This window comes from Corapipo altera, unplaced genomic scaffold (genome assembly GCF_003945725.1).
Source record: "Corapipo altera isolate COAL_440 unplaced genomic scaffold, ASM394572v1 0, whole genome shotgun sequence".
NCBI lineage: Eukaryota > Metazoa > Chordata > Aves > Passeriformes > Pipridae > Corapipo > Corapipo altera.
The window spans coordinates 13,869,923-13,940,176 of NW_020884872.1; the positions used below are offsets into that span (position 1 = coordinate 13,869,923).

A 70,254-nucleotide genomic window follows, 5' to 3' on the forward strand; every position below is an offset into this window, starting at 1 on the left:
CTTGATGAGAATTGTAGTGTGTCAGGGGCATCAGAGAGACCAGGATCCCAGGCTGTAGCCAGCCAGGATGTGATCATATAGCCCAGGCTATTGATTATTTTAAATAAAAGACCGCCATTTCTCACAGATCTTACATCACCTAGAGCCTAAGACCTGCTCAGACCTTACACAGGCCTTTCCTAACTTTCTGTGGTTCCAAGTCTTTCTCTGGAAAAGCAGTCTCAGAAAATGCAGTGCCATGTTCCTGCTTTTCTCCAAGGTGCTGACCATTGCGGAAATCAATTCATTCCCTTCGCAGTCACCACTCACACCTTTCAGAGCACCAGAACAGGTTATCAAGAATGATGCAAACACAGTTCATTTCACTCTGGGTCAATCAGATAAACTCACACTCCTGTCCAGGCTTTCATACTGTGATGCCATGACTACATTTTCTTAGGGCATTGCAGCCTTTGCCTTTGCAAAACATGCTCTTAAGAGGAATCGTGTTTTTTCAACCTCATTCAATAAAAAAAATTTATTGCTTGCTGTTTTTATTTTAACTATGCATTTTTCTTCCCTATATCTGGGCATAAAAGCAACTATAAAGCACTATTTTAAGTCAAATAAAATACTGAATGAAAAGCATCCACTGTTGCATGACTCTGGAAGCACTATAAAACATTTAAAACTACTCAAATGTATTTTGATCAGCATGACATTAAACATAGTTTAGCATGTCTGAAATTCAGATGTATTTGAGTATCATTTGTTCACAACTGAATGCTCAAGAAAGGCCAAATTTCTGCTGTTCACTGGAAAAATGATTCACTCACTGCCACCAGACAGCCAAGCAGGTCCTGGAAAGCCAGGTCACAAACATGATCCAGACCTAGCCCACGTTGTTCTGTTCTCCCAAATAATGTTCAGTACAAAGAAATACTTTTAGCAGATGAAGAAAGTCACTGTGGCCCACACAGCTACTTGCAGCTGTAGCTCACCGAGCAGGCACTTACCTTTGTAATAACACGACAGCACTTCTGCTCACACATCTAAAGGTACATTGTTGACTTTGCTTGTAGGAAAAATAAAATTAAATAATGGGTCTTGCATTTCTTTCTTTTTAAAGAACAGAGCAACGTAGATCAACAGCCAGGAAGTTCACGCTGCAGGAAATGGGTGCTGTCCACACATTCTTTAAAACAAACTCCTCAGTAAGAAAATGTATCTAAAACGTGAGTAGCATTATCGTCTTTTTAACCTAACCTCAGAAAACAGAACAAAATCAGTCAATATAACTGAAATTAACTGGGAGAGTTAAATTACTAACATAAACAAAAGTTTATTTAAAAATTTTGAAGGTATGAATGGCAACAAGTGATTGAAAAACAACACATACCCTCACAAAGCTACATGCAGAGTACTGACAGATAAAGCTCTTAATTCCCTCTAGATCAAAATGACATGTGGTTTCTGCTGGTCACCATTTATCAGCTCCAAAAAGTTCAAACTATTGAAACTTCCGGATGACTGAAATCATAATATCACAGAATATCTCTAGGTGGAAGGGACCTAGAGTTATTCAGCACACAGGATTAGAGAAAGACAAGAAAAAAAAGGGTTATTTTCTTAACAATTCCTCCCTACGTTTCTAAAGCAGGTATAAACCATGATGCTATGCAGCCTTTAAACATTTTTCTCATATCCCACACCTGGCCTGACTTGCTCCCCCACCCCATCACCAGTTCCCATGCCTGCACACCGCTCAGGTCTGCCAGCAGAACTGCTTGTCTAGCAACATGAACCAGACAGGTTAATTTTAAACACAGATTACTTTTTCACCCATTGATGTCAGCAGCATAGCTGAAGTGACACCAGTTCCTCGTATCCCTTTAATATCTCTGCTTACTTGTTTTTCATGTGACTGGTTTGCCACATGGCCATGGGAGAGCTCACTGCAACTTTCACAGCAGAGGAGCTAATGCAGGGTGAGGACAAAGAGGTGGGAGTGCAGAGATGTCTGGGACCATTCACATGACATAGCTACTGGAATAAATGTCTTGACAGTAATCCCTTTGCATAAGCTGTAGTGTTGAGGGAACTGGGTTGAATAGATTTTAGAAAAAACTCCAGTTGAGAAAGTCTGAAGTATTTTTGATCTCCGACAAGTTATAGCTAATTAAATTTTCATACATCTTTGCATATTCATGTGCATTTGCAGCACTTCTAGAAATAGAAGTTTAGAGAGACAGAGAACAAGGGGGACTATACCTTCTAGTCTCAGCAAACCTAAAGGTTAGGTCTGTTTTTGAGCAAGTTCTTACAATAGTTCTAGCATAAACTGTTCTAGCATGACCCATGTACTAAAGACACACATTACAACAGAAAGGCTTCAGAAGTAGTTTGACTCTTTAGATTCAGCTCAAGAAAACAACTTATCTTTTTGTTCCAGAAGTTCCAAAAGATGTCAATATCTTCATGCCTCCAGGCTAGGCAGTCAGCAGCTTAAAAACAGTTTGGACTCCTCAGTTTTAATGAGGCTGTCTTGCCTTACTTACCTTGACGATCACCAAATTCCTCTCTTGTTTGTTTTCTGAGTTAACTTATACCTAAACTATTACCTTTTTTTTTTTTTTTTAAAAAAAAAAAAAAAAAAAAGGCAAAATACGTTCCAGGGAGGCATTCCTGCAGCTTGCATATGGTCCTCCAGAAGAATCCAGGTGATCTGTGTTCACTGCCTCATGGACCCACTACCAGCAGGGAATCCACAAACAGTCTGTGGACTGCAGACTTCCCTTGTGGTGAGAATAGAGGTCTACTCACAGCCACCAGTCTGATTTTTGTCCCTCTCCCTGTCCTGCAGCTCTGTCTCCTGCGTCTGGCACTTCGAGAAGGGAAGCTCTGGGCAAGCACTCCACCTCACATCTGAGTTGGCCTAATACATCCAGTGCTCCTGGACTGCTCTCTCCTTACTGCCCAGGTGCAAACAGTACCCACAGCAAAAGGGCCCAACTGTGTGCACACAGGGCAGGATAGACATTCGACATCATTCCCATTCTACATCTTGATGGCTTTGGATTGTACTCAGAAGCAAGCTCTCCACATCTCAGATAGGGTCTGGGCTCCACACTGGCTGTAAGGCACCTCTACGTTAAGGCAATTTGATTTTTGTCAGAACTGGTATAGATCATTGGGGGAGCTGGAATGTGACACTATCATGTAATGTTTTGCACTATTAGACATGCAAGTGACAGCCTGGACAATTTTGATGCAAAAGTCCATGTATGTGATAGGATCTAAGTGGTTTGGACTGCAGTCCACCACCTGCTAGCCCCATATCCCTTGCACCATAAGGTTGGGTCAGCCCTCTGCTTCTGAGGTACCTTCAGCATCACAGCTCACACCCCAGTGTCTGGGACAATAAAAACCATAATGAATGCATAATCAAAACACAGTGTGCCACGTATGTGTTAATATAATCAAGTCTCCAGGATATGTCTATGTATAAATGCATTAACAACCAAAGGACGTCTAAGAAAAATTTCCATCCTACAGCCCTCCTGGAGAGGTCATGGATGCCCCAGGCCTATCATCATTTAAGAGGCATTTGGGCAATGCCCTGTAACAACATGCTTTAACTTTTGACCACTCTGAAGTGGTCACGAAGTTGGACTAGATGTTCCTTTTAAGTCTCTTCCAGCTGAGATATTCCATTCCATTCATCATTTACCAGCAACCAAGAGAGACTTGGGGAAAATTGGTTGAATTTGTTGCCAATTAAAAATGCTGGGAAGTGTGCAACAAAGAGAAAAGTGAAAACACCCCTCACACCCCAAGCTTTTCTTCCTGGGCTCAATTTCAATCCTCCTGATTCCTTGCCCCTCCCTCGAGGGGCACAGCACACCAAGGACTACGCTTAGTCAACACCACCAGCTTCTCTCTGCTGCTCCATCTTCCTCACAATTTTCCCCCCTCCAGCATGGGATCCCTCCCAAGGGTGACAGTCCTTCAGGATAAACCTGCTGCCACAGGGGCTCCAGTTTCTTCACGAAATATCCATGGGTTCCAGTGTGGGGTCCTGTGGACAGCAGTGTGGATCCCTGCTCTGGTACAGTCCCCTCCAGGGGCTGCAGGGAAATGCCTGCTACATTTGAGTCCTGCCCAAGGGCAGCAGGGAAATCTCTCCTCTGGTACCCAGAGCACATTTTCCCCTCCTCTCACCTTGCTGGTCACAGGGTTGCTCCTCACATTTCTTTACACACTCCACAATGCAGCATTTTGCCTCTTCTCACCCAGGCACTCCTGCAGCTCCACCACTGCCAAGCCTGGACACCTGGGCCAAAGGTACCCATTTACCTGTGTCAAGAGTGACCTTCTCAGCCCCTTCTCAGAGGAGACCTTATTGCCTTATTGCTCTCTACGACCACCTAAAAGGAGGTTGTAGTGAGGTGGAGGTCACTCTCTTCTCCCAGGTAACAAGCATTAGGACTAGAGGAAATGGCCTCACTTTGTGCCATGGGAGGTTTAGTTGGGATACTAAGAAAAAATTTCTTCACTGAAAGGGTTGTTAAGCACTGGAACAGGCAGCCCAAAGAAGCGGCTGAATCATCATCCCCGGAGTAGATGTGGCACATGGGGACAGGGTTTAGTGTTGGCAGTGTTAGGATAATGGTTGGACTTGATTATCTTAATGATTCTATTAAGTGCATCTCAACTATAACTTCGGGCACATGGCTGTCTGCAAACCAGTGGACAGAAATTTCAAGCAGATATATTCCCCTTCCCTAGTATTAAACTGTTATATTTTATATATATGGTAAGAACCTTGTAATACTAGTAGAAACACTTTACTTCAAGACACAGGTAAAAACTTCTAACAGTATTCTATCCTTTCTAAAACCAGAAGTCAAGGTATGTTCCTATAATTATTCTGTCAGTCTTCACTGGGATTTGAAACAATGAACTGTCAAAAATTTGTTTCCTGAAAAAAACCTGTCATCCCTCCACCCCAAATAACTAACTAGAGGTTATAAAACATCACTGAAAACACCTAAGTGCTACAAGCAATGTCCCAGTGTGAAGCTTAAAAGCAGAATTTGGACAAAGCATGGAGTAAAATAAAGTAATTTTTAAAAGCAAAACCATCAGTTTTGACAATAAACTAAAGTTAAATGGAGAGGTGTTGGATGACATTAGCAGCTACCAGAACAAAAGGCTTCACATGGCTGTATAGTCTCATGTTTGTTATTCTCATCTACTAAAACTATTGTTTTATTCCATTGGTGCTTTTATGTCTATACAAAGAACAGTTGCACAAAGGTGTTTCCATTATACATCAGTAAAATACTTTTGTCTTTGGGTTTTCCAAGGTAGATCATACTAACAGTGCTGTACAGGCAGTATGGCACACTGCGCTGTGCATTCATAACCGAGGTCATGGAACATCCTCTCAAGTAACACACAGTGAAGTTGTCATGGCACTTCGAAGTCAGATGGCTGTAGCAGTGCTTTTTGTTATTATTATTTTCATTCATTTTCCAGTTCTGATCAGATTTTCCAGATCCATGAGCTGAAGACAGCAGAGATGCCGCTGGGGTGCTTCTGCCTTCCACCCTTCCATGCTCAGAACGACAACTCACAACCATTAAATCCCACAGCTGCCTTTCCTTTGGGCTTCATGAAGTTTGTATTTATTTGCACAGGGAATCGGTCTACCCTTAAACATTCCTTAATCTGAAGTTTCCTTTTGGTCATCATTTAGCTTCCAGCAGCTAAGTTCTTTACCTCCTGAAATACTTAGAAGCCATTTTGCAATCATTACTCACTTAAAAAAAACAAACAACGAAACGAATCCAAACATTTCCAATCTCTCCTCCTTCTCCATCCGGTACCTTCAAAGGGCAAGGGGGCAGAGTGACTGGCACTCCTTTTTTTGTATGTCCAGATGTGTTCCCCAAATCCCCACACCACATCCATTGTGCTGTCCCGTTTCTGGTTACTCCTCCTGGCTCATTCCCCCAGTTCCTTTCCATCTTAATAGCTCTTAGCCCTGCATCCCTTCTTCCCTTGACACTGCACAGGAGTTCTCATCACTTCCAATTATGAAGTGCATTTCACACTCCTTTCTACCTTCTTCATTTCTGTCTCTGAAGTTCACTGAAATGTATGACCACTGTATAAACTTCTTCACATCCTTCCAGTTCCCATTTGACACTTCTCACTCCTTGCTTCCTAAAGCAATCCACATTTCAAAAAGGTACTTCTAAGTTGCTCAATGCTATTAATCATTCTTGCACTTGCTTACTTTGCTACTTCTCTCACTTGCTCCTTCAGCATTTCTAATGACTCCAACTACTCTTTTCTCTGTGGGCAAGGTGTCAGCTTCCTCCTATTACCCACAGGCAACATCATCTGCAGTCTCCTATTCCTAAATTAAAATAAGAAATAGAGTTCTCTTCCTCTCACTTGTCCCTTTGCCTTGTTCCCTCCAGCAAGCTGTCAACACCTCAAATTCTCAAACAGCGAAAATAAAATAGCAAGAGGTATCCATGTTCCATGTCGTGCATGTAGGTGCCCCAAAATTACTCTTTATCCTGCCCTCAGAGCCTGTGAGACTTTTTTCCCCTCAAAAAGTTAAGCCTTCCCCCTTCTTTTTCCCAACTACCAAGCCTTCTGCTATCACTGTACCTAATGCAGATGTAAATACTTCTCCTTTGCAGATAGTTGGAACTAACGTAAATCTACATTTTTTAGAAGTCACGTTCTTTCATTCTCTGACATTACTCTGGGGTGTGATTCAGAAAGATTAATAACTTCTTCCATGTGCCCATCCTGTTTATGCCCTTCTCCCTCTTCCTCAAACTTCTGTGCCAAAGCTTCTATCACTCTCCATGTCTTACTGACTTCTCCCAAGCCTGTCTTTTCTCTGTCACACGAGTCACACTGCCGCCCAAAGCCAACTTGCCACTTTAGCAGAAAAACTAAAACTTACACTTACAAACCTCCAAATTCCTATCTACAGCACTCCACAGAAAATTAATGCTTCCTAGGCAAATATCACTGAAGCCTGAAGTGATTCTCTCCACTGCAAGTATCAGTGTGCCCCTCCATACTAGAGAGTATCTTATCTGAGCATTTATTATACGAAAAATCACTGAATGTATTAATCTGAGACAGAAAAGATACTCAGTAAAAAGACCATGAAGTATCTTCATGTTTATCATGTGAAAAGGAAAAAAGAGGTACAATGTTAAGCATCATACCCATCAATTCCGTCGTTTTAACACTGAATCCACAGTGGATTTAACAATTCAAACACACAAGTAATAACAGCGTACCTTTATTTTAACATGTGCACTGCATTGATGTAGTACATACAATGCCAGCAGTCTTCTCCTTGCACAAACTACTATCAATCAAACTTCTAGGTGGAAGCAGCATTTAGTGCAAAGAATAATTAAGAAACCTCTAATGTTAACCATATCTTGGGAACTGTTTGCATACATAGTGCAGCAATCCCAGCTATTTCCCAACTGGCCTTAAACATGGAAAACCCATCAGCTATAGCAGTTTGCATTTGAAAATTCTAATACAGACTTGTTTTTCTTTTAAAAAAATCTACACTACAGCAACAAATAAATAAGGACCGACAGTGTGTATATATTTGCTCAAAATCAATTCAGCAACTTAAAAAAATATAATGTTCAGTGTTTGCTGAATTGCTTTATACTGCATCTATCACTTCAAAAAAACTACATTTAAAAAAAGTTTAAAGAATAAAAATAATCCCTCCAACTCTCTTTTTTTTTTTTTTAATTTAATCAGTTGAAAAGAAAAAGTTTGCAACCACTGCTGGCTCTCACCTACTAATATGCGATTCAGGTCCCCTGGTCAATCTGGGAATCATTAGAGAACATCCCTGCACACCCAAGAGCTCTCTGTGCTCAGGCAGCCCTGAGCAGTGATGCTAAAGGGAAGTACAAGCCTTGGTACAGCAAACAGATCAAGTCATCTTCCAGTTCACAAGTTTCCTTGCTAAAAAACAAGCCACCCCCACTTGTTGTGACTGATTTGTACATCTGTCAGGCTCACCTGGGAACACAGATGCTGTAGGCTCTGTCCCAGTGAGTGCCTGTGTGCTTAATTTCACCTACATGAGTAATCACACTAAGAATCAATGGAGATATTCATGCTTGTAAACTTATGGATACACCTATCTGTTTACAGGACATCTGCATTCATTTGCAGCTATACAATATACTGACTGCAGTCCTGTATCATAAATGAAGGGTCTCTACTAGGTTACAGGTAATACTATAAAGGTATTTTCTGGGATGCATACAACAGAGCTAAAACCCTCAGGGAAATGCACTTTTCTCCTTTTTAGAGGGAAGCTCTCCTCTTTGGGAATATTTAGGGATGCATAAGCTGTAGGCCATGGAAGAACTATGCCCCATGTATATTGGAGAATTAACTGCAATAATTTAAAACAGCAAGACTGAAGAATGTTTCTATGGGCACTCCCAACTGAAAATATTTTAACAATTACACACCAATTATAGACCAAACAAAGAACAAATTTTTGCAAGTTTTCTGGTATCAATCTGGAATTCTACAGAGTCTACTTGGATTCCATGAACAGTTTATATATGTGGGATGCAATAAAATTTTTCTTTATGTATGGTTTAAGAATACAGATTAAGGACAGCTTTTTTTTTTTTTTGTATTCATTAACAGTATCTTGGGAGGGCAAATCAACTCTCTCCAATAAAACTAAGAAAATGCTGATACTAGGTATTGAATGGAGAAAAAAAATCATTATTTTTCAGGATTAGAGTGTTTAGGGAAATAGTGCACTTTTTATTCTATCCTGGAAAAATACAGAAATGCACAGAATGGTTATATCCTTCCTATCTATTTTCAAGTGGGATTTTTAAACACTGAAAGAAATGTTTTAGTCAATACATAGCAAATTCTTACAAAAATATAACTTTAGACAACATGAGAAACTGCTTAAGAAAAATGCTTTGTCTTTCAGAGGAACTACAATGCAGTCTTAGCTTCCACTGATTTTTATACTGAAAATGAATCTAATTCAGCAAGAGCCTCACACAACATGGTCAATCTGTGGCAATACAACCAGGACTTCCCCTACTGAAGCCTCAAAACATTCAATACAGGGGCACAGGAAGATGGGTCACATCCACATTTCTTCACCCTCTAAAGCAACCTTCGCTTCCCGTAAGGCTGGGGAGAGTATGCCCACAAGAACCTCACTGCACTCAATTTCTTGCCTTGTGGTGGGACGGAAAACCAGCTTTGATCCTCATGCTTAAACAGTTCAAAGTGCCTCTATAACCCACTGTTAAATCCATATCAGAATCCAAATAATCAAGATGGCAGCAGTCAAAGAATTCCAGGAGGTGAAAGGTCAAAAGATTCTTCTCCCGCAGCACAGATTATGATGAATGAAACCAGAGTAAATAAACAAAATTTTTAAGACTGGCTTTCTTCCCTTTGCAATACAGGATTTGGGGTATTCTCTTAGAAGATTTTTTCTTTTTAATTATGCCCTTCTCTATATGGAAGCACTGCATTGTTCATTAAAAAAAATAACCAAAAACCAAAACCAAACAAAAACCCTCTCCAACCTTGAAAAGCACCACAGGTGAAAAATCTGTTGGAAAAACAAAAACAAACTCCATGGACCACCCTTCAGGGATGAAATGCTAAAGATGTCTTTTTTAATCAATCAGTTTGTGAAGATCTACAAAAAAATAAAAAGGATCACATTCTAAAGGTTCAGTGCAGTCAGCAGCTATATAGTTTTGCTGCTTATTCATCTTTAAGTTGACTTTCAAAAATAACACCCTAGCTCGTCAAAATATACATTTTCCATTTGCTTTTAAATTAAAATAATAATAAAAAAACATTTAAAGAATTCACAATCAATAGCATGACTAAGTTTCAGGATCATCTACAGCATATAATTTAAAGGTTCAAGATGCCAATATGCAGCATGTGGTAGGCCTATACGCTCCATGCAGCACGTACATTTAGGATAATCTCAATCTTGATGTTCAGGTGTTAGTTTGCTTCTTCCAAATAGTGTAGAACACCCATCTGGAGAAAATAAGTAGTTAAGGGAAAAAGAAAAAAAAGTCAAAGTTTGTAGTGCACAGTTAAAATGGAAATAGTTCTTTTTACTTAATATTTCAATTCTGAAAACCTCTGGCACATCACAGAGTAGGTAAAACACTCAAAACTGAACTCTCCCTGGATTCTCTTTTTGACCAGCAGTTCAAGGATGCCTACTTCAAGGCATGTTGCTTTAAGGCCTGGCAGTTGTAAAGACAAAAATAACCTGTTTTTCTGAAGCTGTAAGGGCAGGTATCTCTATATCCTCCTTCATGCTCTTTTGTCTTGAAAATGTAAGGTCAGATTTGAGTTTCACAGGAAAGCTGACAATAATGAGAAACAGGAGGAGCTTGTTATAGTCAGTAAGGAGTCCAGAGCAGCAGGCTCCAGCACTAAACAGTACTGAGAGCCAGAGAAGGGAGGCAAAATGAACACACAGAAGAAAGGCTGGGACAGTATCACATGCTTAATGTATTATGAATACGCAGACTCCTGGAAGGATGCCTCCTGTCAAGAGAGACAACCACAGCAGGCATTACCCTTCAGAAACATTTCTGCGGCGATCACACAATAGCAGTAAACACTCAAGTCAAATGCAGCCAGCAGATCAAAATGTACCACTTGAGCTAATGGCTTGAAGTTTAAACTTTTAGCTTGCCTGCCACTCACAAACTGAAGAAATTCTGAAGGACTACTTTTAGGAATGACATGTTGCAAGAAATATGTATACCCCGCCACTTGGAATATTTTTTTCAGTAACACTAATTAGTAATGATTGTTAGGAATCACTATCCTCCCCCCTTTCCAGCCTTAAAAATCATGTCTCAGCTGTATGTTCAAGAATAGAACTATCAGCCAATATTTAAAGATCTGGATCATAGTCATCTCTATGAAGACTCTTATTTTCGTAAAAGAAAAAAGAAAGGAAGAAGATATAGCCTTATCTGAACTCCCTGGCAGCATTACCTTTATCATAAAGTTTATTCTACATCACATAAACTTGGAAACACTCAAAAACATTAAGCAAAACACAGCCTGATCTTGAAAGGTGCTGATCATTTCCCCAGCTGTGAATTTATGGCACCTTTAGAAAACAATTCCTGCAATTACCCTCAAAATAAAACTGCAGTAGTTCATTTGCTATGAAAAAACATTAATAGTGGTTTTAAACTAGAAGTCCTTCTTGTGCTTGAGTTCATTACCTCCAAGCAATCTAGACTTGCTTGATTTATTAATACACAGTCTCTGGTTTCTTTCACTCTTTAAGGATACAATTCCATGTAGGAGGGAACGCACACTGTTTCTTTTGAGAACTCCACAGGACAATAAAGCCTGCTAAGCTGTTCTTCATACAGAGTCAAGGCATCAGTCAGATTTATACAGTTTCCCTGAAAAAAAAAAAAAAGAAAAGTCCCAGTCAAAATCAAAGCAAAATTTCAGCTGAATATATACATTTTGACATTACTGCAAGGCTCCCACATACTTCAGAACCAGATACATGCTGTTCTTAATATTTAATATTTACGAAGCAAATACTGAACAGCTTGTCTTCATTCTGCCTACAGCAAACAATAATTTGTATCTTTTCAAGAAAGAGAAAGTATGGGGAGATTATCTATATCCTCATTAGCAGAAGCAACCCTTATATTAGGGCTTTCAGTTAAAACAGACCACCATGTGGTGTTTACCTATAACATCTACTCAGTAATCATTTTCTTTATGATTGCTTAAGTATATTAGTAAACAGTATTACAACATCCAGATTTTCTCAGTTATTTAACATTGCCTAGATCTTACAATGTTTAAATGCACTATTAAAAAAAACACAGCCTATTCATTTTAAACACAGCAATATAACAAAATAGATCAGATTATATAGAAGTTCTCGCCTGGCTTCGGGGTACATTGTCTTAAGTTTCTGCATATTGTGCTCCTGAAAAGGAAGTGATTCTTATGATACTTTTTTTTCCACTTAGATCCATGACTTAATTCATCTACGCATATTAGTATTTTCTGAACAAAATAAAAATCAATGTTTTGACAATTTTCTTCTTACAGTGGAACTATGAAATACCAAGTACAAACACATCTCAAGGATTATAAAGCGTGAGGAATTTAAGAACAAAAAAACCCAAACAAATGAAAAACCCACACCCAAAACAACTCCTAATTGCAAGCACTACCTTGCCCAAGTTAAGTATTATTATCAAGCAGAAGTAACTGCAGCATATACGTGGGATGCCCATATAGAGAAAACTCTAGTTAGAAGAGTGAACTTTCCATATCTATAATGGGTTTGAAGATTCAGTGGTAACAGTGAGCTCACAGAACAGCAGATTGAATAAACACCAACCACCCAAAGCAATAAAAGTTGTGTAAGTTGAATAAATACAAAAACTTTATCAAATTTCTTGCCTCTCTTACCTATATAACTGAGTAGACTAGTAAATACTTTATGATCTTAAATACAATGATCTTAAGAGTGCGGCCAATGCAAGTTATTTGGATACTAATTTAAAACCAAGCAAAGTTGAATGTGGTCACCACTGCATGGTCTACAAACTACTCAGCTTTTGTTTTCCACTTCTAGTCGAGGAACGTTTACCACAGAAGATAAAAAGGAGAACAAAACCTTCATGCTAATGAATACACAATAATCTTGTCCCTTCCTGCTCTTCAATAACGTGTGTAACCTGCACCTGAGCGTAAAAGAACGCAGATGGTTCAATTAAAAAAAGAGCTAAATCTAATAAAAAACTCTAGCTCCCTTACAGTCACAGTTTATTCAATGTTTTAAGACCTCTAACTTGAAACAAAGGTCAAGTTCTATGGGACCCCAGGAACCAAAGACTTATTTAATGCTTCCAAAATGTCTGCACTACTTATGTTTCACACATGTAATTCTCTGCTAGCACACTATGAAACTTTTAAAACCAAGAGAACAGTCTTTAAGAAAGACTCATTTTCTGTTTCCTGCTTTTTGGTGCTCTCAGATTTTTAAAAACAGCCTTAAAATAATTACACACACACAGATGTGTGTAAGGAAGAAAGTGAGGAACTAAAATGAGTTTGACCAGCATATACTATGTGCACTCTTTAAAACAACGGTTAACAGGCAGAGGCCAAAAAAGCAGAGATCTTATTTGAAATCAGTATGTCTAAACAGCTCCATCTACACTGCTTTTTCCTTGTAACAACATCAGATGATAACAAGAACCGAACTGTAAAATGCACATTCTGTCTTTGGGGTTTACACTATTTTTCCTACTTTTCATTAGTAGGATTTTTTCACAATGTATTTAAAATATTTCTATTTCCAGAGGAAGTGAAAAGAGATTTCATCCTACAAATCTTGCTTTGAATTTTTCACATCCCGCTCAATGTATTTTTTGCACTGTGCACAATTTTTCACAAGTTGAAAAGAAAACCTCAACTTAAAAAATCTTAACACAGCATCTCCACAACACTCTCAGGCACATGGTGTGATTCTTGGGGCTGTCCTGTGCAGGGCCAGGAGCTAGACCTCAATGATTACTGTGTGTCCCTTTCATCTAGTGATATCCTATGATTCTATTTTATTCTATGAGCTTTTGAAAATCATAATTTTGAAAGCTCTTTTTCAAAATAACTTGCATAAAACATGCTTGATTATAATTTTGATCATATTGCACAAAGAAACATGTACTTGTTTATTTGGTAAAGGAAGATGACACTTTATATTGAATTTTTCGTATTTGGGTTTGGGCACCGGAAAACAAATGAGGTTTGTAAAAAAGTAAGAGACTAACACTAACTGAGCACAACAATGAACAGACTGCTGTAGTACTTGTTTAGTAACTTGTTATTATCCAGGGGATTGTGGCAGTTTTTTTGGTTCAGCCGCCCTTTACCAAACATATAATTTTGTTTCACCCCTAGACTGAACGCAAAAGAAAACTAAAAAACAACCTGCATGTAATTTGAGTTATAAATAGAAAACACTGCTAGGTAATTTCTGGAGCATACCAACATTATGTAGTAAACTGAATAGGATACACAATGATAGAAAAGTATCCACAGTTTCCCAGCCTGTTGCTTCAATATTTCATTATTTCTCCCTTCTCTAGAAGGAGACAAATCACTGCAGACACCATGGAAAACAAAGTACAAGAACAATGAACATGCCAATAAGCAATTTTTACTTTTCAAACCCACAACTCCCCAGTGTCCAAATCAAGATCTTGCCTAAAGGCTCAGACAACCCACCTGGCTGTTCTATTAACCTCTTTCTTCTAGAGACACACCAGGGGATTTTATAGTTCTGCACAGTTACAATTTTTTACAATTACCTGGCTTTACTCAACACACAAAGTTAAGAATCCCAAAAAAAGTCTTCTTGTATCACTAAAATGACACAGGGAACCAAGCCCAGAATGTAACACAGGGATCAGTGTTTCATTTTAACTCCCTCCACCTAATGAAGAGTTATGTGGTACAGCAGTACATCATTTGTTCTGAACAGACACCATCACCATCATGATGGGACAGACACCATATACTCAAACAATAACTAAAACTGAGTACTGTTTAATAAGGTTTAAAGCTGATGACTCACCAATTACACTTTTTCAAAGAAATAAGCAAAATCACTTTTTCTCTCACACTGTTCAGTCCATTTTCAATATATACAAAAACCCTACCAAACTTCTGTGCCTGCCCCCCTTAATCTATGGTCCATGTCAAACAATTTGACAGGTAAGAACTGGGGGAATGCTGAAATTTTTTTTACCCCTTAAGAAGCATTTCTCTGACATGAAAGTATTTGAGGTAGTTTTAAACTTTGAGATTAACTGATCTCTATTTATAAAACCTGCTTAAGACTGATGACTCCTGAACAGTTTTACAGCCTGAGTTTGCTCAGTGCTTGCACACACCTCAACAGTTCATGTCTGTCCCCCAACAGCAACTTTTTCTGGGTTCTCCTAAGGCATACATTCTATAGTTCCATGGGCTTAGTTCTTAGGTTTCTTACAGCACAATGCATAACAAACTTATGCTTTGCTAGTTCTGGAGAGACAATAAAAAACATTCCTTAAAATAAGTAGCAAAAAAAAAAAAAGAATTTGTTTAAATTAACCCCATTACGTTCCAGTTAACTTTGCCCACGTATAAAGGTGATGTGTCCATCAACTGGTTACAAGCTGAACTTAGGCCACTATGCTTTCTCCAACCCTTAGAAAGTAAACGAGGAACTTGAAAGCAGGTGGAAGGGTCCCTTTGCCATACTTGCCAAAGCAGGGGAAAAGGTCTATTTTACCTACTAGCCCATTTCTTCCATGTCTTACGCTACACATCGTTGCTACTGGACACCTTTGTCTGTGACCATATACCAGAGAAGTTTCATTTTTATTTTTAATTTAACTCAGGGTTCTGTTTTGTAATGACATGCCAAAACTGAACATGGCCAAGGTTGGGTTTTATCCTTCCTCACTTCAGAGTGACTAAAAAGCAGTGAGACACACAGAGTATGAAACATCCAGCATCAAAGCTAGGCTTGAGTTTTGGTTGACAGGTATGGCTTTTACGGAGATACAGGAGGCAAACCTGACTGAAGGTACCTCCACTGGCCAAAAAAATCAATTATTAAAACTGTACTCTCAGTAACATAAGGAAATGAAATGTCTGTGCCTTTAAGTCTCTCAAACTGCCAAGAAATCACAGAGGCTCACACAGGGACATACATCCATTCTCCCAGCCTTCTTTCATGCTGCAGTCAAGAAGAACCTTCCTCCCTCACTGGAAGTGCTAATTAGAAAACCCACGCAGCAGTCAAAAAAAGGAGTCTAACTATGGAGCAACATGATGGTGGTCTGGACATTCAGAGGGCAGGGCCACACTGTATTAAAGAGTGGCCAGGAAGAGACAGCTTGGTGAAAGGCCACATGTGTGCGTGGGAGACACATGATCCCTTGAATCAGGGGTTAGTGTTGTTTACTGGAACGCAAACCCATGAGTGGTCTGAGTTTCTATCCTGCCTGGGCTGCATGACCCAGACCAGGAAGGAGCAAATTCCTGTCCAGAGGTATTTTTAAAGGTTCCACTTCATAAACAGGTTGAAAATTATAGCCTTCTCAACCTCAAAGGATTAGATCAACAGAACAAAAAATCAGCACAGAAAAAGGCATTTTCTTAGCTGCACATAATCCCCTGACACTCAGAGACAACCTTACAATCAGTCTCTGCATCTTACAGAGCATGGTTTCACAGCTGTTGGGACAATCCTCACATCGCTTGTGGAAGGCACAAGACAGTGATGGTTGAGGAAAAAAAAAAAAGCCACAAACATATCACGCTGGTATCTGCAAGTATACATTCTCACTTGAAAGAAATCACTTGGGCAATCGAAAAATCACATTGGATTTTAGAAGGTCCAGTACTGTAAAAACACTTAATGTGTTCAGAAAGAAGTCACTAGGAAGGTGTATGAGATGAAACTGGACCTCAGGATACACCAAGTTCTCACACCCTCACCAACTCCCACTTCTCTCCACTGTGATGGTTGGGAGCCTGCACCTGTAACTGGCTCCACTTGGAGAAGGCAACACTGAGCACCTCACAGACACACACCCATACTATATCATTAAACACTTCAAAAGGAGAAGTAAGAAAGAAAATAGAGCATCCCATACGACCCTTGAACCTCAGAGTAGGGGGATTATGTTTAACAGTAAGTTCTCACAAACAAGCCTCAGGTCTTAAACCTACAGACAGTGCTACAAGTTCTGCAGGCTAAAAGCCATAAAGCTCATCTCTCTCTGTCCAGGTCCTATGGGCTGCAACACTCAATATGGGTGGTGCAGCTAAAAAAACAAGGACATGCAAAGCAAGGCTGCTCTTCATACAAGTAAGGTTTTTTTCCAAGTGTGATTACTATTTGTGGAGGCATAGAGCAAATATGGAGGCATTTTTTCCCAAATATACTTAATCACAGACTTAAAAGCAGCAGAATGACATCCATTAACTGTCCTTTGATATCTTTTCAGAGCTGAAAGAAGGAAAAAGTCCCTCCTGCATGCTAAAATTGGCCACATATGTTCTTTTATCCCCTAGGAATATGAATAAATAGTCTGAAAAACCACGATCTCTCTATAAGTGTTAATAAACTGCCAGGCAATACTGGCTACCTGCCTCCACCTACTGGTGAAAGGATATTCTGCACTAGCATTTGGAGACCATTTAGAGCATCACCAAGGAAGGTATCCCAAGGGAATATAAAGGTGTGTTAGAGTAGCATGCCAAAAAAAATAATTCTTTTTATGATCTCAGATAAATTATATCTATCTAGAGTTAGACAGCTCTAGATTATGACAGCTAACAGTTTATGCGTGGACCAGAACATTTTCTAAAACTCGTGAAGAGCTCAATGAAGAGGTGATGAGCATTTCCATTTATTTTTTCCCAGCAGTGGCATTTAGACAGTCAGGCAGCAATACAGTACGTGAAAGGCTGGCATTCTGTGAACACAATTCCACTTCTGGGTAAAACATTTCTTGAGCACCGAAATAAATTACATCCTAACTAGATGCACACAGTTCTGCTCAAGGTGCAACTACCAGAGGACAGGCTACAAACTACAAAGGAAACTTCCAATGTTAATACAACATAATGCCAAGGCAGAAGAAGCAACTATAGCTACTGGTCAGCAACTAACACAACAATGACCCTTTTGCTGCATCTTTTCTATGAGACATTTCCTCGTCGTAGCAAAGATGAGGCTCTAACGAATAAGTGGACAGTGATATTTAACATTTTTTGTTTTAGAGGACCAAAACACACTTCAAGACAGGCCTGGGGGGCACACAGAGTCCTGTACTTTAAAAACACAATTGCCTTAAAAGGCATGTGATTCTTTCAGCAAGGCCTGCTACATAAGGTAAGCATCCTGGAAGTAGCTAGTTAGAACAAAAGTAACTCACATTTCCAATGTTAATACAGCTACAAACCCCTGGCATTTAACAGCAAACACAGTCGAGCATTCAAAATCATTTATGAGTTCCCAGTGTGTGACTAAGCTGCCAAAGTTGGTAGTGGTCATGTTTGAACTTCTCTCCACAGTCTAATGCAATCCTTTAAGTAGCCAGCTTCAATTAGTTTAATTCAAAACCTAATTTAAATTTAAAGTTATAGACAGCTGATTTTATTTAAATCACCCCAATAGACTGTTCATCCTATGACCAGACTACTCAGTCTTCTGAGAGTGTGGTAGGTTGACCCTGGCTGGACACCAGGTCTCCACCAAAGCCGCTTTATCACTCCCCTCCTCAGCTGGACAAGGAAGAGAAAATAAGGTGCAAGTCTAGTGAGTCAAGATAAGGACAGGGAGAGATCACTCACCAGTTACCATCACAGGCAAAACAGATTCAATTTTGGTAATAAATTCAATTAATTTCCTCACCAAATCAGAGTGGGATAATAAGAAATAAAACCCAATCTTAAAAATACCTTACAATCTCTTCTCCCTGGGCTTCAATTTACTCACAAATTCACTACCTTCTCCTCCCTGCTGCACTGTTGGGGATGAGGAATGGGGACTGTGGTCAGTTCATCCCATGTTTCTGCCACTCCTTCCTCCTCACACTCTTCCCCTGCTCCAGCGTGGGGTCCCTCCCACAGGAGGCACTCCTCCACATACTTCTCCAACATGAGTCCTTCCTACAGGCTGCAGTTTTTACAAACTGCTCCAGTGTGAGTCCTTTAGAACAGGCTGTTCCAGCATGGGTACCCTGCAGGGTCACAGGTCCTGCCAGGAAACCTGCTCCAGCTTGGGCTTCCCACAGTGTCACAGCCTCCCTCAGGCATCCACCGGCTCCACCATTGGGTCCTCCAGGGGCTGCAAGTGGATCTCTGCTTCACTGTGGAGCTCCATGAGACAGCCTGCCTCACCATGGTCTTCATCATGGTCTGCGGGGGAATCTCTGCACCAGCACCTGGAGCTCCTCCTCCTCCTTCTTCTGCACCGTCTGCAGGGCTGTTTCTCTCACATAATCTCCCTTCTCTCTCTGGCTACAACTGCTGATGTGCAGCAACTCTTTCCCCTTCAGAAATCTGTTATCCCAGGGGTGCTATCACTGTCACTGTTTGGCTCGGTCTTGGCCAGCAGTGGGTCTGTCTGTCCTGAAGCCAGCTGGCATTGGCTCTGTAGGACACGGGAGAAGCTTTAAGAAGCTTCTCACAGAAGCCACCCCTGTAACCCCCCTCACACACATACCCACTACCAAAACCTGGCCATGCAAGCCCACTACACAGCCTTATTCAATTTTTACAGCGGATTGTTTTGTTTTCTCAGGCCCAACTGGGAAGAGGCTAAAACGACCATCAAATGAGCCGCATAGTGTATCAGTAGATGTATCAAAAGCTCTGATAGCTGTCTGCCCCAGTATTAATTCTCCTTTTTCAACACCCTCAGGAAGACTAAGTTTCCAGAGTACACTGTTTCTATATTCCAGTCTTTTCACTGGCTACCAGCTACCCAGCTACAAGTCCAAATTCACACCACTTCCACTTTGTTTCTTTCCCAGCCTGCCAGGGACGCTTTGTTGTTTGGGACCATGAAACATAACACTGCAGTTTCACAACAGCTTAAACCCACCAGGACTGGTTCAGTACTGCTGTCTATCCTTTCTGTGCAAGCAGAGATGCTGGAGAGCTGACTTATCTCCTTCCACCAGGACAGGACAGGCAGCAGGGCTGCACTGGTCTCAACCTCCATTGGTTTCAGCTGGCACAAAACAACCCCCCTGTATTTCTGCTGGAGCACAGCCATCACTCCAGCTTTCAGCACAAGCTTCTTCTCAGAGTCCTTCAAAGTCTGACAAAACCTGTCCACAGATATACATTTATATACATTCTAATGCAGCCAGCTAGTCTCACTGTGTATGTTACAACTACGATGACTGCAACATAACAGCTTGCTCAGTCCAAAAGATGCAGTGTTGTCCTTTCAATATTAAAGTCTGTCATAAATATTTCCACTATTTAGAGGAAGAAAAGCCACAGATTTACAGTGTGATACAACCATAGTAATCATCTTATATTTCAACCACAAGATAATTTCTCTTGCCTGTACAACCAGAGCATTTTAAAATAAAGCAGCACATCAGAACTGCCAAAAGCTTTATCCTACAAGTTTTGCATTTCTTTATAAACTTGCACAGTTTTACAGTAAACCAGTTCCTTTACACACCTCAGAAACTCTATGGTGACAGGAATAGAGCTCAAATACATAATTTCAGCTAAGCTATTTCAGACCTTAATAAGATTTTTCCAAAATGCAGTACTCAGATACTCCACACATCAGAAAACTAGTTAAGGTATGAGGATGACTAAAGAAATACAGCTTCAGAGACTTAGACTTCACTCAATCATCTGCTGGCTCCTGTCACATTCTTGTACAATTGCACACTCCTTTGTGGCATTCCAAATTCAGGGTTACATAAAGTATCTTCAGTTGAAAGCTAATCCACAATACATGTTATCTATGAGGTAATACTGTTACACTCTGGCCAGTATAAAAAATTGTGAATTATTTCCTTTTAAACAGAGTTGCACTTAAAATTTCATACACAAGGACAAAACCTAAATTATGACTATATAAAATACTTCACAAAATGCCAAATATTCAAACAAACTTATTTAAATGTTCAAAATGCATTTTGCAGAGGCCAAACCAATGAGTTGTGTTAGGAGTGGAGAATAAGCAAAAAGAGTATTTACTCCCAAATGACTAATTTTCTTGTCCCATTGCACCTACCTCAAATTCTTACACCTTAATGGATGACGAATTGTCATGTCTTACACTCTACAATTGGAGACATTAGCTTAAAAACCATATATCTGTTTCTAAAGTATATCTGTTCTGTTTTTCCAAGAACTGCTTACAGTTACAATATTTTGTAATGTCTTGCTGATTCTTAAAGTTCTGCTTTTAAACTCAAGACAAAAGTGCTACAGATTCAGCTGAAATAATGGAAAAAGATAAGTCAGTTAGCAAAGCCTAAATTAAAGTCATTAAAAGGAGAAAAAACCCAGCTTGCAGTAGATTTTTAGTTTTTTCCTTTTTTTTTTAACTGAAAAATGCAGCACATATACAACTGCAATAGATACAAAGCAATACTTTGTTACATCCAGATGTGATACCTGTGTGAAGTATTTTCCATCTTGCTTCAGAACTTTCATTGAGAGGTCAAGAATCAACCGCAGAAATTCCCATGTGGAATCTACATATAGAGAATGATTGAAAAACAGAAGAACACATTACTGGCTTGTTAACACATTTACTACATATTCAAGACTTGCAAAAAAGCCACTGTTTGAAAAGGAGCTGCTCTATACCTTAAAAAAGTAAAATAAAATAAAACATTAAAAAAAATAAAAGCCTGGTAAAAAAACCCAAACACAAACCACATGCAATGGCAGTGGTGGTGGAAGTACTGCTACTTTTCTTCACAGTAATTTTCCAGAAATGTCCAAGAAATCAAAAAGTGAAGAAAACTTACTGGAGTAGGACTCCTAATACTTTCTAATGAATATTTTCTAATGAACTACATGATTTCATTTTATTCTGGAATAAGCACAATTTAAAGGAGTCCTAAGCACTTGCTAGTCTTTTCTAACATTCAAGAAAAACTCAAAAAAGAACAGATGTGTTACTATCATTCTTTTCCTCTCAGATTTCCTATTAAAAAGGAAAAAAATCAAGGTACTTTTGCTGCAAACTACTATAAAGCAGAGGGACAAAATGTTGAAAGTTCCCAGAAGTTTAAGAAAATAAATTATAAGATTTACCTTCTTCTGGAGATGTGGAGATTGGAACAGCTGTCAGATCATTAATTACATAATCAAACATTCTCCCTTCTTTGGCATACCTCTTCAGTACGGGAATACAGTCTTCAATTAGAACCTGTAAGAATGAAATACTTTAGGTAGTCCTCAAAACACCCTAAAAGTGACCAGATAAAAGGAACAAATGTGGATTCACAGAAATTTAGAGGTGAAAAGCACAAAATTAAATACATGTTTAATTTTATGCTCCATTTTCAACTTTTTACATCATATAGAAAGAAGAAAGTGCTATAAGAATTATAACAGTGACAACACAGGCACTCCAGGACTGAACCTCCTAGCTCTGTCACTGACTGCTGGGTGACCACTGTTCCTCCTACCAAATGGTAACAGCAGTTAGTAGTTAGTCCCAACAAACGAGTAAAATAAGGTATTTGTATGAAGGGCCACTGACTCGTGAAGACTAGCATGTGACTTCTCCGTTAATTTTTTGTGCCTTTTTTTTTTTTAGCTCACTCCTGCAAGTTAATATCTTTGAGAACATTTAAGGAACAGTAATGAAAACAGAAAGAAAACGTCAGATTACATCTGGGCTAGTTTGTAAGTTCTGTTAGATCCAGCACATAGACCTTAACTGCAGGAACACATGACATTTGTTGGTGGATTTTATTATTATTTTTAATGTAATAGCAAAGAGAGATTTTGCATGCAAATTAAAAATAATTGTTAATTGTGTATTATAAATTCAGATATTTTCAAGAGTATAGGTCAACTAACTTAAATACACATTTCTTCTATCTTTTTCATTATATAAGGAACAATGTTTAAAACTACATTTGTACGGGTATTTCTTCTTTACTCGTAAGCTATGGTAACAAACATTCTGCTTTTTCACATTCCTTAAAAGTTATTTATGTGATTAATTTCAGAAGTCTGAAGATGGAGAGTTAAAATATTTTTATGCTAATATATATTTACAACACAAATCCCAGCTATTAAAATTTGAAAGTGTCATAAAAAAGGAAAAAATACTTCCTAAATTTAAGAAAAGTCAGAAAACTTGTACCCAAAACTTTGCCATAGCAGTCTTCCAGGCTACGTATAAGTGCATTTGAAATATTAGTCCTAAGGAAAGAAAAGCAAAGCATTACCTGGTAGCACTCTCCTTTCAGATTGTCTAAGACATCTCCGCATGTTTTACGCATGTACTTTTTACACCCGTCAATCACCATTTGGTCAATGTTTGAAGCTTGTTAAGGCATGGTACATTCAAGAAATAAGAGAGGCAACACTTTCTATTTCTTCAGAAATTAATTCTCAAGAAGGTGTCATTCACAAAGGAATAATAAGATGTGTCTATTGGCATACATATTGCAATAGCCAACCTCAAGGATTGCCCTCCACATTCAGTTAGAGGTTTAGGAATGGCTTATTCTTGGTTTCAATCAGTATTTTTGATACCTTAGGTTATCATCACTGTGAAAGCCTGAAATATGAACTGTAAGACTGTAAAACACCCATAAAGTTAAACTAGGTTAAGACTTTAACCTACCATCATTTAAAATCGTTATTAAAACAATTATTTTCAGTTTTAGAAAAGGGATCCCAAAACCCAGGGTGATCAGCATTTCATACAGCTAACACTAGTTTGCATTACAAACTAAGAATGTTGAAAACTTTATTTGTATTGGTATTTTTAAAACAGGGTTGGTCATTCTGCCACCAATACAATTCATTAAGTCCTGACATTCCTACTGATTGAACTTTTTTGCTTCTAGGCACTATTTTTTATAGCTTTCTTTAGAAAACTGAAGAATTCAGGAAGGCAGAACTGAGCCCAAACCACAGACTTGACAGACCTGTCTTCTGTTATCGGAGAAAGCATCAGTCTGATGACAGAAGTGTTCCTTTCTAGTTTTACGTAAACCGCTACTCAAAGAGCTACAGAACCTGAAAGCAGGTGCTACACAAAGATGTACAGATATGTAGTCACCCCCAGTAATGCGTCTATGTAAGCTGACAAAACGAAATTTTATTTTAGACCCTATTTCCTAACACAAATCAGAACCTGACTGTTAACAGTGCTATGGTACCAGCAGAAATGCAGTCTGAAAAATGTGGAAATGAATGATTGCCCATTTGTCAAAGGATATCTCTACCATAGTAACCATCTTTGGCTTCAGTTTGACTATCTCATATAGTATACCTCCATCACCACCTCCTAGGATTAGCACTTCTTTCCCAGTGTAGTCTTCCTTTCCACTGCCCATTATGGCTTTAGTATATGCCAGGTCACTTTCTGCCAAATCTGAATGAAAGGAAGAGAAAGAGTTGGAGAGAAATATCACATCTTTAGTTCTTCTCATTAACTGGTATTAATCCAAAGGTAATATAATACAAACCAAAGCAAGAGCATCTACAGAAACAACATAGTTCTCAGAGACAGTCCAACTAATGGGATCCTCCTCAGAATCCCCAACAGGGTTTCTCTAATTCTCAATGCGAACCCAGCAATGGCTACTTTGGCATTAGGAAGTACTGTGTGCCAGAAGAAAACTGGTGGAGTAAAACTGTCAATACTTAGGATTTGATGTCCACACTTGATACTTCAATGGCTTTTTTACCTATGACTAGTCCTGCAAGAGACAGATCAGGACATTTTTGAAAACCCAGTGTGGACCCCAGCTGAAGAGAGCAACCTAGATGCACACCAGGGGATCCGGGCACAGAAGCACAAACACGACCATTACCACCCAACTGCTGAAGGGCCCTTAAGCATGCCTTCCACTGGCTTCTTCAGCATGACCTTCAAAAGCAGACAGTTGTCTGTAACAACAGACCTGAGCCACAAGGGCGAAGCTTTGTGCAGCAGCACATCATGGTATATCCTATCACTCTGCCTGGCAATCACCACTTTGCTTGTAAGTGTAGGGTAACCAAATGAGACAAAGCAGTATTTTAAAATCTCATGGAAGATAAACAAGCAATGGTACACTTTCCTTTCTCTGAGGCATATTGTGACAACATTCCTCATCTCCATATTAAAGTCTGATGAAAATTTCTGGCTAGAAGTATGAAATAACTAATTTGGTGATTTCTAACACAATTCTATCTGTATAAGAAAATACCTTACTAATGTATTCTGTAACAAGGCTTTTCAGCTGCCATCTGCACAGAAGTCCCCAACAGTTGCAGAAAGCTAACTGAATTGTTAGAGTTATTTCAAAAAGCTATAGTTAAATTTCTTAATTACTCTGCTATTAGAGTGAAATTAGGTATTCTATCCCTAGGCAGCAACATCCTTCATTTACCACAGTCACTACTTTTCAACATAAGAACTGAGAGATTTTACAAAGTATACTCCTTGCTGCCTAGATTTTCTAGCAAACAACAGTTTTATCCAACTTAAAAGAACAGTAGCCCACCTTCTTTTAAGTTCACTTTCAAAAATACAAAGATCAGCAGGCACAAAGTACCACATACAAAACCTCTTAAAGGTTGGGTCACTGTTGTTTAACTTAAAAGTTCAGCTGGGCATTTTAAAGAAGAGTCAAAAGATGTTCACAACAAAGCAGTTAAACGGTTTGAGATACAGCTGTCCTAGATCTCACCAACCAGGTAATTCCCTCAGAGAATCAAAGCAACAGCAGGATTATACACACACATACTCCAGCTCCTATTTCTTCATATTTCTTTAGAATTCCATTGTGTTTTGAAGACCAACAAAGTAGCTTGTTTTACTGTCAAAGAGAAACTCTCAAGAGACGGGACTGGCAACAAACAAAAAACGGAAAAAGCTCACATAGAAGAAAGGAGTAGACCAAGCTTTGCTAGAGAACACTGTCTTCTATTCTCCTGTGCCACTTTCCACACCAAAGATAGCAACTTTGGGAAAAGAAATGTTATTTTTTTACTCTACATTTAACACTGGTCAGCCTTCCTGATTTACACACTTAATATATAGGAACAGATATATGTGTACACGCATATGTAATTCCCAGCATCAGAACAATGACCCTTAGTCATCTATTAAAATTGCCATAGCAGGACAGAAAACAACACTTCCAACATTTTCACGCAAAAGATCCTCACATGAGATGATACTTACTAACATCCCCACTGAGGATAAGAATATTCCCAAACTGTTTTGAATGCAGAATTTTAATATTCTGAAAAGGTGAATCTTCATCATAAACAACTTCATCTATGTCATACTCCACCAGGCGCCCATCAGCTGTGGGCCAGTATCTATCAATGACACCTCCTCTCAAAATGGCTGGCAACCTAGAAAGAAATAGAAAGAAAAAAGATTACAAAACATTTGGCATGTTTATCTTTTTAGAAATCCACTTTAAACATTCTGTGGATTCACCATAATAAATAAATAATATTTACAAGAGAGATCTAAGAAAATTTGCCACATTTAACACTCAACAGACAGAAGCAGCCTATCAGTCATAAATATACATAATAAATATACATAACTTGCTAAGGTACAGATGACATAAATGATTCTTCTTTATGTACAACTTCTACAATGTGCATGTGAATCTCTATTCTAAGAGAGGGAATTTACATAACATATCAGCCTCTTTAGAAGAATCAGTTCAACTAGAAACAAAATACAATACAAAAGTAGAATGCAGACAAAAAAACATGACAAAACCTCTTCCCACCTTTAGCTCACCTAAGAACGTCATTTCTTTGAGATTAGTGGATCTCACCCTTCTCAAGTTGTACTGAGAGACATTTTAATACACAGAGAAATGCAAAAAGTGAATTATTACAGTGTTTCAAACTGAGCTAGGTTTTGTATACTGTATTGTATAAGCACAGTCCTTAATATCAGCTGACAGTCTGCATTACTTTTTAAAAGTGGTTCAATCATCTGCATAGATTTTGTTTTGTTGTTTGTTTTGTGAGTTTTTTTCGTTCTTGGTTCAAATCAGTATTTCACCTGTAAACACAAACTATATTTGAAATTACTCTGAATGATCAAAACGATTGCATTTAGGCAAAACGTGCAGGCACAGGGTTCATCAGATTTCCTACACACACTTCAAAGAGTTAAAGGTTTTTTTCCAAAGGAGGGTGTAGCAGAAGACCAGACACAGACAAGCTGCTTCTAAATTCACTAGTGATTCTCAACAAGCGTTTCAGAAATCTTTCCTCAGTGCCTCAGTGAGCCACAAGATGGCAGCACACGGTGAGAGCAAGATCATCCACTTGCTACCTAAAATCAACAAAAAGGCAGGAAAAACATTTCCAGCTACATTATTTCTAGTGGAGCTGCATGCATGAAGCTAACACCGAAAGGATGCAAAATAAACTAAAAGAAAAGAAAAAAAAGTTGAGGGGTGTGCGACAAGATCCATGCCAGATACACTGTTCTAGGAGGTTCATCTTCCTGTACTAAAGGTTGACCAACTGATCTATATCACTTCAGGTAGATGTTGTCCTGACCCATTTTTAAGAAATTCCTATCACAGAGATTCCACGAACTCCCAATATCATATTTCGGTATCAAAATATCCTCAAAAAGCTTCTCCCCCGTAAAGACATACACGAGATCATCGATGTTTGTACACTGTGCACTTTGTGAGGCTTTACAAGGCTGAAGGAAAGCAAGATAACCACTTCTCTGTTTTACACACAACTGTTAAAGAGAAATAACAATATTCAAGGTATAACATCACTTTTCAAATCACTACCACTTTACTTGTGGCCTCAGATTACTTTCTGTAGTAGTATTTAACTGTTACAGAGTGCTTAACTGCTCTCCCATTTCATAGTTTGCTCCTTGGCTTTACTGAATCTTGTTGGTTTTACACTTGCTTTTTAGTTTTCTTAACTTATTTCCACTTCTCTGTTCCTTCAAGCACCCACTGCACCTTCCACCAAGCACATGCCTGCAGTAAGTGCTCCCTGGCTTCAAGGTGTCAATCAGCCACAAGGACAACGTGAGCCACATCCAGCATGAATGTTATTTCAGCAGCAGGTCACAAGCCACGATTTGAATCCTTAAAGTTTAATATTTAGCCTTGAATTTAAGCAATCCAAACTGACAGAGGGCTTGCAAAGCCTCCATTGTTCACTTATCAGTTATATTACAAATATTTGCTACAAAACATTTCTATCTTCTTGGCAAGTTCCTAAGCACACAGGTTCCATCAAGGTTTTTGCCACACAAGCCCACAATGAGCACCATGAGGCATAGCAGATGCAGAGTTGTGAGAGAAAGAGCTGTAGGAAACCTTGTCAGGGTAGGGTGTCCTCCAGGGTAGGCTTGAGCTCCATTTTAGCTCTAACCCTTGCCCGTGGTCCATGTCCCCACCTGCACAGGTCTTTCACCAATCCTTGACACCCAGTTTGCTGTCAGAACTGCCTCATGACTACATCCCAGTCTGACAGACACAGAGCTGAGCCTGATCCTGCTCACCATCACCAGTCCTGCTCACCTTCTCCATGAGCTGTGGGATGTGGCCTGTAGGGTACAGTTCATGCCTTGGCCTATTCCCCTGACACCCTTGGCTCCCCAGCCCTTCCAGAGCAGTCTGCTCTTGCATCCTGGTTGCCTTTTCTCACATTATTTCATGCAACCACTGCAACAAATTAAAAAAAAAAAAAAAATCCCTGTCCTGTAAGTAACAATCCAAAGATGAAGCTTAACAAAATGACAAACCCCACAATACCTTCAATTCTGCAATAAAACAATTTGAAAATATTGGGAAGAAAAAAACTATGCATAAATTCATCCTCCAGGCTATTCAGTGCAGTACAGCAAAGCATAATATGCTTATTATCTTTAGTAACTATGCAGACAAGCCACATACAGAAGCAGAGGTACAAACTTACCGTTTCACCCTTTTTATATTACCATGAAACAGTTCTTTCATTCTTTCTTCTACTTTGTTTAGAAGCTGGAAAAAACAGCAAATAAGAGGTGGAATTTGTAGGTGATTACTTAATGCAAAATATCTGTTAAATTAGGCTACCTGGAAGGCAATAAAAAGTAGCACCTGCACTGAAAGGCTTTGAAATGTAACTCGCTGGCCCCTTAGCCTGGTTTCTAGCAAGAATATGCATATTACAGCAGCTGTCATCACTGCATTTAGCTTTCCCTAGGACAACAGAGCCAGAAGGGGGACATGAGAAGTTTGAGGTTCCATTCCTGCTAAAGCAGTGGCCTATTCCCCTGCAATATCCAATGTCTGGAGCCTTCTTATAAGGGAAGATGAAGTTCTTTTTCTCCATGGGGAAAAAGATTGAATATAGAGGCTCCACATCTCTCAGAACAGAGAAGGAAAAAACGTCATATACCAATACATCAGGTTGCAGGTTGAGCATCACTTCTCCCTCACTGCCCTGGGTACCTAAAGAGAACCAAGCCCTAACCAAGGTTGCTAGATCTTTAGAACTTTTACATCAAAGAACACAAGGCCCAGTACATGCAAAAAAGAGTGTGTGTGTGTGTGTGTGCATGCACTGACATGTTTATGCAACTTCAACAGGTGCTACTGTTCCTCATCTGTAAGCATTTAGGTTTGAACTGACTTTAATATTTCAAAAGCTTTTATCAAGATATATTTTGATAGACTTGAAGAAAAGAAGGGTCTCCCCATGCAGCTAGGTAAGTCTAATAAGACAAACAGTACTCATACCTGATCAACTTCCTCTCTTCCTTTAATATGATCATTGTAGCTCTGCAGATCCACCAACACTAATCCATGAGGGTGAATTCTCAAATTGGCAAAACTGCAACAGAGAGAGTGAGAGACAGTGATGACAAATTTGTTATCAAAAATCAGAGTGAAGAAAGAAAATCTGAAACAAAATTATATTAAATTCAAAATCAATGGGGTTTTTTCCAGCATTTGTAACTGCTGGCAGTGCTAGCTCCAGTCTTCCTCTGCAAGTCACTAAGTAGCAAACAGTTTCAAGAACTTGTCTATTACTACACAACTAATAAAATCAGTAAGCAGCAAGGCAGTGAAACAGGGTGTCTAAGCCACAACCACCATGGTACAACGGAAGATACACTGCTTAATAGTCTCAGCTCTTTAAGTAAAGGCCTGGTAGAACAGCTATGTTGCGTTGGTTTGGGCTTTTTAATTGAAATCAAGCCTTAAGAAAACAACTGGAGACTTTCTTTCCTCTGTATATTTCCTTCTCACTTCCCGGGGCGTGGGGGGTGTTGGTTTGGGGTGTTTTGGGGTTTTTTTAACTATTTAGAGAGACTGGTAAACAATAGGCATGCTGGAGCAAACCATGGCTTTGACTGGCAAAGAAATTGCAGCAGCATACTCTCATCAATGAATACAGACGCAAGATAGACAAAACTACTACCATTTATACTACAGAAGCTTTTAAAGACCAAAGAGCTAGGCTTCACCATGCTCAGTGTTAGGTAAACAATTAGTGGACCTTGGAGAACTTGCAACTAACTAAACAAGAGCTAAGGACAATGGGGAAGGACACAAGAAAACAAAAACAGTGTAGCAGAGGCAATATCCTTTCCATACTAAGGAGAGAAGACAAAAGAAACACCAAGGTTACAAGAGGATTACATAAAAGAAGGGAGGAGAAAACATACACTGAAAAAAAAGAGCAAAGGAAGGGATGAGAACAGAAACAGCTGAGCAAAGAAAGAAGGGTATCCAGTTGTTCATTAGTATAACACAGAAAAACTGCAGATAAGGCTGAATGCTCCTTTCTTTCCTTGTCTGCTCTTATCACCCCACTCAGCCTCAAAGGCAAAACACAAACCAACGCTTGCTATGACAAAAAGTTTAGATGACCTCCCAGCTACCCACCACTCCCATTTTTTTTTGTCCCTTCCAGAACTCCTTTTGTAAACTGTCAGCCTCACTATGAACACCCTCTCCTGTGGTGCTGGAAACCTTGGCCCTTAGCTGCAATCAGAGATAAAACCCTGAATATTCTGTGTTATCTGAAGATCATACTTTTTGGTAACTGTAAAATGACCATATTATGAAACTGACTGAAGCAATTTAAGAATGAAAACAGCAGCAAGCTGTAGCTGTGATGTTTCTGCAGTTGGCAGAGAAGCTACCGTCATCCTCTTCTCTTCAGAAGGTGAGTCTGAGGCTTTCCTCAGGACTGTACACACAGGTCTTGCCTTCAGGAGGACAGATGTTTCTGTACAAAATGTACTTGCCCACTGTACTTCCCTCACCCCAGTGCCCACAGACTGTCATCACCCAGTGATTCTCCCCCAACCCCAGAGCTTGCCCACAGGGTGCTCTTCTGACAAGAGATTTTGGTTAGGGAACACAAAAGCCTACCAGGACTCTGTTTACATCATTTTCATGTCAACCGGTTTATTTGGGGATGTGTAACACACAACAAAAAAACCCCACAGGCATAAGTGTAAGAACAAAGAGCTTTATTACAAGACTCCAGGAGACAGTACCCTCTGTTTTTTTTCTAAAGGAGAAAAAGACAAAAGAGTAGAGCTCACTAGATGGAAGTACTGGTCAGTCCAGCACACTTTGGACACAATCATTCACAGCAAAAATAGACATTTCTTGTCAAGTCCCTAGACATGCTCCAGGCTCTCAAGCTGTGGCACTACAGGCACAAATGAGTATATGCAGTTCATGAGACAGCACTGTTATCAAATTCCCTGAAAACTGGCACAGTGTCAGAAATATTTCCACTGTTCAAAAGCTTTTTATCAGTTTATTCCCATATTCCAGAAGTTGCTGTTGGCACAAACGAGCAACAGGTTGATTGTCCCATGACTCAACTTCTCTTTTAAATTCCTTTCCTACAAGAATTCCATACTTGTCATAAGATTTGACAGCTGACATGGTCTTTGCTGCCCCTGTGATGGCATGAGCTCCTCAGTAAGGGATGTTACTGCCTCTGCTTTGGGGTGAGAGACAAGGAGAGGCAGAGGGGATAGTTGCTCTAAAAAAGCACAACCACAGAACTTCAGATTTATTAAGGGAGATGACAGCATTAGAATACAGAGACAGTAACACTGCAGAACCATCACTCATTTCATCAGATTGTTCCCTCTACCAGAATAGCAGGGTCCTGATATCTGGGGCAGGGGGATAAGAGATGAAAAGGCTGGCACCAGGTTGGAGCAGTGTAGTGGGACAAAGATTCAAGTTCCAAGTGTCTAGTTGGTATTCTCAGACAGTTAATTTGTAGTAAAAGAAACCTGAATGAAATTCAAAATTCTCAAAAGGCAATACAGATTCAGATTGGTTACACCTTCGTTGTAAGTCACTTAGCTGAAAAGCAAGCTAAAATGCCTGCAAAGATTTAAACAGGCAGCAAACAGTACAAGTGTACTCAGAAGTGACCAGTCTAGTAGTATTAAGGCAGCAGCAGTAGGCCAAAGCTGAACTCACAAAAGACTTACTAGCTTCAATTAGCAGAGAGCAAAGGCTATGCTGGCTTTTGTTACAATTACATTTGTCTGCTTGGCAGAATGCATGTGAATGTAGGTTTGCAGCAGCAGCAACTCTTTTAATATGTGGAAGAGGGTTCTTAAGAAAAATGATAATACTGTTTCCATTTTCTACCTATAAAAATACAGCAAAGACCACTTTAGAATCCAAATGAGGGGGAAAAATATGAAAAATGAAGTTTTCCTCAAAAGTCTTCCCTCCTTCGTCGTCTTTCTGAAAAATATAATTCTTGTTTTAAAATAAAACACTGCCACACTTTTGGTGCGTGCTTGCATGTACTTTCATAAAAGTAGTGAGGAAAAAAGCTCAGTGAAGAGGTATCTTCTTCCTTTCCATTAGGCAAGGAAATTGCCTCTGAAAAGCAGCCTCTACTGTAACAAGGTTCCACTTGCTGCTCCTGCACAGGAGCCACTTCTAAGGCAGTGCTCAAGGTTTTTGTGCTTGTATGCAAACGAGTGTCAACAACAGCAACAATTTCTGTTGAGTGCTGAGTCTGGAGTTCTCCCTCTTAGCACCTGAACAGGGAACATTGGATGTTAACAAATAATTCCCAACTGCACAAATGAAAAAGTAACTGCTTGAAACAGAGAAAGGGTTTGGATGAGTGTCCTCTTTATTAAAAAGAACTAGAAGCAGAATGATCAATATATTCTAAGTCAAAATGTGTGTCCTACGTTAGTTACTTGTATTGAGGAGTAAGAAAAACTGCAATCCCATGTATTTGAGAAAGGACTTCCCAAGAGCACTCTACCCAAAGAAGAGAACTGGACAGACAGACAGGTGCCTACAAATTCTTCTTTACCCATCAAAGTTTTATCTGCTGGCACTAACTTTGAGTTTTCTATAAAACACACTAAATAATTATTCAAGTATTTGAAAAATAGCTTGCTAGTAAAAGCATCATCAACTGTCAAACTACTCAATGAGGAAAAAATGAAAATCTGCTTATACCAGGAAATAATAAAAACTTTTTAAAAGTCACAACACTGTTTCTTTAAAGCATTGTTTTAAAGTGTTCACCTTAATTACAAAGCACTTAGGGACCTCAAGGAACAAAGCAATAATTTTTTTTCACTATACCATTATTCTGTTCTCTTTTTACAAAATAAGAAAATTAAACAAATGAAAGCTACAACAGTTCTAAACTGTTGCTGATTCCTACCAACTACTTCCCATTCTTCAGCTCATTTTTACACTCTGGGTAACCACATGAATAAACTACAACATTTTAGCCTGAAACAAAGAGCTAAGGAATGTTCATCCTGCTCCTTTAAAATATGCTGACTAGCATACAGAGTGGTTAACAAAAGACTAACACAGAAAAGAAAAAAGTAAACACATTCACCCCTCCCTTCACAGTGTTAACATATTCGTCATCATCTGACATACAAACCAAATTCAGTTGGGTATATCTTGCACTGTTGTGAACAGTGAAGTCAAACACCAGTAGGATTACACTTCTCTAAACAAGTATTTAGACACAGAACAGAAATTAAATATGGCTATGTGTATAGAGGAGGTCAAAGCTTTTCTAAAAGACAGTCTTCTACTGCAGAAACAATGACTCAAGGTCCAGGTTTTGTGGGTTTTTGAAGATCTTCCAGGTAGAATATAACAAAAGAGGGGGCACAGATGCACAGAGGAAAGAAAAACCCTGGTGGGTGTACACAGTGTAACAGAAGAACACTTGCTCACAAGCAGTGATGATATTAAAGCTAGTACCTGGAAATTGGTATCTTCTTAATAATATTTTAATGATTTTTCTCCTTGCCCTAACTTTAACAACTCCTGTTAATCTTTTAAAATATACTGGGCACTATGACTCTATACAAAGTACTATATACATTAAATGAAATAAAAACTTCACATTTTTTTAAACCAAACCTTTAACTGTCCTATCCAAGGGAGATAAGTGGCACTTCAGTAAAAGTATGTTGCTTAATGGGACCCTGAAAACATTCTGAACATGATCTGGAAACAGACTCAGCAAAACGAGACTGTGGAGCCCCAAAACTCAGACACTCTCCTGCATGTGCAACTGTTCCCCAAGCAGCTTTGGGCAAGGCAGGTGGCAAAGCAGAGAGGTGCATCCATCCTCACCACTACAGACAAGAACTTGAGTGGCTCAAGTGACCCCTTTCCTGCCCGACTCTAGAGCCTTGTGTAGACAACCCCATTAGTAAAAGTTTTCAGCTGGACCTCCCTCAATTAGGTCCTTTGTCAGAGTAAATCACCAAATAAATGGACCAGGTAGAGTTGCCACACGTGACTTTTGCTTGCTTAGCTTTGGACAAAGGAGAACAGGGATCTGTTGCTTCAGTAATGACAAGAGGAAAGCACGTCTTAATCCCCAAATCAGCTCCAATTCGTTTCACTACGGAAGCCCTCCATGGGGATGTTCACGTGCTATCTTTGTCAGAGAAAAAGTTTTGTCAAGAGCAGTGCCCACAGTTCAACACTCCAGCACGGGGCACACTGCAGGCTGTGGGGGTTATCTCTGCAGACTTTGGAGTGTAGACTCTGTTTAGCAATGTATTACTATCTCGCCTCAAACATTTTTTTCCAGGGATTAGTGCCCAACTTATTACATCAGCTGTGCATCTTTGTCTAGCAATGGCTCAGTCACGTTTGGCTGGCTAAGTCTGTTTATCTGCACATACTCACAAACCCCCTACTCACACTGAACATCAACTCCTGCGTGTTTCATCCTCTGGAACTTGTCACAAGTTACACCTAGCCATCCTTAGAGGAAACTGCTCATGACATATCTACTCCTCATCACAATTTTTTTGAGTTTTTACTATGAGCTACTTCTGTTTTGAAGGGAAGAGGAAAAATCTGCATGAGCTGGCTAATTTCTTCCTAGTTGTGTCAGGTAATATTTTTATGTTAATTTAAAATGTATGACATTTGAAGTCACTAAGATAAAAAGCAGACAAATGTGCTAGTATTACAATAAAGCCTCTTTAGCTAGTATCAAACCTTCATGTGCTCATCAGTTCATTCTTACAACTCATGAAATCTGTTTGTTTTGCAGGGTTTAACTGTTCCAGTCTATTAGGTTTCATGGGTTTACACCTTCATTTGTTTCCGTTAACTGAAACAAGATCAAACAAACACAAACAAACTACATTAAGGCAAACTTAAACAGCATGTTTCTGGTAAAAAAGGTATACACTGTTTCTGTAACCACAGGGAACAAAATTGCTGACGTCCCAAAACTCAAAGTTCTCCTGCACACGCATTCCTGAGACCAGTTCAATGGGGCTGGTAAAGCACAGAAGGTACTTTAGCTGGACAACTTACTGTCTGTAGTGGTGCTGGTTAAAGAGGGTAATTTTCAAGGAAGATAAAAATACAGTGTTCACTGGAACTCAGCCAGCAATGAATATACCAAGAGGAAGCAATAACCACTTTATTAATTTACATTTAATACTGCATTAGAAAAAGAATTGTTCATTTGCAAGGAGTTCTCTCATTAATGTTCAGTTCTTCCATGCACTCTTGTTCTTCAGTCTTCAGTTTCGAGGCTGTATCCCAAACCTTCATTATGTTTAGCATGCTCTCCTGGATAGCTTCTCTTAGAAGCTCAACAGTAAACAATGACCATGGGTATACAGAACCACACCCCAACAAAACAGACCCTTCCCTTTCCCGACAGGAAGCCCACTAGGCCCACTTTCCCCATCTTCACCTTCTCACAGTAAGAATATTGTGAACCATTCTCTGGTGGCAAAGGTTACATTTAGCTGCATAGTGAAAAGCTGGACTATTCAAAGTGTCACGATGCTGGAAAGTACAAGGTTAATGAAAGCAAAACACACAGGAAATAACCCACTTAGAAATCTGTCCCAGAGCTCAGCAATTGCTGAAGCTCATCTATTACACATGGTTTTCAGGAAACAGCATGGTAGGGCACTGGGGGGAAGTGAGGAGAACAGGATGCTATCCACATGAGGACAGTTCTGAAGCAACTAAAAACTGAACAAAGGTAGATTTCATTAATTTATAGTTCTCCAATACATTGCCAAGCCTATACTCAGAGCCATAAGGTTATCCATATGTGGTCTGTGCTTTACCAGGGAAACCGGCAACTTGACCAACTCCTCTGTATCCATGAGAGCACTGTACACCAGTGCACTGGTTTGTCTCTCCCATTAATTACTCCCTACCCTTCCTACACACAGAAATCAACTTTGACATCTTCTCTCCCTTCACACATTCAACAGTATTATACTCCAGCACTTGACAAAGACAATGGAATTTGAAGCAACAAGTATTTCCAGTTGGCAGTGCAGTAAGAGAAATCAAGTTAGATATTTTAAAATTTAGAGTTTCATAAGGACCTTTTTCTCAGAGATGCTTCCAGGTGCCAGTTGAACTACCTCCTGGAAAAGTTAGACAATGAAAGTCTGTTCTCTAGAAAGTTCCTGGAACACGTCAAAAGACAGATAATTTTAACTTTGGACACTGTTCCTTTAGAAGGGGCTGTCCTCTTAAGGGGAGTGATCAGATGAGTTTGCAATGGGGAAACCCAGTTTGAGAATTCACATCTCATGTCACTTTCAAACTCAAGGAAACACAGGAAAGCAAATAAAGTCTATGTAGTTAAAGAAAGCCAACCTTTAAATCTTCTAAGGCTTTTTTACTTTTAGTATTTTATCTTTAATTTGTTCAGAGGCTGTATATCCTGGATATTATCTTTTTAGGAGAATTAATTACAAGCTTAACCAAGTAAGGATAGAGGAAGGAGAGCACCAGAGTAGCAAATTTTGCTATCTTTTCACTGACCTCAGAAACAAAAGGTTATCCAGAACTGGAATTATTTAGGAAGAATACAAAAGCACATGTAACAAAGACAGAATAAGCAAGGCTGTGCAAAAACAAGATATAAGTAACAAGGTTTTCTAGGTACATCAAGTATAGAAAACAATTTAAATCAGAAAAAACCAGTGCCACATTGAAAAAGCTAACTGAACTATACCAAGCACTTAATGGAGCACAACTGGGAATGATAAACGTCAGACTAGACTCACATCAGCTTACTTGTTACCTAAATTTGGGTCCCAAGCTTGCCAGTGTAGTTCTCTAAACTATTTTATATATATAAAATAGATAGATATGAAGATGTACATACAAATGTTCAAACACAGTAAATACAGAGACAAATTCTAGCAGGCAAAACACACACCTAGGATATGATTTTCCTTCTAGAGATACCTGTTCTCTCTTATTACAAAGAGAACTTAAGAATCCTTAGCAGTTCTCGTATGTTACGAATGTGGCCAAATGAGCTACTTAACCGAACAGCCAGCAGAAGACAGCCAAAAAATTAAAGCTTATTTAGCTTAACTTCAATCCTGGAGAACAAAGTAAGTAGAGGTTAAAAAACAACAACAACAACAACAAAAATCCCAAATCCAATCACCAAAAGAAAAAAACCCAAAAGCAGCAACTGCCACAATGGACTTGAAGAAGTAATTGAACAACTATAAACAAATGAAGTGCAATAAAATTATGGCAGTTCACAGATTAATGGAACCATAATCAACTAACCCTCACACTGTAAAGCAGTATCAGGAAATAAAGTGAATGTGTTTTTTCTCACCTGTTTGCCCCAGCAGACTGAGCTTAATGTGTCACTAATGACACCAATCACCCTTATCACGCTGTTAGTTATTTCAGTAGCTGCTTGATAACTTGAAATAAATAGAATATAGCATTTGAACACACAACAAAACAGGGACAGAAAGGTTTCATTATTCACATGCTAAGGTTAGACTAGAACATATTTAGACATTTTGAGGCCAGAAGAATTACAAATACATTTAACTGACTTGAGCTGTCCTGCATCTGGAAGGACTGGTCCTGAGACCAAGGCACCACACTGTGGTAAAGATCAGACTGGCCAGTTCAACTGTTCTGACATCCAAACTGCAAGATGACATACTCTAGATTATAAACAGTTTGTTTTATTTTAGCTAAGTCATAGCAGCAGCTTGTCCTGTCAACACCACAGGAAACCCAACACGAGGAGAAATAAATATTGTAAGAGAGGACAGTGGGAATATAATCTACAGGGACAAAATCCACTCACCTGCCATTTTTTTTGATGTAGGTTGCTAAATAACCATGGTCTTCCCAGTTATGAACTGTTTCTGTCATTCCCTGCTCCTGAAAAATGGGCTGTAGAGCTTTAAGAACGGCATTGCAATCAGCTGTAAGATTAAGAGAGAAATAATAATCAGTAAGGATTTTCCACTCAAGTCACTTTTGCCTTCCTTTAAAGGCTGAGCAGTTTTTTCTGGCAGCCTGGATTAATATCTGAGCACCATTTGAACAACATCCTTCATGTATCTTCTCTCTCCATCCCCAGAGATATTTCTCATTGCACGAGGATCCAAACAGTTTTCTTTTAAAAATCAGTTTTCACACCTAAGCAGAAGTGGTTATCTACTATGGATGTAGTAATAGTACTTTCTTTATGATTACAGTTGGTCACCTTCTGTATCACAATTCAGACAAGTCCTTACTCATATAAGTACTTTTAAAATCATTTAAAACACAAACAATAATCCCAAAAAGAAACCACAGCACTGACATGAAAGTTTGAAAAAATGCTGAGCTGTAGGACTGGGGAAAAACAAAGGCATTGAAAACTAGAGAGGGCAAACCAATCTATTCCCTCTATCCCTACAGAAACATCCATTTTTAACATCCAGGTCAGTGAAGGTCTCCAGTTGAAATCTTCCTGATGCTACAGAAGAGATCTCTCAGAAAAGCACACAAAAACTCACTTGGAAATAACTGAGGTTACTCTGGCAATTATCTTCAAAAGCAAGCTCATGATCTGTCTATAAAGACATTTCTTCAGTCAGAACATAATGATTTCAGAAGCCTCAAGTTTGCTGTACACAGTTTTGTGGGGTTTTTTTACCCACAACATTGTTCATTATAACTACTTTAGATTCTCTAAACAAGTGTCTCAAAAACAAGTTGCAAGTTTTGCCTATTTACTTCGGAATGAGAGGTCATGTAGGATGCTGGTAAGGCTGCACTTACCAGAAGAGAACAAAACTGGAAGGACTGTCATGTCAGTGAAGAGATCTAACAAAGTAATTATCTACAGGCTGTCCTAGTGAGGCAAGTATCAAAATTTTTGCTTCACGAACACAGATCTAAACCACTATAGTCATGTAATATGTCAGTAACATAACCAGGATTTAGAGTCACTATCAGAGAAACACCCCAAACAGCCACATTATGGAGGCACAGTTTATACCCAATGTTTTAGCACAGACATTCTTCCCCATCACAACTTTACTAAAGAGTTATTCCCAAGGTAATTATTTTGTTTTAATCCCTGCCTCCAAAATGCAGGGAATACATTGAAAACTAGTAAGTGTAGCCTGCAGACATAATCAGCAAGTTTCCAGGATGCTATTGAGTTGTACCAGCTACAAAGAAACAAAAAAGCCCATACCAAATAAATCCAAATATAGCTCATCTATCATCTCTGTGAAACTCCACAGTAGACTAAGCTAAAAATCTGATTACTTGAAACTTACGTTTGCCCATCTGTAAACCTTGGACTCAACTACCCCTGGACGTTTTAACCAGATAGACTGAAGTAACAGATAAAGTGTTTACTTTAATCTTCCTCAAACAAAGTCAAGAGCAAACCAATTCCTCAACAGTCCAGGATATTTAATAAAAATGGAAAGGCTTTGCTTCTCATTGCCCAAACTATCTGATCTTGGTGCATGTTTTAAGATATATATTTACTTTTCACCTTTTGTTCCTCACTCATTAATTCCCCATGTGGCAAATTAAGGGAAAACAGAACCAATAGAACTAAATTCTGTCAGACAGCAGTAAATGATTTAACTGCTGGCCCCTTCTCAGTCTCACAACTGATGAAACACCACACACAGAGTCCACTACCACTATGAAGATTTTTACTCCCCCCCACCTTCCTGTAAAATTCTGCATCATTTGTACCAGTAAGTTTTCAGGCTTCCAATCCAGCATCAGGTACCACAACGGTACAGGCAATAATTAAGGCTCAGAATACACAGCCCAATAACCGTGGTTACAGTGGGCCAACAATCAAGACAACATTGTTTTCAGACATCAAAAGCATAGATGAAGTGGGGCCATAATTAAAAGCCACAGTTCTTAAACTGATTCTAATCTCTGCAGCTTTGCACTGGGACAGGAACTTTGCAATGCACACTTTAAACCTGCAGTTTCTGGCAGGCATCAGTGCTCATTCAGGAGAGGACAGGAGCAGCTGCTCCAAGGCCGATACACTCACAAAAAATTTGTCACTTCAGACGTGGTTCACTCTTTCTGCCTCGCATTTGTTTCCTTGCCCCACTTCTTTGCCTTCTCCCTCACCTTTTCCAAGACATATACTCATTTCTGTCCCTTCCTTACTTCTTAAGTCACCACCATAACAATGTTAAACAAGAACTCAGTTTAATAATGCATACAATACCCTTCCAGGGCAGTAAAATAGCATGAAATCCAAGCTGAACTAGTATGCAACCAAGCCCCAGAACACCTCACTTCCACAGCTCCTGCAAGACACAGTAAGATGAAGAATAGAGTGGAAGAACTGAAGTGCTCATGCCACATGTAGCCTGTTTTCAACAGCTTCAAGGATTCCTGTGAGGTGTATCCTGGCAGATGCTGCAGGACAAACATCACTGATATTTTTCTGCTTCATGAACACACCAATCCCTCACAACCTGCTCATCATTCAGCAGCAGATTTCTTTGCTAAGCACCCAGGCACAAGCTTGATTAAGGTCTTCCTATTATGCTATTAACTTTAGGAAATTAAAACAACATGCTCTTTCATCAGGTCTCTTTTTAGTTATACCACACAAGATTTGCCTTGGAGGGATAATTAATTCTCCCAAGTTGGAAACTCCTTTACAAAGTGTCCGAGGCACAAGTGGTTGCTTGAAGGCATCAGGAAGTTTCAGCAATTTCAGGATCTCTCACCCAAATCCACTTACCACTGCCTCACTCCCAGCTCAGATATGCTTGATCAAGCACTGATAAGCAAAAAGGACAATAATGACTAGAACAATAGGAACACCTTTGAATCTACATCAAAATGTTTATTCAAGTAGTTATTACTTTTTCTTCCATTCGGGAACAAAGGAAACAAACTCCAGTTACCAAGAATGAAATACTGGTTTAAGTATTTGGTAATTATTTGGTAGAAGAAATGACAAATGCCTGGAGTTTCAACTGTAGAGAACAGAAACAAAAAACACTGTATAAGATTTGAGATATACATATTTTTCAGGAGTATTAACACCCAGTTTAGCCAGAAAGTTTTTGAATCCCAGCACACACAAGAGATGATTCGCAGCAGTTGCAAACACTCCTCTGACATCTGAGCAGCAAAGTAGCCATTACCTGAGAGTAATCTGTGAACATGAGAGCTTTCAAAGTTCAGAGTTACTGTAAGCATCCAGTCCGGCCTCATGCAAAACACCAGCTAGTTTCACCCAGATAATCCAACAAGGAGCTCAAGTAATCTGCTATTGAGCCAGACTATTCTGGTTGGAGACATCCTCATACCAGATAATGACAAAAATCTTAGTAAGCAGTGGGAACAGATTAGCTCTCATTTGAAAATATTCACACTATTTCCAACTCCAAATTTTTCTTACTCTGATTTTACATAATTTCCTTTTAACAAGTGAGAATGTAACATAACCAAAATAATAGGACACATCAAAGCTCTTATATATGCTTCTGCATTTGATGCATTTTTCCCTTGGTAGCTACATTTTCAATAGAGAAAGGTGAAGAAAACAAGTGTCAAATTAAATGCTTCGTTAAGAATATGTTAAGGAGTTAGCACAATTAGGAGACAAAATGCAGAATATGATAACAGCAAACAGCAACCTGAATGGCTGATATATTGTTTCAGTATAATAAATTGCTGTGTTATGCAAGCCTGATATTCTTGCACACAGGCAACTCCAATTCTCAAAAAATATCACAGGAAAAGGAAATACACAGAGACCAGGGGGGAAGTGTCAGGTACAAATGACAAAGGGAGAACACCTGAGAGAGATTAATTTCTAAGCAGGTGAGGTCCCAGGGGCAGTTCAAGAAGAGCAGCAGGAGACTGTGCCTCCAGCCTGCTACAGCAGCACACCTGACTGCACTGGCACTGAGCCCATCAGAGTCAAGTTAGGCCACTCACAGTGCCTCCCTCCACCACCATTTACTAGAAAGACAGACACCAGGTTATAGGTGTACAGAGGATCTCACTCAAACTAATCCAGGGCATTTTTCCAATGCCAATATTGTATCTCAATCTTAATCATAGAAAACCTGCAGAATTAGAGGTGTGCTACAGAAATGTTTAGTGAGCAAATTGTTCATAAATTTTAAAATCCAGAGTCAAGGAAAAGCTTCAGGCTCCTGTGCCTCTACTTTACATGCCCCAGCTGTCTTTTAGGTCCTAAAACAAATGGAGAGCTAAAAGTCACAGTAGTTTATAGAAAGCCAACAGCCCCATCCTACAAGCTTCCCCTCTCCACCGTACATGAGAGGATAGAGCAATACATAACAACTTGCAGATAACTGGTTATCATTTAGTCACCAACCACCTCCATAGCAATCTTTTTCTTAAAACTTCAGAACTGTACTCCTTTTGTCCTAGCTAAAAGGATCTGCCTGCATGGAAAATGAGTGCACAGAGAACACTGCTGTTTGAAACAGACACTGGCTCAACTAAGAACTTGGAAAACCAACAATTGCCTAAAGAGGTCCCTATCCTTCAAGAACAAAATAACCCCATGCCTCACAAGAATCAAAGTACCCCCCTTGGAGCACACTCCAAAGCTCCTGCTTTCATTACTGCCCAAAACAAAGCAGTAGCTTTTTCCTGACATATTAACACATGTAAATGAAAAACAATTGGCCTTAGCAACAAACACCTCCCGGGTATTAAGTTCAAAAGTCTCCCATCAGAACCCAGACACACACACACACACACACAGGAAAAATCCTTTGTTTTGTCCTTGCCAGCTCTGCAAAAGTAGAAGACAGAAGGAAGCAGAAAACTATACTGAAATTATTCCTTTCAATCAAATTGCACCTGTGAGGATCATTCTTATTATATCCATTTATACACAGAAGTCAACAAATCATGCATCAGGTGTAAAGGGGCATCAAGTGGAAATAGTCACCTACTATTCACTCATCCATGAGAAAACAGATCAAGTTTTCCAGTGCACTTACTCCATGTCATTGTGTATTACACAAGGTTAAGAGTAGAGGCTGCTTTTTCCTAAAGAGTTTCCACAGAACACCTTCCAAACTCTTACTCTTAAGGATTTCCAGCTACATAGTGAATACAGGCAAAACCAGCTATACTGTGTCACAACAGGAAGAGCATGAACTTACTGTCACATCCACATATTCACCACAGCCAATCTAAGTCACTCTTCACCCAAATGTCCTTTGGGAAATTATGAGTAGAACAATCATTAATCAGAATGAGCTCTCAAAGTATTAAAGAAACCCAACTACAAACAGAAGAATTCAACCCTCTCTCTTCCCCTGCACTACCACCTTTATGTTAGTTCACATTGCCAAGAGGAACACACAAAAAACACGAACCCACATGAGATAACTAAGCTCTCTGCCAAACACTAGAACTTTTCAGTGCAGTATTTCTGAAAGCCTCTTCCCTGACATTCAATTTTTCTACTTAAGACATCTTTCTGTGTGCATCCTTCTGGCACAGCCAGGTCAGGTAGCTATCTAGATATATAGATATGCTAGATATACAGCATATCCAGCACATGTTCAGACCAAGCTTCATGTGTTTCAATTTGTGCCCACTGCCTCTTGTCCTGTCATAGGGCACCACTGAGGAAACTTCAGCTCCTCCAGTCGCCTCATCAGGTATTTTTTATATATATTAGTATATATATATTTAGACATTTGGCATGTTGCTTAGGGACATGGCTCAACAGTGGACTTTAGTTGCTGCTCAATTCTTGGGTGGGCCCAGCAGATCAGTTTTCAATCCATCTCACTTTAGATTTCTCTAAATTGTACTTCGCAACATAGTCCATGAAGATGTTACTGGAAAGCATGGCAAGTCCTACTGAAGTCTAGATTAACAGCAATCACTACCCAACCTTTTGACCACAGAATGCTAGCAGGTGGGCTAGGCATGACCTCCCCTTTGGAAAGTAATGTCAGCTATGTCCACTTTCAAGTCCTCAAGAGGTTTGAAAATAGTTTCCAAGACTTACTCCATCACTTTCCCAGGATTCAAGATGAAGTTGAATCTGCTCTTTTGAAGATAGTGATATTGATTTTCTTTTCAGTCTCAGATTTTTTGCTCAGATGCATCAAGAAAATTTTTTTTGGAAGGTCACATATCAATAAGGAACAGGGTTCTGAATAAAGAGTACCACACACCTTCCAAAATCTATACCCACCTTCTTCCCTTATCTTCCCCACATGGCAAGAATCTCACAAAGATGATTGGTGTTTCTTCTGCCACTCACCAGAATTAGGTTTGTGGAAGCACAGGGAAAAAAGAAAAGCTATTTCAACTTTCCCAAGATCACCTTTTTAAAGCTGAACTTTTTCTAGTAGTTTCAAAAGACACTACAACTTTCTAATAAGGGTGACCAAAGTAACAAAATATATAGAGGGGCTTTCAGATGGCACTAGCACACAAACACACTTTCTAAGACAGCTCATACAGTCACGTACCACCTTTATGGAACATGGAATAATCTTTGTCCAAGTCTCCAACGTTAATGTAAAGAGAACAGAGCTACACAGACACAATCTGTAGCCTTTCCTATATAACTGCCAAAAAAAAAAAAAAACCCAAAACCAAAGTCAGGAACACATTATTTAAAACACTAGCAAGAGAATTCAACTAAAAATGATGGTTATACCAATGGCTCTGCTTGAGAGTTACTTGGGAAATCAACCACTGCAAACATACTTGTCCTGGCTTGCTTACTGCACAAATACAGGGTCCCTCTACTTGTGGATTCATCAGTATCTGAAGGTTCACTCCTGATGACTCCTGCAGCACAATGCACTACAGAAGATTAAAAACAATCCACTACAAGAAACTATAAGAGGGGTTTTTCGTTGTTAGCGTTTGGCAAAACTTTTAGAAGACTCTCATTGTTGCTGGAAGCACCAGCAACATGGTGGACCATATTATGAGGACCAATAATATGCTGGACCATATTATGTTTTTCAGTTAGAGAGGATAAGTCCCACAAGAACATTCTATAAAACAAGTTTAAGACACCAAGCATGTCAAATTCTGACAGCCAGGACAACTCTGAAGAAGCAGCTATTTGAGTACTGCCCCTTCAAAAAAAAAAGTCAGAAAGAGGAGAAAAGAACTGCCAGGTTACTATACCTTTCACAATAATCACAAGCAGAGTTAAAGAATGTTTAAAAAGTCTCCCCTGTTCACCCTGACATTTACATATTATTTCCTTTTTTATTTGATAAAATACGTGCTTTAAAATAGTTTTTCTATACCTTGCATCTAATTGCAGCTAGTTATGATGTGACATCCTACCACAGTTACCAACTTTTTAAATGCTTATCTTCTGGAATGGTGCACAACAGATCAAAGTCTTGCCACTCTCCAGTAACTCTGAAAGAAAAAACATTTTAGGTTTCCACAATTAACAGTGGCTTTGCATTCCAGAAGTCTCACTGCTGTTCAATATTCACACAAAAGTTTAGTTAAAAAAGCTGTTAACTTTTTTCCTTTCCCTAATTGCTATTTTACCCTGTAAGAGTCTTAAAGGTTTTTCCACTTTATACAAGGTCACTGTTCTTTAATACAGAAGCAACATTTGCTTAGATGATGTGAAATATTTGTCACATTGTTCTGAACAACCCACAAACACTATCTTTTACCTTTTAAGCATCTAAGTCTCACAATATACTCTTTCAGACTTACTGTTTAGTCAAGTCTAACTTTGCTATGGAAAGACTTCATTTCATTAAACTTCTTGTAACTCTTCACCTCAACAGATTATCAGAGCTGAGCAGTAGGCCAAGAGGTAAACCAAAGGTACTTGCGAACTAACATCCTCACATGTAATTTTGGCATACCACCTTTACACAGAGGATTTATGCACTCAGAAAACCTCCTTCTTATGATGGGTAGCTTGAGCCTTAATATCAACAAATGTGGTTTCAATGCCTCAACTCCACTAACCTCACTTGTCTCTCTCACTTATGCATAAATTCAAGTCCATCATCTGGCATAAAAAGACTGTTCACATTCTGAATCTTAGCACTGGCTGAAATATCTGCAGCCCTTCCATTCAAAAAGAAAAAAAAAAGAAAGGACAAAATGCATTGGTAACAGAACTTCAGCATGCCTAAGTAATGCCAGTTCTCCTGTTCACTTACATCTTTGAAGTTATTTTCATCACCTAGTGCCTGACCATCCTTTAGAAACATTAAGAAAAGTCATTAGTACTTGTCATGTGTACCTTCCTCTCCTTCCAAGGGTTTTGCTATTTAAAAAGCATAGTCAGAGAAGTGTACCTGAAATGGGAAATACTGATGTGTCAAAAGCAGTCTTCATTTCCTGCAGGAATTTGCCCAGCAGCCTCTAATCTGACCCTCATGAAAAATATCCCCCATGCTGCTAACCTCCACCTCTGCAGGTGACAGCTCCTTCAGGTCTCAGCAAGCAGCCATTGAAAATTCAACGTCATGTTGGAGAATCAGATAATTATATTTTCAAAGTTCCAGTCATGAAGCATTTTAATCTTCAAAACTAGAAACCAACTAAAGCAGGGAATGAGTTCATAGCAGTCCTTACTACTAAAAATGGAAAGCTATTAATTCCTGTATTAACACCTCCTGACAAGCCCCATTTGTGCTCTGACACACAGCAGGCCAGTTCTCAGTCCAGACCTGTCAGAACTAGGCTGTGGAGACCTGCAGGGCTCGGCTCAGAACAGCCCAGCCAAAAGCACAGGCCGAGTCCACACCACTCAAGGAGGCTGCTAAGGGAACATAACTAAAACAGACCCACTCCTGAACACACCCTAAGCCAAGGTTGCAAGTCCAGAGACATTTACTTGAGTCTTGTTTAATCTTTATTTACATGGTCTTCGCATACACATCACAGTCAAGGAGTCAGCACATTTTGCTAGCATACCCTAAATCACTAAGGTAAAGAGATAAGCATATTATCTGCATGTTATCACCGTAATCAGATGTTTCAGCACTTCAGACAATTCAATACTTGACAGAACCAGTCAAATTTAGTTACAAGGATCAGAGATGCCATTGCCCCACAACATGTTCAAATATACTTAACGTGTTTTTAAAGCTAACTGCAGTCAGCTCCTGCCAAAATTTGCCTCATAAGAAAAACAAAGCCCCAGCATCTCTAGTGCATCAGGCAACAAAAGCACCCATCACAGAGAACATGAAATTAAAAATCACTCTCTATATAGCTAAGTGCTCAAAGATTTTATTGATGAGGTTTTTCATTTATAACCTTAGCAATTTCCAAGTACTTAGTATCAGTTTAAGCCCTTCTCCTTCATACACAAGCTTGACTTACTTGAAAAAACAACCCTGCAAGTCTTCAAGAAAAACGTCAACTTTTCAATACCAGCCATCTCTTCTGCTTTCTCTGATACTTCCATGCTTAGTACGGGATGAAACATGACTCAACAGCTAAAACTGCTGATTATCTGCTAAATAAACCAAACCCAGTATCAACTCCAAACCGTCTTTATTACAGCACAATAAAGCTCAAAGCACATGAGCAGCTGAACTCTATATATATAGAGAGTTTTCACAGAGAGAAATTCAGGTAGAGGTTTCAGAGATGGTCACAAGAAAAAGCCAATACAGCACTCCTCCTCCTCATCTAGTTCTCTTAAACACTCCTCTTTCTGGGAAATCATCCCTTCAGAAAGCTATTTTTTTAATTAGTCCTTCAAGTGAGGAAACTCAACTAACAAGGCTTCTTAAAGGGATGCAAAACTCAACCTTGTCTACTTTCTCCCCTCCAAAAATTTAGATTAGCACAGCCAAAAACAAGTACCACAAAACTGTGGTACTGCTCTATGAAGAACATCAAGACTTCCAATCAAAACAAAGACAAGAATGAAAATACTGGTTGAAGTGCATGCAGTTCAAATATTTAACAATTTGAAAGCCTAAGTAAAAACTTCAATACTGCAAGAATATCTAAGAGAGTAACTTAGAACATCTTATAATTAAAATTCTTTCCTCGTGCAGATTCAGAATGTACAGTGGACTCTCCAGACAGGAACAAAGCCACTGACAGAGCACGCTCAGCCCACAAAAGGTAACTCCCTTCTATCGCCACAAAAACATTCGAGGAAAAACAGATCATGTGAACACACATCAACTTATCATTTTTCTTAAGAATTCAAGGATTGCCTTACCTGCACTCCAATCCCAGCATTCCCATTGTGTGCTAATTCATACAAGAGTTTTGTATGAATTTGTTTCAGCAACTGTGCCAGCTCAGGTCACCACTGCCCTCCTCCACCAGCTCACTCATCTGTGCCCTGGCCCTGAATATCATCAGCAGAACTGTCTGTGTCACCATATCATGAATTATACATAACCCCCCAACAATAATCCCAAACAGTAAACCTGCAGATAGTTAAAACTAATTTCCAACTAAATGTCTTTTCAAAGCAGCTTTCTGAGGCAAACAGAAGAATCCAAATTTCCCCAGAGTCTCCATATTATCTCCACTCCCACCCTTAGAGAAACGTGAAGAACACTGATCAATTCAATACTCAACAACCAAGAAACCTAAGCTTATATGACACATTCATGCATGGACAGGAACACTCCCATGTACAAGCAGATTTACAACATACAGCATATCTAAAATCAATCCTGTGCAGGTCTAAGGCATCAAGTATCTACATACTTTCATAATAAAGTCCTTAAAATAAATAACTTGAGGAGTCTCAAATTCATCCCTTTGGATGAAAAAATACACAACTAAGGCCTTCTACACCCCAGTTAAGGAAGGCCACCTATCTGTGACCATTTTTATAAATGTTAAAGTAGTCTTCCTGTATTTTAGAATAGAGAACACTATACTGTTTGCTTGCTGAAGCTCTCTGTTTATCTCCCGGGTCACAGATAAGATATTTCTGCTCAAAGGGTTGAGCTCTACCGTTGCTAATTTAATCAGCTCTTGAGAAGACCATCACCAAAAGTCAGGCTATGCTATCCAGCTATCAGAGAGTCAACCTTGCTTATATTTAACTGACAGTTATACAGACAGGCAAAAGTGCCTTTCTTCTTTTGACTAACACACTTTTGTACCATACTTCAATAATTTTTTTAAAGTTTGAAAAAACTTGGCAGCTTCTAACAGAAGTACATGGTCTCGCTCAGCTCATGCAGCCCCGTTCCCAAGACAGGTTTGTGTTCCTCCCCACCTTAAACCAACACAAGAGGACCTGTTTTGTCCTCTAACTCCTCAGATCCATGTTTTTATTGACATTGCTGACCTCTCTCAGTATTTCCAACCACCTTACGGAAGTGATGATGGTAAATACTAAGAAATGCCTAATGTGACAGTTATCATTCCCAAGATCCTTGCTTTGTACACACTGGAATCCTAAAGAATGCACCACAATCCCAATAGTCCCAGAGAACTGGACTGCCTGAAGAAAGCAAAGCTGTTATTGAAGGGGTTTGTCATGTGCCAAGTAAGTCAGACAGTGAGAACAACCCAGCAGAACCTGCACCTTCTGCAGCACAGGCAGTTGCTAGCAAATAATTGCACATGATTAACACATTAATAAATTACCACATGACAAAATCCCATCTTCCTCATGCAGAGCTGTGCCCTCCAGATCCTTTCACTGCCACCCAAAGACAGCCTCCCTCCTTTACTCAGAGAGAACCTCAAAAGACTGAGGATGAAGACAAGTCACACACAACAGAGAACAAATAAACAGATCACAGAAAATAACATCTCAGAAATACTATCCCACCCTTAACAGTCATGTTCAGTCTTGATGCTCAACAGTAACACTGAAGCCGTTAGATAGCTGCTATGTTAAAAGTGAACACCAAGAAAAGTATACAAATTACTTCAACCACCTATAACGACTCATACAAGCAGATTCTTAAGAAGTGCCATCATAACCATGTGCAGTTAATTCAAGATGTGTTGCAATGAAACAAACTATTGTTCAAACTTGCTTTCATAACCCAAAGTCTTACCTTCCTACAAGTCCAGATGTCATTTACCTGGACTCCTGTAAAACCTTTGACACAGTCCATCACAATATCCTTCTCTCTAAATTACAGAGAGGAGGATTCAATGCGTGGATATGAAAGTGGTTGGACGGTCACATCCAGGAGGCAGTGATCAGTGGCTCAGAGTGTCAATGGACTCAGTGACAAGTGGTGTCCCCTCAGGGGTTTGTACTGGACCTACTGTTATTTAATATCTTTATTAGTGACAGACAAAGAAGGTGAACCCTCAGCAAGTTTGCAGATGACAGCAAGCTGAGTGCTGTGTTTGCCACACCAGAAGGACAGGATGCCATCCAGAGGGACCTGGACAAGCTCAAGAAGCGGGCCCATGAGGTTTAAGCAAGACCAAGTGCAAGGTGCTGCACCTGGGTCGAGGCAAATCCCGGTATCAATCCAGGCTGGGGGATGAACAGATCCAGAGCAGCCATGATGAGAAGGACATGGGGCTGCTGGTGGATGAGAGGCTGGACATGACCCAGCAATGGGAGCCTGCAGCCCAGAAACAAACCATGCCCTGGGCTGCATCCAAAGCAGCATGGCCAGCAGGTGAGAGAGGGGATTCTGCCCCTCTAGTCTGCCCTGGTGAGGCTCCCACCTGGAATACTGTGTTCAGCTCCAGAGTCTCCATCACAGGAAGCACAATGACTTGTTGGAGCAATTCCAGAGGGTCCAGAGGAGGGTCACCAAGATTAGAGGGACAGAGTATCTCTTCTATAGGGAAAGACTGAGAAAATTGGGATTGTTCAGCCTGGAAAAGAGAAGGTTTTGAGGTGACCTAATTGCAGCCTTCCAAGTACCTGAAGGGAATTTACAAGAAATCTGGAGAGGGACTATTTACCTGGTGTGACAGGACAAGGGGGAATGGCTTCAAACAGAGAACAGGCTTCGGTTAGATATCAGGAAGAAATTCTTTACTGTGAGGGTGGTGAGGCACTGGGATAGAATGCCCAGAGAAGCTGTGGATGCCCCATTCCTGGAGGTGTTCAAGGACAGGTTGGATGGGGCTCTGAGCAACCTGACCTAGTAGAAGGTGTCCCTGCCCATGGCAGGGGCATTGGAAATAGGTGATCTTTAACTTCCTACGATTCCAGGATAAGCTGGCAACTTTAACAGTTATATCTACCCAAAAATACATATTCGTCAAAAAATGAGGACACAGTTAATGTTTTGCAGAGGGAGGAGTGTGCATTTACCAAATTCACAGATTTTGCCTTCTCCAGAATGCAAACATAGAGATTCAGCAACAGATTGAGCTGAGATCTAGAAATAATGTATTATTCTCACAAGATCTGAAGGTCCAAAACCGCACATTTAATTTTACTAAATGCCTTTTCAGGTAATTCCAGACTATTCAGAACTTTTATTGCCCACATAATTTGCAGCAGAAACCTCAACTAGTGGACAATCCATGTTTCAGCATTCAAACACTGTAACATAAACTACACATGTACATTCACCAATTTTGCCTATTGAAACAACTCTTCATGCTTTGGGCCATAAACACTAGACGAGAGTAAAAAGCCCACATAAAAACTACAAGCCAACTTCCAAGTTGTCATGGGTGGAAGAAAGTTCTTCACATCTCACTGACGATGTCTGTTGTGCTGAGCCAAACATAAGAAGAGAAAAAGCCTTCTTCCCTCCTTTGATCTACACGGCAACACTTCTACAGCTGGTCCATCAACCCACACCTATTTAGGCACATCCATCTTGGTCAGAGAAGGACACAATCAATATCTTCAAAAGTAAAGGGAAATGGAATAGAAAAGCCTATCCAAGGCCAAGACAATAATTATGATCGTTACCACATTAATTAATGGCATTGTTTTTTATATAACAGAACAGCCACCATACCCGTGGCTTATTTGCAATACATCTAGTCCCACTTCTTTCCCTGGCAATTCTGACTCTTCTGCAGAAGCCAGTCATTGATGTAATTCTTGAACCTGCGATAGTCCAGGGAACTACACAGGCAAAGAGCTCGTTGAGGGGGCTGTGTGGTATCTACAAATATAATTTTTATACTTGTTTAGCTTCCTAATTCTGTTCACGCTAGGTCAGTCAAGCACAAGGTGCAAAGATGACAGCAGAACTACCTCATTGACCACTGGATCATCATTTGAGTGGCTGAGCTGCTCTACAAAAATCTCTCTGTAAAATGGAAACTGCAAGATTTTCACTGTGAAACACACTACAATACCCTAAAGTGCACTGCTTGGGAACAGTTCCACTATTACCTTCCCCTCCCAGCTCCCGGCTTTCTGAAGTGCACACACAGCAGTGCCACAAAGGGCACAGCACGCAGCAAAGCCCCTGCGCTCAGGAACCTCTCTTTCTCAAATCAATCTATTAACAGATTTTGTCCGTAGATGCAGGGAACTGCCTTCACACCTCCCTCCCTCCAAAAAGGGAGAGAGAAAGGGGTTCGACACACCAGGCCAGACAGGGGGCGGGAAGGCCAGACCGAGCCCGCGGCCTTGCTCAGCACTCACCGAGCCGCTTTGGCGCCCACGGCAGCTCCCCCCTTCCCCCATCAAACCTGTCCACACATCCCGGCCCCTCAGGAACGCGGCTGTCGCCGCGGTTCCCGGCCCGAACGTGCTCCCTACAGACCCCCACGGGCTCAGGCCCTGCCACAGCCCGCGGCTCCAGCGCCAATCGCTCCCTCCACGCGTCCGAGTGGCACCGCAGTGACCCGGCAATCCCGCACCGCCCGGCGGGAGCCGAGAGCCACTTCATCCCCGCCGCCTCCAGCGCGGTGCGGGGGCGGCTCCGCGGGGAGCCCCGGCCCGGCCGCTCGCACATAGACAGGCCCTCCTTCCTTCCCCCCACCCCTGCGGGCCCGCGAAGCGGCACCTCCCGCCCGCCTCCCCTGCCCCCGCGGGGAGAGCGCGCCTCGGGGCCGCCACGGGGATCGCCCAGCCCGGGGGCACCCGCACGCCCACCCTCCCCACGCCGAGCTGCCCCCAGCGCGGCGGGCTCGGGGCAGGAGGCCGCGGCGGGCCGCCCGCCTGCCCGCGGGGACAGCGGCGGGTACCGCAGGCACGCCCGGCCCCGCGGGGGCGCGGAGAGAGGCCCGCGGGGGGAGGCGGCACCCGCGCGGGGCCGGCAGGGCGGGAGGACGCGGCGCTTCCCCGGCGGGGCCGCGGGGAGACCCCGGCACAGGGGGGGGGAAGGGTCGCGCCCCTCTCCCCGCGCCGCCGTTACCTGTGGCGCCGAGCAGGAAGTCCAGGGTGCTGTGCCGCGCTGCTGCTGCCATAGTGAGGTAGAGCCCTGTGCCATGCCTGGAGCAGCGGCGACGGCGCGGCCCGTGCGGCGGAGCGGCCCTATATGCGCGCGGGGCTGCGGCGGCGCCGCGGGGGGAGAGCGGCGGCGGGGCGGGGCCGGGCCGGCGGGGCGGGACCGCAGCGGAGCGGCGGGAGGGAAGCGGTCGGTCGGCATCCCCTGGGGCTGGGCCGCGGCCGGGCGTCCGAAAAATAGCCTGGGGAGGCCCTTGGGATGCTGGTCACACAGCCCGGTGAAGTGCCGCAGTGGTGTCCTGGCGCTGAGGCCGCGGACCGATGCCGGCGGGGCAGCAATGGTGGCCTCGGGCTGCTGCACCTCACCTGCTGCCCGGGGAGGGACACGGGGAGGGCCCGCCAGCCTTCGCTGCAAAGGGACCACCATCAGGGCTTCTGAAAGGCCTTTTGCTTAAAGTCATTTTTTCTTGTCTAACGGGTAACTGTAAAACAGCGTGCTGAAGGCAGAGATTACACTAACCACGTGCAGCTACAAACCCAGAAAAATAGTGTGCAGAAGCAGTTAACTACAGAGCTGGTCACTGAATCACAAAATCACAGAATCAGTTAGGTTGAAAAAGACCTCTGAGATCACCGAGTCCAACCTATGACCAAACACACCACCACGTCAACCAGAGCATGGCACTGAGTACCAGATTTTGCATAAACACCTCCAGGGACAGTGGGCTCCCTGGGCAGCCCATTCCAGTGTCTAATCACCCTTTCTGTAAAGAAATTCCTCCTGATATCCAACCTAAACCTCCCCTGGTGCAGTTTAAGACTGTGTCCTCTCGTCCTGGCTCTGGTTACCTGGGAAAAGACATTGATCCCCACCTGGCTATGACCTCCTTTCAAGGGAGTTGTAGAAAGTGATAAGGTCACCCTTGAGCCTCCTCCTCTTCAGGATAAACAACCACAGCTCCTTCAGCTGCTCCTCATAGGACTTGTGCTCCAGACTCTTCACCAACTCTGTTGCCCTTCTCTGAACCTGCTTCAGCACCTCAGTGTCCTTCCTGAATTGAGGGACCCAGAACTGGACACAGTACTCGAGGTGTGGCCTCACCAGTGCCAAGTACAGGGGATGTTTGACTGTCGGTTCCTATGAGCTTTGCCAGCTCCTAGTTCCTTTAATTTTATTGCAGGATTGAGAGCAGGTTTGCACAATGCCATGCCGTGGTTTCACATGATTCCACAATTAAATTAAGAGATTTACAAGTAATTGTTATTGTGTAATCCAATGTGCTACCATGATTATTTCTATTCACTTGGAATAAGGTGGGTTTTTTTCAGGGCAAATTTACAGTATCCTTGTTTTGAACAGCTATAGTTCCACACAGACACTCTGAGCAAAGCAAAAATGTTCTCTGGAGATACGCATCAGAGGAAGCACAGACATCTGCAGTTCTGTAGTAACTACATTTTCATCAGCTGTTGTTCATTTGAGACAGCTCATGCATGAGAGGCTTTTTTTAATGATTAATTAGCTAAAATATATGGCTTTGCAGATTCCCATTCAACATCTTTGATTCAATCCTGGATATTACAGGGGATTACATAGCTCTTTGGGTGGCTTTGTGTACCCTCGTTGCCATTCCATCAGGAATTCTTATTTTTCTTAGTGCCATGAGTTTTTTTTTCTTTAACCAAAATTAGTGGCTTTTTGCTGCTTTGAACTCTCTACCATTCTTTTTTCCGAACATGCAGCTGCCATTAGACAGCCAGGAAAATCCCTACACTTTAAAATCTCTTACATCTCTCACCATTGCTGGTGGTAGCTGGAGTGGTTTCAGTTACTTCATTCCATAAAGGAACTTTCTAGATTGATTTTTGCTCTCTTCAGTGGGAGCAACGCCTTGTGTTCAGTTCAACCAATTACATTATCTTTCCATTGTGGAATAATTGGAAGAAGATAATAGTGATGTTGTCACCTAAGTACCTTCAAATGTATTTGTTCATATGTGCCAGGTGCCTAGCTAAATTATGCCCTTAAATACACATGAACAGCTTTGCTGGGTTTACAGAAAAAACATCAATATGTCATGCAAATCTTTTCCTGGCATTAATTTTGCAGCTTAAGGCCGACCATTCCAGACTGGCACTTGAGGAGAGGTGGAGCGTCATCTTTTTAATTAAATTTGCTGATGAAAAAAGAACTTGTGGTGGTCTTACTGTTTCCTTTTTTATATGGATGAGAATTTTATGGATTAGTAGTGGATTCAACTGAAGAACTGCAAAGGCTAATAAATTATTTCAGAGAAAAATATGAAGTCTTTCTTTCTTAAACTTAGACTTAAAGGATGGTTATTAGCCATAAATGGCTTTTGCAGCTGTTCATTATGTTAGGTGGAACTGGGAAATCTGGCAAAACAGCATGAACAAATTCAATAAAGCGTGGAAAAGAAGAAGTTCATCTTAGAAACTTTGGTAGAGCTGTAGGAAAACATTCAACAAGAGGAAGAAACTCACAATATCAACATGTAGGAGTGAAAGCAGACAGTAAATTACATATGCTTTTACAGAAAAGCACGATAACAAAGCCCATGGAATTTAAGCCTCCATGTGAAGGATCCCATTGCTGAGGAAGGAACTAATAGACTTTCTCTTCCGCTTCTTTGGCATGACTACTCTGTACATGATACTTAACTAGGTCATGCCTGGGATATTTTTTGGGAATCTTCCTGTTAGAAAATTACACTGAAGGGAATTTTAAAAAGAGCAATTAAAATAATTAAGGAGATGAAGGGATTGATTTATGAGACAAGATCAAAAGATCTAGAATATTAAAACATGTTTCACAAATACTGTGGTGTTTGGATGACATCATGTTGTTAAGATTAGCACAGACTATATGGAAAGAGTTTGATCAGTGTAAGATTGCGTGCATGTCTTGAAGCCAGGGCAGACTGCAAAAAGGGGTTCAATAGGGAAAAAAAGATTGAGGCATCGATGGTTGCTGGGTCATGGAAAGTTTTGTGCTGAAAATCAAGGGCAGAGACCCTACCCTCTGCAGGTAGATTGGACAGATTAGATAAAAGACACTGGCTCTTGGGAACAATCTTGCACTGCAAAATAGTTGGGACAAAGGCCTTGCACAGTACACAATAGATGTGTGTTTTAATCTACATAACTTCTGTTCTTTGTACAGGACCATGGCAGACAAAAATACCAAGTGTTTCAAGTCTCAATATTTTTTTAAGCAGAGTGTAATAGCATTTTTAACCACAAGCTCTCAGTTCATCTTCTCTGACTATATCTACCTGTGTTCACTGGTCTGAAAATATTTCACTTACAACTGCCACAATCCAGAGTTCACCTCAGGAACTAAAGTTAAAATCAACTTCTTTTCATAGACAGCTAAGAAATATCCTTTAAAAAAAAAAAAGATTTTTTTTTCCTCATGTTTATGACCTGTTTAGAAATTCATTCACTTCAGGTCCTTCTGAGTCCTGCTTAGGGTGCACTAGGGTCACTTAACAATAGTAGATTTTTTTTCCTGAATGGCTAAAAAAGTTTCTAAAGCAATGACACATTTAAGACAGGAGTTCACAAAGGCTGTGTCAGCCCTTGTTTAGGAATACTTGCATGTCTCATGGCTATATCACTTGTGAATAACATGGCCATCTCATAATGCTAATTGAAACCGTGAAATCAAGCGTAACTATTTAAAATATACACATACAGGTTCTCTCCCCATACCTGGTTCTGTATATTTTAAGTATTGTAAACATTAATGCATTACAATTAAATAAGGAGAATAACATGTGCAAACATGTAATCCCATGTTGAAGTGCCTGCTAGAAGATAGTAGCAAAATGTGAAAAGCAGGGGCTGCAAACAAAGAGGGGTTAGAGTTTGATGCAAACCCCTGATTGTGCTTTCATCATCTTCACTGTTTATGAATCTTACTAGGTCAGTTTTTTCCCTAGGAATTTTGATTTTTTAAACACAACTCTAGTCCTTTAGTATTTGTTTATAATTGATAGAAGTCATGGTACATTTTGAGGAGTAGGAGAGGGAAGATAGTACTTCATTTTAGAAAAATAGTACGCATAGGAAAGAGTCTTGTAAGTTAATGGTTGCTTTAGAAATTATTTGAGGTAACAATGTGGTACTACAATTATGAGCAACAAGGAAATTCACCACTTTGGAAAACAGCATTATCTTATTATATAAGACAAATTCATGTTTTCTAGAGGTGAACATCAGTTTAATACAGATAAGAAAAGTAGAACTGAGTATTCTAATGAATTTACTTCTTTAATTCTTATTTCTGCTTTTGTGCCTGAGCATGTTACTGTTTACTAAAACAAATACAATTTATTTCCCTCTTCTTGGATGCTTGCAATCTAATATATAGACTTGCTGGGGCATAGCTCTGGAGGCTTAAAAAAAAAAAAGATAGCAAACTGTCTGTTTCAAATTAAATTGAGGCAGTGTGGAGCCTACATCTTACTGGAAATCATTAAAAAAATCTCTAAAAACAAGCATATTGAGTTGAACGTGGAAACATACTCAGGTAGATTACAAGATGAGTAAAGACCTTTTTTTTTTTTTTTCTAAGTTCTGCAAAGAAAGACCTTGGAGAGTCAAATTATATCATAGGATGTAAGACTTCTCACAGAACAAGAGAACAATTTCAGGAAGTTTTAGTGAACTCAGATAAGAGTTAATTACTTAAATAAGTGCTACCATAAATTATAGAGGCTATTATACTCTCTGCTCTTTGAGAGCCCTGTGCTGTATTTCAGCCAGAGTGCTGCTTTTGAACCCTTGGGATTTCCTTTGGTCCAAATAGACTCCAGCCTGTTTCTTTTGGTCCAAGGTTATTTACCACAGAGGTGAGACCTCAAGTCCAGTCATCCTGGGATCCTGATTATCCTGCATACCTTCAGGGTCTCCTTACTTGTGTTAGCACACTCACTAATCAGGTTTCAGTCTTGACAGAAACTAACAAATTATTTTGTTAACGCAGAGTAGCAGCCACGGAAACCACTGACAGACCATTCCTTATGTTTACCTCCCCACCAGCACCCTCTAAGCTTAGCCCTTTAGGTTTGTACCTCTCACCTGCACATAATGGCAGGTTTGGGGGGTTTTCCTAACTGCCAAAATCCCACAGGCCTGACAGAGTTTCTTTCTGTGTTTCTGTATAGATGTTTGACCACTCGACAGAATTCCCCAGAATCCCAATGAATATAAAGATTAGATGAACACTGCTTTTCCACCCCAACCACAGTCTTGCCTGTGAACTCATCACATGATGCAGCAAAATGGGATCAAGATTTTCCTTGACATCTGTGTCATCTCTCAGAACAATTAGATCCTATAAGCAGTCCCTTTTGGTTTTTGAAAATAGCCCCTGAGGAACCTTTATATAACTTCTATCAGATGACCTCTCCCACTCCTTCTTCATCCCCACTCATCATCTGATCCTTTGGGCAGCTCATCAGGTGATTTTCAGTACCACATCAGATGATCATGATCTTGGATAGCAACCAAAGGACTTTCCTGGTTTGTCCACCTTCTTTATCATGCCTGTAACATAGTCTGGATATACCTCCTCAGGCACCGATAGGGCCTGCTAGTACTAGTTTTTCTTTATGACCTAAGCTATAGAAGTTAGGTCTGATAGCTGCATCAGCTTGTTAGAATATCTTAACTACTCCCAAGTGGTGACTTACAGACCCAGCTACAGGACAGGACCTGTGGTTCACAATCAAAAAGAACATAACAGAAAAAATTGGATCCTGATGCCTTGTTTCCCTGCACACAAAGCAGAACGATGGCAAGCTTAGGTGAGGTCAGAAAAACAGTGCTGAGGGTTGGCTGTGTGCGATATGGTTGGGACTTTAAGATAACCCTCTCCATGTTTGCATCAGCAATACAACAGAATAATTTTTTTATTACCATCAGCTGGTTTTGTTTGTTTGTGTATTTTCTGTTCCTCCATTTTGTCTCTATTTCCTAATAATTACTGTCACAAAACCAGTAAAGAACGTTTCCCCAATCCAGTCAAGTCACAACATCTTGTCTATTGATTATAATTTCCCATGCAGAGGACTTCAGGGAGACATTAACCCTAGATATCAAAAAACACACTGAACAGATAAATCCCCTATTTTTTATCACAGCACTCTGTATCCAGTGGACCCCATTCTCCTTTCTTTTTACCAACATTAGCAGCTGCAGTTGAAATAATGTAAAAATTAAATCAGACCAATGAAGTCTTGAGAAAAAACCCAAAACAACCTGGTCAGAGAGAGGGAATAGCTTTTTATGCCTGCTAAAACACTTTAAATTAGGGGAAAATATACATGGCTTGATAATTTGTAACCTTGGCCTCTCATAACATGACAGAAATAATATTCTTTCTGATCTAAGTGTTTTTATGGAGGGAGGTAAACTCTGCACAGAGAAGCATAGATGGCAAATTGATTAAAATTAGAATGATTAATTCATCCAAGCAGCATGAGGAGGCAGTAAAACAGATGAGCAAAAGAGAGGCAGTGTCAAAAAAAGACAATGGAAAAGCTCTTTTATCTGAACTAGAGACCAGTAATACATACCTTACTTTGTATGCATGTTTAACAATATTGTTTCTCATAAAATTGTTCCTTTTAGTTACCTTTTCTAATTCCCTTTTGAGTGACAATGCCTCAGTGTGCAATTTTTGAGAAATGCTGATAATGTGAATTTTATTCTCATATCTGTATTATATACTGGATTCAGGACTTCTTACATGAAATTCTGTTGCCACCAAAGTCAAAGACAGACTTACTTTTGACTTCAAGGGAGCCAGAATTTCAGTATTTGTCTGGTGCACTGCAGACAAGGTTAGACCAATACTGTTTGCTACATGGTCATTTGACTTTCCAGGCAGAATTATATGTAACTGCATTCCAAATATAAAACTAAGGAAAATGAACAAAATGCTTAAATACATGCTAATAAATCATTGTAGTTACAATTAATCTATGAACATGCCATCATAACTCTATAAGGGGTATTGGTCAGCTTTTTTATTATGAGACAAGGTATTACCATCTTGCCTGTCATGAGAGAACCTTTTGATTGCAAGTGCAGTACAAATTCCAAGTCAGAAAATGGTCTCTTCCTCAAAGGGATTTCCAGATTAAATAAAGGTGCCTGTCTAAATAGGCCAAGGTGTCACTGCAGAGCAACTGTTCCACATCAGGCTCTCCTGTGAGGCCTGTGCACGAAGCTCATCTCACCCAACCTCAGATGTCTACAATCCAGAAGCCTCCATTTGATCTGGTTGTCTTGACTGCACTCGGAACCAGCAGCGAGCCAGTTTTAAGATGTGATTCATTTCACTCTGCAGTCTAAACCAGAGCAGATAAAACATGTTCTGATTCTATCTGTTGGCTATGAACGCTTCAGGTGAACTCCACATCAGTGGAGTGCTTTGCACAAATTAAATTATTTTCCTTCTATTCAGAGATATTCTCAACATGAAATAAGAGTTTCCATGTGGGGAGCTAGAGCCATGATTAATTTTTTAAAGTTTTTTTCTTAGCAGAAACTTTTACACAAACTTCTTCATTTTCTATTGTAAATAAGAAACAGCATGTACTTAGGAAAGAGAGATGAGTTTTCCAAGGGATAAAACAATACAGTAAGACAATACTGATCAACCCAGCAGGCCATGATCTCATTGCCTGTCAGACCATCTTTGAGTTCATTAAAGGCATCACAGAAAAAAGTTGAAAGGACTTGTGAAAGACTTTGTGGTTATTCACAGCCAGTTCCTCTAAGAAGTTGTCAGGTAACATCTATTATAAATTTGTATGTTTTTTAAATGCAAGGTAATTAAATCAAAATGTAGAGTTGAGAATATAATTCAAAGTGATTTATCTATAGCTCAGCTAAGTAATTTCACAGTTAGAGCTACAATGAATAAACCAAATTTAGAGAAACAGTAAAAAATGTAGCTAATCCTCCAAAGCCTACATAAAGATACTAACCCTGTTGATAAGGTAAGATATTAATGTATTGCACTCTGTTACCAAAACTTCACCAGAACTCAATAAAATAACAGTTGGCACTAATTACAGCAAAGCAACTTTTGGAATTGACATAAAATTTTTCAGCCTGAAACAGCCTGTTGTAAATATCAGAAAACTTTTGTGTCCTTGCAACCCAGAAGTTTGCCAAATATCATACAATGATTGTGGTATTTAGTCCTCACTGGTACCAGCTCAGTCTTTACTAAAATGTCTCAGCTGATTCGTTGAGAGAAAGAAATGTCTTCAAACTAGAGCAGTAGGTTAGGAGTCAGGAGACCAGTGTTTTAATTCTTAAACTGCTAATGATTATTCCACCTAAAGCACGGTGATAACAGTACTTTCTTTTTCTATTAGCTTGTAAACCCCTGAGGAAAGAAACTGTTCCAGCTGTGGCATTTTAAAAAATACAAATTCAACAGGTAGCTATAAATTTCTCTTGTGAAAGATGTATATGATGTTCTACATAAATTTTCCATAGTGAGTCTTTATTACTTGCCTTATATTATCTGAGTAATTCCTTACCCAGTTTTTTATATATTCTCCAGTTATTTAACCATTGGTTGTTTTGGTTTTTGTAGGCCTTTTTGTTTTATTGTTGCTTTGGGATTTTTTTTAGGTTTTCTTCTTTACTCTGGTAATTTTAAACTAAAAGAACTTCTCATGAACACAAAATGGTATGTGTAGCTATTGTCAGTGATCCAGCAGTTGTTCAAAAGATAACAAGCAGTTGGAGGTTTTGGATGCAACTCTTATATAACAACTATTATTGCCAGCACCATTACCCTAGAATACAAGAAAATCAGAAAAGTAATCAGATAGGAATACTTACCATATGCAAAATTCAAATGTAGGTGTTTTTTTTCTTCCCAGTATCAGAATTATGGAAGGTTTTCTTCAAACAGGTGAGAGGTGAAAATCTTGACAGGGAAGATTTTCAAATTTTTAAGGGGATTTCCAATAGAACCTGAAGCTACGTTGAACTGGTAACACCTGAGTATAATTTTCAAAGGCAGGACTTTAGAGTAATGTATCTATTTTGACTTTTAGATTGAAAATGGTGAGAGAAATGCAGACTTTTTGAAAAAGAGACAGAGCAAAAGAATTTCTTATTCGAAATTTAAATCCTCATTAACTTCCTCTGTCTGGACAAAATTAGAAGAAAAAAAACTCAAGTTTTTGTCAAAACATGTCAAAGCATAGGCATTGAAGATGCTGGTTGCTTCAATAAGCAAAGGTGTAAGATTGTTCAGCTACATAAAGGAAGGCTGTTCATACAGTGTTCTGTACTGTAAGGACTTAAAATATCTTATGCAATAGCATGCAATTGTATTTTCTTTATTTTAAAGTTTATTAATTCAAGGTCTTACTTTTGTGAGCGTATAAATCCTGAAAAAAAAGCAAGTAACTATTTTATTTCCTGTCATTTCCCAATCCTAACTTTACTAGTGTGACATGCAAAATTAAAAATGTCAATGAATAGGCAGTGTCATTAAAACTTCTGGTGTGGAAACATTTTAATTTTTCAATTAAAACTTGACTGAAAGATTGCTTTTATGACCTAAAGCAAGTGGTGGGTAATTTAGTTTGGTCTGGCTTCTATGCTTTCACTGTTTTTTGGGGATTGTTACTATGCAGGGGTTAAGCTGTAAGAAGAAAAGAATGTATTGTCATACCTGCAGGGTACTAGAAATCATGGTTAGGTTTCTCTTCTGATCTAGGCAGTGATATGATGGCATTGTGTTTGTACTCTGATGAATTCAAGCTGCTATGTTCTGAGTGCTCACTACTTCCTGACTTCTTTTTCTGTTTTGCCCTGTTTTCAAGGGCTACATCTGTCGTAACCAATGATACTGTGTCTCATTGTGCCAGAAGAGCTCAAATTAGTGTCTTGCCAGTGCCAAAAGACATTGACTCAAAAAGACATTTGAGAATGCTGAAATGAAACTCTTGGATTACATTTTCTTCTTGATTTCCCCTTTTCAAGTGTACACTATTGTATTTCTCTTCATCACGTTCTCCAACTGACACAACCCCATGTAACAATAAACAATACTGAACTGCCAGCCTTTAACTTTTACTGTTTGCTTAGGAAGTGTGCAAGAGCTAATGAGAAAGCATATGAATCCACTTTTTGGCCAACAAATACTGAATAACAGATTTTGCAATAAAAATATTTCAGGAAAAGAGAAGATACATTTTCTGCATGACAGCCACTTCTATGTCAAATAAAAGCTGTAAAACTTAACTTTAGCCGCTATGTCATGCAGACTTCTTGGAACAAAATTATTCTGTTGCCTGACTCCATTCTTTCAGAAAACTTTTCCACAGATTTTATTACACTCTGACATGGTTACACTATGCCACTGAGAGCCGCTGACACAAAGAGCCCAGGGCTCTCCTGGTGGATGGGACTGGTTTTCCTTGGTGTCATGGGCAGCTCAGTGCAGCCAGACCTGGTGTGGAGCCTGTGCTGGCTGGAGCACTGCAAGAGTGTAGAAGCAGCATAGAGCTCTGCTTTCCACACACTGTCCTGTGTTGAAACTATTTAGCTGGGTTAAAAGACCTGACCCTAAGAGATAAAAGCTTATCCTGTCATAAACCAGACCTGGGTAATGATGTTGGAGTGCCTCCCGCCTGTCTGAGCTGCAGCCAGAGTACCTGCTGCAGTGCTTTCTCATGGCACTGGAACAAGCTCCTTGGGACCACAACAGGAGCAGCTGCAGGAGAGTTGCAGGAGGAAGTCAAGATGGTCATGGGAAATAGTAGTAAGCACCTTACTCTCTAAGTATTCCACTTCCCTGAAAATATGTTCTTGTCATCATTTCTGCTGTTGGATCCCTGCTAGTTATGAGAACACATGATTATGATTTTACAGGGTAAACTTCAGGGACACTTAAAAATTTCTTCAATTTCCTGACAAGAGAGCAAGTCCATTATCACTACACATATAGGACTGTTTGTACTACTGACCACTTGGCAACAAATTGGCTTTACTTTTAATTTAGATTTATTTGAGATGCTGGAGTGACTCCAGAGAAGGGAAACAGAGCTGGTGAAGGGGCTGGAGCACAAGTCTGATGAGGAGTAACTGAGGGAGTTGAGGTTGTTTAGTCTGGAGGAAAAACAGGCTCAGGGGAGACCTTATCGCTCTCTACAGCTACCTGAAAGGAGGGTGTAGAGAGGTGGGGGTTGGTCTCTTCTCCCACATAACAAGTGACAGGACAACAGGAAATGGCCTTGAGTTGTGCCAGGGGAGGTTTAGATTGGATATTGGGAAAAATTTCTAGAAAGGGTTGTAAGGCATTGGAACAGGCTGTCCAAGGAAGTGTTGGAGCCATCATCCCTGGAAGTGTTCAAAACGTGCGGGTAGGGCACCAGAGGATGTGGTTTAGTGTTGAACAAGGTGATGGTGCTGGGTTGACTGTTGGACTACTTGATCTCAAAAGTCTTTTCCATCCTTAATGACTCTATGATTTTGTGATTTTCCTATTGTTTTTCTTTCTCATTCATGAATAATAAAAAGCTAAAATCTCATTAAATTTTTTTCCTATTTTTTTTCAAAATGAAAATGGTACTTTTTGATGGGAAAGAGACCATAGTTTTCTGCTCATAGGTAATATTTCTAGTCAAAATTACAGGTTGTCAGTAGCATTAGCTTTAGGCTTACTTCTGTTAGTGAGCCTCACTTCTACCCTTATAATAATTCATGGAGCTCAGCTTTAAGGGATAGTGCATGTGTTATTGCCAGACTAGTCCTATTCATATGACATCCATCATGCATGGCATATTTCATTGCCTGGATTATATGCAGTCTGTCTGAATGGTAGCCTCAAGTAACACATTTACAGTATATCCTTCTGTTGAACACAACTGTTCAGAGCTCTATCTATAAACTGTTTAGGAGTTCAATGTTTTGTAACTGTTCCTGTCCCTAAAAGCAGGAGTTCCCACTTCCAGTGTACTAGTGAAATGCATGCATTTATTCACAAATCGTTCTCTGGACTGGTTTTATCAATTCTAAAGCACAGCTGAATCAATGAAATTTTCTCCCTTCATCTGGCTTTCAGTCAAGCTCACAATCACTTCTCCTGTGTGCCTTGAATGTTTAATTTGTAAACACTGCAGGAAAATATTTAACTACAAATAAAAATCCATCATTACTGCCATGTCATAAACACATAGGGAAATTCCAGTTTAATTTTCTGAAATTGCTTGCTTACAGCACTAAATATGTGGGATTAAACTGACTTTGAGAAAATGCTAACTGAGAAGCAATAAGATGCTGTTGGCCCTGTGCTGCTTCTGAAGGCTTTGCAAAGATGCTATCATGCAGCATTTCAGTCATGGCAGGAATGAACTGGAAGTTTCCTGAGCGGAGGTGGTGTGTAGGTAAAAGGTTGCTATAAAACCTTAAACCTCCCCTAAGGTCGTATTGCAAACTGCTTGAAACAACAAATGTTAAGAACATGTAACACAACATGCAATTGGTGTAAATACAAAAATGCCTGACTAAGAAGACAGGGAGATTAAAAAAACCCAACAACCCAATGAAAAAGATGAGATACCTTTGAAAGAAGGAGAAGCAGTGGCTATCTATATGACCTCGCTTTAATCTTTATACTCTTTCTGCAGTTTCAGGTCCTAGTCATCTCTTCTATTCCCCCTTTGAACATCCTGTCTCCTCAGTTCCATTCTCTCTTCTTTCTCTTCTGTGATCATCCCTTAACATCTTTGCTGACTGGAGGCCTCTTTCTTCAATGCTCTTCCAATTATTTCCCCTCCGTTTGCTTGGTTTTTCATTTGCTGAATGCTATTCCAGCCCTGCTTCTGTCTATAGGTCTTTGATACTTAATTCACCTTATTATCTGTCATTTATCTTGGCATCTTTGCCTGTTTTTTAGAAATCAGTGGAGCTTTCTCCATCTTCCCAGTCAAACTGCACAGTCATTTGCCCAACCTGTTCTGAATGAAGCACACTCTGTTCTCAGTGCCTCTTCCTCCCTTTCTCTTCTCCTAAACCATACTTTATTCTGTTTGATACAGTCATTTGCATCCCCTCCTGCTGCGAGTCCTTTCTGTGATGTTCATTCCACCAGTTTCTGATTTCTCTGCTGTTTACAATTGCTTTTTCTTGCTCTGCCTGCATTGTTGCTGACTTCTTGACTGAATTAATTGTCAAAATGCATATACTGTTGAGGTTTGGACTGTGTGACAGAGATCATGTTTAAGACCTAGTATCTCTTTTCTAGAAAACAGTCTTTTCAGTGTACATTACTCTCAAACCATCTTTGTAGGAATACCTGGAGGCCTCCCTCTCCAAACCAAGTTATATCCTCACATCACTGCACTCCAAAAAGGGAGTTTCTACACAGAGAATTAATGGTCAAAATACTGAAAATAAAAGGGATCAGTAAAACATCAAAACACTATTGCTCCTGTTTTACAGTGGCTGAGCTGAGTTTAATTCAGACCTTGTAAAACTTAGTTCAATTTCTTAATGTTTGGAATATTCTGTGACTTGGTCCATCATCTTGCTGGTTCTCCAAGAACTGAATCCAAGCCTGAGCAGATGTGAAGATTTTCTCAGCACCTGCTGTGGTTACTCAGTGTCACATTTAAGGTGCTGCCAATTTTGATGACAGATGTATTGCAGACTTTACTGTGAAGTGCCATCACCCAGTAGAAACTGGTTCAAAGGAACTAAACCAGGCTGCTATTATTTCAGCTGTCCAGGAACCAAGTGTGATTGTATGTAATAATATGGTTAGTGCCCCTACTAGCAACTGTCTTCAGTTTTTCCAGTCTTTTTATTTTTTATGTCAGTGGGAAGTAAATCACAAAGAGTCACAGATATAAACAGATAGTGTGTGGTAAGCAATGGTTCTGGTGTGCAAGTTGGCTGTTTTTAAAGGACTTGATTTTCTGCTCTGTTCCATTGGAAAAATAAATCCTTTAGAGTGGGAATATTAAAAATGTACCTAGATTCAGTAGTCACTTTCCAGAACCTTGGCCTCATCTTTGTATGATGCATACAATGCTTATTCACTGTAAAAACCTCTTTCTTCATAAATCAAATTATCCTTCAATGTGAATCCAGGTTTTTGCCTAACATCTCTAATGCCCTCAAGGGAGATAATGCATTAAGCAATACATTGTATGAAAGTATGTAACGTGGTATATATAAGCTGCAAATAATCCTTGGCCAGAAGTGCAGCCTTTCAAATAGTTGCCACAGCTGGCAAACTGAACATAATTAGGTAGGGAGTCATAATTCTATAAGCAGTCCTTGTTAATCATATCACCACAGTAATTTCTTTTAAAGACATGGAAAAAACCCCAAAACAAATATATTTGCTAGTCCCCAGCTGAATCAAGAGTAAGACACATAGATGTCTTCCACCTCCTTTCCTTCCTCCCGGCTGCATAGGAATGGCTTGCTGAGAAATTCTCACTTTTTCATTTAAAAAACTTGCATTTACTGACAAAACAAAGGCAGGAAGATATTAATAACTCTACAACGTGGTTCTGGATTTGTTAGTGAGAAGATGAAGTCAAGATGAGGAGGTGGGAGAGGTGCTGGGAAAGGCAGGAGGTAGAAGAAATACAGGTTGTGAATTCAATGTCAAACTGGTAATTATAGGATCCTAGAATAGTTCAGGTTGGAAGGGACCTTAAAGATCACATAGTTCCAACACCCCTGCCATAGGCAGGGACACCTCCCACTAGACCAGGTTGATCAGAGCCCCACCCAACGTGGCCTTGAACGCTTCCAGGGATGGGGCATCCACAGCTTCTCCAGGCAACCCATTCCAGTGCCTCACTACCCTCACAGTAAAGAATTCCTTCCTAATACATAATCTAAACCTGCCCTCTCTCAGCTTAAAGACATTTCTTCTTGTCTTGTCACTTGTGAAAAGTCCCTCTCCAATCAATGAATGTGGTCTGCTATGACAGGGAAGATTTATTTCTAACTGGTTTTCCAGTCTTCTGTCTTGACCCTGGCAGACAGAGAAAAGGCTCGAGGACAGTTCTGTAGGTAAAAACATAATTATTTACAACTACAGCAGAGATGTGCAGTGTGAGAGGAGGAAAGGGACCATTTGAAGCCACATATCTAATTGAGGATGCCTGTCTTCAAGCATACATTTGGCTTATTTCTAAGTCTGTCCTAGATAGGTTGATTTCTAAATCACTATCTTGATCATTAGTACTTTTAAGCATTACTGCTCACTTTTTAAACTCTTTTTATCGTAATTGTTACTTTAAAAAATAAGAAGAGATTGATAATTCCAGATACCTAGCATTTACAAGTTGTTCATCATCATGTTTCAGTAATCTTAATGACACATACATATATAAGAAGAGATATTCTGTTACTAGACTAAAATATTTTAAAATTGGAAATGATTCAGACCAATACTTACAATTTTTAGAACATGTCTTAAAACATTCTTTAGAGGAATGTGGTGTCCATGAATAAAGACCTTTTGTGTAAGGTAATTGGCCACAAACCAGTGTTTATTCATGCAAATCTTTTTTATTCATTAGTATGCTACGGACCAAAGAAAGAATAAGGCAAGAAAGAATTGGTTCCTAAGAATAGGAACCAATACTCCTGGGTTTCTTGGGATTGCTCTGAGCAATCCTATTTATTGAAGTAGTCCTTCTGCAACATGGCTGTGGAGCAGGCTGTAGCCAGGTTGTACCCAGGCTGTGTCTATAGTGTGTTTCACAGTGTGATTGCTCCTCAGATGGCTATCTGTGGTGGCATGTCTGTCTTTATTGATTGTAGAGAGAGGCTAAGGTGACTATACAAATGCCTAAAGCAAGTGACTCAAGCTAGGTGGGGTTGGATCCCTGAATTCCTCCCCTCATAGCAGCACCCTGTTCAATCAACAAGCAGCCTTGAAAGCTTGTTACAGCCCAAAGCAAAAAAACCTTCCAAATTCCATTTGATTGCTACATCTTTATGCTTCAAGACAAAGTACCTTTTACAAGATGTGCTTGAAGAAGAATAGGGCTATGTCTTACACTACACAAGTAAGGAGCTTTGTAAAATGCACCAAACTATAACAAGGCAAACCCCTTGCTTCATTCTATAGATTGAAGCAACTGTTTTCCTACTTCAGCAAGGCCAGTTCTGTCAGTTCTTTAGGCTATGCCACCTTATTCTGCTATTACTTTAAGACTTGATACTCCCCTCCTCATAGGGCCAGGATGTTTCCCACTAATGTCA

General features: G+C 40.0%; 1 protein-coding gene across 2 annotated transcripts; it reads right to left on the reverse strand.

The window, feature by feature from the left end:
- Positions 1 to 7,302: 7,302 nt before the first annotated feature.
- On the reverse strand, positions 7,303 to 54,069 carry SMS (spermine synthase). Of its 2 annotated transcripts, none has more exons than XM_027637349.1 (11): positions 53,921 to 54,069; positions 38,479 to 38,599; positions 29,598 to 29,691; positions 28,792 to 28,856; positions 26,045 to 26,220; positions 24,090 to 24,244; positions 23,088 to 23,177; positions 21,940 to 22,054; positions 21,292 to 21,371; positions 11,389 to 11,504; positions 7,303 to 10,101 (listed from the first exon to the last, which is right to left on the reverse strand). In XM_027637349.1, exons 1-11 carry the CDS (start codon positions 53,970 to 53,972, stop codon positions 10,059 to 10,061), a joined length of 1,107 nt encoding a protein of 368 aa, XP_027493150.1. In that variant the 5' UTR covers positions 53,973 to 54,069; the 3' UTR covers positions 7,303 to 10,058. The 2 variants fall into 2 exon arrangements, with proteins under 2 accessions (XP_027493150.1, XP_027493161.1); XM_027637360.1 differs by lacking the exon at positions 53,921 to 54,069 and adding an exon at positions 46,976 to 47,030.
- Positions 54,070 to 70,254: the final 16,185 nt, after the last annotated feature.

Excerpts from the sequence above, each read along its gene's own strand:
- SMS (XM_027637349.1), bottom strand. The coding sequence starts at position 53,972 with ATGGCAGCAGCAGCGCGGCACAGCACCCTGGACTTCCTGCTCGGCGCC. Across the intron at positions 22,055-23,087 it reads TGAAAGGAGAGTGCTACCAG|GTTCTAATTGAAGACTGTAT; the intron begins GTAATGCTTTGC and ends TCATTCTTACAG. Across the intron at positions 21,372-21,939 it reads CTCCACATCTCCAGAAGAAG|ATTCCACATGGGAATTTCTG; the intron begins GTAAATCTTATA and ends CTCTATATGTAG.